The sequence below is a fragment of the Anastrepha obliqua genome, chromosome 3 (genome assembly GCF_027943255.1).
Source record: "Anastrepha obliqua isolate idAnaObli1 chromosome 3, idAnaObli1_1.0, whole genome shotgun sequence".
Taxonomy (NCBI): domain Eukaryota; kingdom Metazoa; phylum Arthropoda; class Insecta; order Diptera; family Tephritidae; genus Anastrepha; species Anastrepha obliqua.
The window spans coordinates 58,006,150-58,078,238 of NC_072894.1; the positions used below are offsets into that span (position 1 = coordinate 58,006,150).

General features: G+C 35.8%; 1 protein-coding gene across 1 annotated transcript; it reads right to left on the reverse strand.

Moving 5' to 3' along the window:
* Positions 1 to 26,702: 26,702 nt before the first annotated feature.
* LOC129242020 (titin-like) lies at positions 26,703 to 58,174 on the reverse strand. The gene is made up of 9 exons (XM_054878582.1): positions 58,076 to 58,174; positions 51,761 to 51,912; positions 51,416 to 51,691; positions 51,099 to 51,348; positions 50,387 to 51,038; positions 50,144 to 50,328; positions 45,592 to 45,809; positions 38,257 to 38,295; positions 26,703 to 27,215 (listed from the first exon to the last, which is right to left on the reverse strand). The coding sequence occupies exons 1-9, from the start codon at positions 58,172 to 58,174 to the stop codon at positions 27,047 to 27,049; spliced, it is 2,040 nt and encodes a 679-aa protein (XP_054734557.1). The 3' UTR covers positions 26,703 to 27,046.
* Between the last annotated feature and the right edge of the window lie 13,915 nt (positions 58,175 to 72,089).

Genomic DNA, 72,089 nt, shown 5'->3' on the forward strand with positions numbered 1-72,089 from the left:
CAACACGTCAGCCTGTGCGAATGAATGAATTTAGTGGTACTCGTGACATCTCGAAACAATAGCAAAAGTGTGGATAGCTTTTGGTAGCCAGACGAGGTAGAAAATTCAGCCATAAACCAACACAAAGGCGAACGGTGCAAAATTGTGCACTTGCTTTGCCCGCCAGCCAGCTGCGGTTTAAATGAAGGACTAAGGAAAGTGTAACTAGGGGGGAATGGTCTGGATAGATGTGTTAGATATATGCAATAGCAGAGTATAGGGTTTCGCGGTTGCTGCATACTAGACCATATTCAAGTACTCATACCCACGCACACACACACACACCACAAACGTACAAACACCTCTATATATACATTCACACGCAAATAGTCGCTTTCAGATTTATTCTTGCGGTCGGTAGACTTGGTGTGCGTGTATGAAATGCGCTGCCACCTTCATTCTAAGTTTGTGGGTATTAAGTGTTTAAGCGCCCAACGTACAACGCACAGCGCACAACGCACAGTTCACAATGCACTGCACATCATCTCCTATGCCCAAAGCGCCCCAAATCCTTCACTTTCCTATTCTTTTGGCGTCAAACACCGCAAGAGCACTCACTCCGTTTGCGTGTTATTGCCTTCGGTGAGATTAGGTCATGACAGGCAACTCGTGCGTACTCATTCAATGTTACTTAAACTATTTTATTGGATTTACAGTTTGTGGTTTTTATTGTTCTTTTTGTTGTCGGCACTGTTCTCCGTGCATCTCATCATGACTGGTTTTTGGTCTTTTATTTTTCCTAATTTCATTTTCTCCCCTTTTTGGACTGCTGAATACTAAATTTGGCTGACTGTTTGGCGAACGTGGTGTCAAATTGCTGACGGCGTTTTGCCTTTTATTGAGTGCGCGTAATTTCCTTCATTTTTTGTTCTTCATGAATTCGTTATTCTTCCCCTTTTTTATTATTTTTACTTTCTTTCGGTGGTAAAACTTATAAACCCTCAATCTCCTTTATATGTAGTATTGTATGTGCATAATTTTCATTATAATTTTGATGCTGAAAATGCTGAGACAAATGTTTGCATTGATTTATTAAATTTGCATAACAACAGCGCAAATGAATTCGTCGGAAGTTGTGCGAAAATTTACCGAAAAATATAAAGTGTTGCTGCGAAGTGTACAATAATTGAATTTTATCAGAAATTTCTCTTAACTTTTGTCTAATATAAATTTAATTTCAAGAAGTAAGGGAGTAATAAATTCGGTCCGAACCAGATTTTTTATATACGTGCACATTTTAGTAAAATTTAGCTTGGGCGCGATGATAATAAATTTTTGGAACATTGTTTCATTGCTAATGAGTCTGTTTAATTCCAAAAAGTAAGAGACAGTCTATTACAGTCACAGTTTATTAACTCTTTACACTCGAGCGTTGCTGAAATCGTGCCCGGTCCTTTTCAATTGTGAGCTCGAGCAGGGCTGCTACACCACCCGAGTAATTTGAGATCTTATTATAAATCGAGCGACGCTGCTACGACGCTATGGCTTAGTAGCTCGATCTATTTATTTATAATGTGCGATAAGATATTATTTTTATTGTGTAAACTAGAAAAGACGACAAGAGAGTAAAAGTCTTTGCGTCATTTGTAATTTCTGAATACATTTGTCGAACAATTAGAAGAAGTGTCTACGTTTACGTATTACTAAAAATACCAAAAAGGGACTGGAAGGTTTGTTTTGACCGTAACACGCCTTAAGGTAACCGGGGAAATTTCGCATTACTCTCACACATATCCAGATAATCGTAGGATGCATCTTGGCAAATATTTCACTAAATTTGACACCAAACAAATTACAGAGCGTGATCCATATTGAAAAAGGTTTATTGTTTTTGACATATACATGAATAACCTGGTGGAATTTTAATACTTGAATGCGTTTTTTTATTTATAAAAATTTGTCTCTAATTTGCTCAGGTACACTAAACGCCTGGGTCATCAAAATTAGCCACTTTAAATGGGAATTTGGTTGGGTGAGTTACCGATTTCACCCATTTCGCAGGTAAACTTAGCTTCTTCTTCTATGCTTCCCTAGATATTATAGAAATATTCGACTACAGCTTGACCATCTACAAGGGAGAGCCGCAATTTTATGGTAGCAGATCCATCAGGCTAACAATTGAATAGATTTTGAGCTTAAAATTACTTTAAAGGTCTTGATATATGTTAGTTTCTATTTCATGAGAGTAACTCGTCAAATCGTATCCCACTGTACTAGGCGATACATTTTTGTGTTTTGTGGTCGATCTTTAATAACAACATATCGCAAAATTCATGAAATTTTCAATTCAAAGGTTGGTGAAACTGAAAGGACTGGCCGACAAAAAGCCTTACGATCGATTGAGAACATTGTTGCTGTAGCGCAAAATGTTGCTGAACAACCTTCAACATCAACATCTCGAATTATGAATTGACTATTTGACAGATTCTACCTCTAAACGTGCTCATTTAATTGCTACCAAATTTCACTTATAATTGTTAAGAGCCGCTTTTTCAATAAAAATAATGAAACCTGAAATAATTTAAACTTTTACATATTTTATTTTAGAACACGCCTCAATATTTTCTGGAAGCATAGAGCCGATTAGTCTCACTACCTATATATGCATCTACAGATATGTCCATCGGACTATAATTTGGATAATTTGTCCACCTTGGTTTGTAGTTCCAACTACTTACAACCGAAATAAGATACAAATCTTAACATTTTCTTTTGCGGCTTTAGATAAATACTTTATGAGGTTTGCACTCCGACTTCATGGTCTTTTGTGCACTCATTTGCGCCTCTCCTCAAATGAATCAAAAATTATCACTTGCCAGGCAAAGTGGGTTTAAATTTACAACTATCATCGAGCGAAGAGGTTTTTGTAGCAATCACTGTTCATAGAATATAACCAAATTATTGGCAAAGCAATTTTTTCGACGTCTCTGAAAAATGGGAAATATTTGGCTATAATCAAGAGCGATTTCATTTAGGAAGTACGGTATCACAAGAGGGGTTGAATGGCGTAGCACTTCTTCAAATTTACAGCGATCTAAACACACAAGGAGAAACGTTTTTTAAAACAATTTTTTGAAAACAAGTGAAGAGTCGAAATCAAGTTATAGCTTTTTTATTTTCATGTAACTAAATAAATACCTTAGTTCCGTTAAGATTTGCAACAGGATATCGAGCAGTGTAATCAGCTCTATACTCGCAAGAATTTTGTTCATTGCCCAACTGATTAAATATCTTTTTTGAAAAATTCGAGCAGCTTAGCAAAATTCGATATCATTTGTTAGCATTTCTTTAGGTTTTCAACAACACCAATACTCCATTTTAATAATTTTTAAAGAGTAATCAGAACAAGTATCGCTGCAATTTTCGATTAATGAGCATGGAACAAGTGTGCGGGTACTCGTTGCTCATACGCCCGGGCTGCTCCAAGATGTGCGCACATAGTCAAGAGATCTACCATGTATCGAAAAATATTAAATTTTTATTATTTTCTCGAGTTTTCAATTACGGTCGTAGTGCAACTCACTAGGTTTTATCCATTTTGGGTATAAAACGGATTAGTCAAAAATACAAATCCATATATGAGGAGTCATGGATTACGTCAACTGAAAATATGACGCCGTTCAAATACAAAAAGGAAAGTCAGATACTTTCAATAGTTAGCTGTAGTTTCTGATTTTTTAAACTCATGGCACTAAAGTCGTTGTAGTCGAATGGGCTTATGCGTTACTACGATTATTTGGCGCGTGCTCGAAACCTAATGTCTGTCTGAAGCATCAAATTATATAATTTTTAACCTGGGCTAGCGATGGTAAGCCTCCGAGTGTACTTCCACCATGAAAAATCTTTCCATAAGGACCCTTCTCCTATTAGGAGCCGACCAAAATTTTTGGTACCTCCATTTGTGGAACAATATCAAGACTCACGTCCTCAAATTGTGGAAGGAGCTCGGCCAAACACGCAGCAAATGATGCGCGCACTAATGTACCATATTTGGTTTGTATAAGTTGTAAGTTATATAGAATACGTCTTAAAGACTATTCATAAAGACTCCATAATCCAGATGCACTCATCCCCATAGGAGTTTTAAAATATACAAACAATTTTTGTTCGAGTTTAATCCATGCGAATTTTTCTACATTACTTTTCCTTTTCACACATTTTATCACAAACTGTGAATTTTTCCCATAAGACGATTATCGAATTCATTCCAAAAATACACAAAAGCGATGAAGCGTATCAAATTTTATGTATTATTTTTCTTTATTTTTTAAGTTATTCAATTTCTACACAACAAATTTGGCAAATTCAATTTTTATACGAGAATTTGCAGCATAAAATGTAAATTTAAACAATGTTGTCAACTTAAACTATATCAGTTGACCTACATACATGCAAATGTGTGTATATAATAGAAGTGCATACAAATATATGTATACAGATGCGGGTATAACGGGTGAGTTTTGAAGAGCTCGAGAACTTAAAGCGATAATACGAAAAAGAAATATTACTGGAATATATATTTTTTATTATGATCTGGTAGATAATTTAGTAGCATTTATTTTTTGGAAATAATATACTGCACATGTTCCCCGCTGTTATGGGTTACACGATCCATTTTTTTCCAATCTGGTATGGTAATGGCCACTCACCATTACGGCAGCTCCGTCTTTATTTCGAAAGAAGTAAGGACCGATGAGCTCCAGTGCTCTAAGAACTTGGCGAACAGATTTATTTTGAAAGCAAAATTTCCAAAATTTGGAAGCGTTGTTCTAACGTTCAATGATTCATGATGACTTTTGAAATCTTGCTGAGTGGAACTGGTCAACACAGTTTGCCATTCTCAGCTGTCACTCTAAAGTTATCGATATCGATAGTTCTCACGCAGCTAAAAAAAACACCGTATGCAGCACACAAACAAATGCATTGAAAATGAGGCAGGAATAAACCCGCCAGCTTCACAAGTGTCAATTGCCAACTAGCTAACTAACCACTTTTTTAACCACAGGTAATGCAAGCCGGGAGCAGTTTAATATATTACGTGTTAGTACCTACAGTACCTACATATATTTTGTATGCCCCGGCAGTTGCTATACTCGTTTTAATGTAATTATTTTTATTTATATTCATATTTATTGAGGGCCTATGTTTCATCTACGAACTATGGGAAAATATATATATATATGTATAAATTATTTATAAAATACTAGCAAGCCCGGCCCGCTTCGCTGGGCACACTAAAATAGAATAGATATGGTTTAGAACAGAAAATATATATGATTTTCATATTATTTATTTCTTTATTCAAGCGCTTTGGCACAAACAATATTTTTTGTTTTTCTAATAGGACTATGAATAAGTTCGTGCGGTTTTTTCGAAATTTGAAACTTTATTGACGTAAAATGGTTACAAATTTAATATTCAAAGTATTGTCCATCGCTTGCTACTACTTTTTCCCATCTTTCTGGCAATTCACGGATTCCCTTTGTGAAAAATTCGGTCGGTTTTGCCGCAATCCACGAATCGATCCATTTTTTGACTTCATCGTAATTACGGAAGTGCTGGTCAGCCAGGCCATGTTGCATCGATCGGAAGAGATAGTAATCGGATGGCGCAAGGTCTGGACTATACGGCGGGTGGGGTAGGACATCCCATTTGAGCGTTTCTAAGTATGTTTTGACCACTTGTGCAACATGTGGCCGAGCATTGTCATGTTGCAAAATAACTTTGTCGTGTCTATCGGCGTATTGCGGCCGTTTTTCTCGCAGTGTTCGGCTCAAACGCATCAATTGTCGTCGGTAGACATCCCCCGTAATCGTTTCATTCGGTTTCAGTAGCTCATAATACACAACACCCAGCTGGTCCCACCAGATACACAGCATAACCTTCAGGCCATGAATATTCTGCGCCGACGTCGATGTTGAAGCATGGCCAGGGTATCCATACGTTGCCCGACGTTTTGGATTGTCGTAATGGACCCACTTTTCATCGCCAGTCACAATTCGATGCAAAAAACCCTTTCTTTTGTGCCGTTGAAGCAGTTGTTCGCATGCCATAAAACGGCGTTCAACGTCTCTTGGCTTCAATTCATACGGCACCCAATGGCCTACCTTTCGGATCATTCCCATGGCTTTTAAACGTTTGGAAATGGTTGATTGATCAACTCCCAAAGTTTTTGCAACCTCTTCTTGCGTTTGAGCCGGATCTTGATCGAGCAATTCCTCCAATTCGGTATCCATGAACTTTGGCGGCGCACCCTCGCGTTCTTCGTCTTCCAAGCCAAAATCACCACTTTTAAAGCGTGCAAACCACTTCTGGCACGTTCGCTCAGCTAGAGCATGCTCACCATAAACTTCCACCAAGATACGATGACTTTCGGCTGCTTTTTTCTTCATATTAAAATAATGAAGAAGAATTCCCCGCAAAAACACATTATTTGGCACGAAATTCGACATTTTCAAGTGTGGTAAAAATATTGTTGTTTACGCTTCAAATAAAAAACTTATACTGACGTTTGTGCCTTACGACAGTAGCTCTCCAATGAATGTTTGGAAATGTGGATCGATGGAATAATAATCAAGTTACGCCATCTGTTGTAAAACCGCAAGGAACTTATTCATAGTCCTATTATTTGTTTTTAAGTAAATATAAAATATAAATTGAAAATCAGGAAAAAAGAAGATTGTTTTTAAATTTCAAATCAACCCAAATGAATAACTAAGAAACAATCGTCTTTTTTCCTGATCATCCATGCATTTTTCGTTTCAATTTATATCTTTTATTAAGCATTGGAGCTTTTTTAACCATTATCCATTTATATTTTTCAAAAAAAAAAACGAAAAAATTTTTTTTTCCACGAACACATAATTTCATTTGAACATTCGGATTTCACATTAAATTCTCAAATTTCGTAAAAAATTATTCACTGTTCCAAAATCCACTCCATAAAAATTCAAAAAAAATTTTTACACTCCCTTACGTCTTCTCCTTATGTCATCCAAATCAGAAAGAAATATTGACACATTGTAACTCACACTGTCAATTTGACAGTTCAGTTCCGCCCCAAGCGTTAAAAAAGTAAACGACATTATGGCCGGTGCAAAAGAACGCTGTACCCGTTGCCAGTGTTCCGAATTACAACCAAACTTTACGAAACCCATTTTCAATACTTACTTAACAATGTGCGTAAGTTTGGTTTAATTCGGTGCAAACACACGGCGGGTCCACGTTTTGGCATATATTTCGAGACCCTAGTTATCAATAGGTATGAAAATTACTCCGTATTAAAGCACTTATCAACAGCTTTCATTTGATATCCATATTGTACATACACATCCGAAGGTTACCCGGGTCCACGTTTTGACCTATATCTCGAACCCTATCCACCAATAGGTATTCAAACTATACGGAAACTATACCATCTTCAATACCTTCTAACTATACCATCTTCAATACCTTCTTAACAATGGTTTGGTTTAATTCGGTGCAAAGACACGGCCGGTTAGCGAACACACACAAAAAGTTGACTTTATTTTATATATAAGATTATGTATGCATGTATATGCCCTTTTGCTCACATAATGTGTCATAATATTTGCAATATTTTCCATGCAAAATTTTTTTCCGTTCATTTTATTATAAAATATTGTTAAGTGTACTATATAACGAAAACCACATAAACCAAAACTCCTTATTTTGTATAAAATTCAGAAAGAGTGTTATCAAAATTTTGAATTTTTTTAATCAGATCCTTTAAAAAACTTCTGAGTATGCCTCTATGTAGCCCATTCAATTTTTAAGTTGCTCAGAAATCACTTTGTTTTTAACACACTTTTATTAGGTCGGGTTGTATGTATGTATGTATGTATGTATGTATGTATGTATGTATGTATGTATGTATGTATGCCTGTATGCATGTATGTATGTATGTCTGTATGCATGTATGTATGTATGTAACGGAATCTTTGAGCTTAATTTTCACTGGCTTCTAAAAATCTGATTGACTTGGAATTTTGCACACCTATCAAGGACCGATGACAATGCAATAATTTGATAAAAGTTTTCCATTATCCTTATTAGGATTGCCAGGATTAATATTTTATTTTTTTAACACACTTTTATTAGCTCGGGTTGTATGTATGAATGACTGTAACGGAATCTTTGAGCTTAATTTTCACTGGCTTCTAAAATCGACTCGGAACACACAACATAGATGACTAGATGGGAAACTCTTTTTCTCGTGAGAGCGCTGAAAAATGTGCATTTTTTATAACATTTGCCAATATTGCCATACCGGTAGAAACATGAATTGGGTATTTTTTTAAACAAAAATTGGGAATTTTTAGTTTCCACACCACCATTGAGGTTAGTATTTAGTGTGCGGTTGTGTAATAGTATATTACTCGTAAACACCTACATATAATTACTAAAAATAAAAAATAGTTAAAAAAAAAACTAAAAAACACGCTTTTATTGCTAATCGAACTAAAAAGTAGAAAATAAAATATAGCTTAAAAAAACTAAAAAACACGCTTTTATTGCTAATCAAACTAAAAAGTAGAAAATAAATTTTAATGACAAAGGGACCTATAATGAAGTAATAGCAAATCGAACGATCAGTCATAGTCAACTACCTCACAACAGAATTATAACAAAAATTAATATACAAATAGAATAATTCAAATTAGAGTTAAAAGCGTGGGATGCATTTTGCTTCACTTTCATAACCCTCTGTACATAGGTAGTTGCCAATAGAATAATTGTAATATTTACTATATCAAGCATCCCACGCTTTTAACTCTAATTTGAATTACTCTATTTGTATCTTAATTTTTGTTATAATTCTGTTCTGAGGTAGTTGACTATGACTGATCCTTCGATTTGCTATTACTTCATTATAGGTCCCTTTGTCATTAAAATTTATTTTCTACTTTTTAGTTCGATTGGCAATAAAAGCGTGTTTTTTAGTTTTTTTAAACTATTTTTTATTTAACAGTTTTGCTTTGCTGGTGAGCATTTTCTTCATCCATACAAAAGACGACCGGCCATGTGCTTTATATGGAAGAAAGTTCCTAATATAGTGCGCAAAAAAATTTTTTTTTATTCCGGGATAAATTATACTTGTAGATGGCATTCTCAACTGAAAATAAATAAACTATTTAAGAAAAAACATCTTAACGCATATTATATCACTCTGGTTCGGAGCATAGGGTGGAGAAAAATATTCTCAGACGATTTCTCTCAGCCGCTATGTGTGACTTGGTTCCAGGTGGCAGTAGAATGACTTTCGTGGGCGATGTGTGCATCTAAGTTTGACGTGGGAGACCTCTGCGTCGACTTTCTTGAGGATTCCATTGACAATCCATTTTGGCAACATTATCGTCTTCACTACGGGAAGTATGTCCAATCCAATTCATTTACGCCTTTTTATTTCGGAATTAATTGGGCAGCTTTTAGTAAGCGGGAGAAGATGCATTATGCACATTGTTCTCGGGCTAAAGATGCGGCATATAATTCTGAAGCGTTCGCTGACAAACGTTTAAAGGCGTCGACTTCTGTGGCCAGACACAAGCCAAGACTAAGAACCTAAGAACCAATTTTATGCTGGTATTGAAGCTTTTAGGTTTTGCTTTTTGGTGACAAGGTGCGAGTTCGCCACAGTCTACAGTTCGTGCAACTGCATATCTACAACTGCGCCACCATCTTCTGTGATTTGGCTACTGATAATGAGGAGATGTGTTTTTTGCTTTATTTCTCTTACGTTTAATTTTAATGAAGTTTACTTTAAGACCAACTTTGCGTGCATTCTTTTCTAGTTGACAAAGTTTTGTAGTAGTGTCAGCTAATGTGTGAACCATAAAACAGATGGCGTCAGCGTATGCTAGGTCACTAAGTTTCTGGTTTAGCCTCCATTGCAGACCTTCTGGAGCTTCTGCATTTCTGATTTTGAAGACGCCATCAAGAACTGTTTTAACTAGAAGCGGCGATAAGAGGCAGCCCTGTCGAACGCCTTTGTTTATGGCAAATTTGCCGCTGAGTTTTCCTTTGATAATTGTCTAAGATAATTGAAAGTATCAAAAAAGATACCTTGTTGTAAAAGTAAAAGGCACCTAAAATAAAAACGAACTCATAAATACGTTGTTAATTGAAAAAAAAAGTTTCATAATGTATATAATATATATTTTTGAAATATCGTAGAACATAATTAATTTAGGTGATTTTTTCTACTAAATTACATAATCACTTTTCTTTTACAATATTAAAAATTACTAAAGGCTTCAGTGGGGTTAGTAGTATGTCAGCACCATCTACGTGGCTGGTACGCTGGCACCATTAAAATTATTCGGACTAGTGATGACTACCAAAGTATAGTGAATTTGCTAGTTCAGAACAATATACGTTTTCTACGGAGAAATAAACACATACCACTTATACGTATTTATATATTTCCTTGTGTGTATTTACGAGTATAAAGTCATAATATTGCCAGTGGAACAGAAATTCTGATAACGAAAACTTGAACAAATAAACGTTAGCCTAAAAACGAAGTGAAAAAAGCTGCAAAAAAAGTGAAAGAGCAAATAAAATATACTTTTTATTGCAAAGAATTCACCGAGAATTCATGGCAGTGGAAAACGCATTGCAACATTGCAACAACGCACATGTTTTCTTTGGCTAAATTCGTACTATAAAAACGGCAAAATAAACAAATAATCAGTTTGGCGCTTCTGAAGCCTCCCAGAGTATGTGTGTTTGTTAGCCTGACTTTCGTTGTGTGGTATATGGCTGTTTTGATCGCCAAAATTTCCTGGAAACATATACTGTCACATATATACATACTTTTATATGCATGTGTATGCATAGATTAATAGGAGTTATATGTACTACTAGGGTGGCTATTGAAAACAAGGCTGACCCAGTTGAACTTTGTTTATTTAATTTCATATACATGTATTTACTTAATAACACCTTCAATATAAAAGCCCTTCGTATCCCCGCAGCGCTCCATTCGAATTTTCCTTTGTTCGAAGAATTGCGGAAGGTCTTTCTCTGTTGGCTGTTTCAGGGAACGTGTGCTGTACTTGACGGGCTTTTGACTGTTTAAACAATTTTGGCTCAGCTAAACAGATGGCTTCAGTCGTTTCGTCTTCGTGCTAACCGGAGCGAGTTGAGAACTCCAAGTGAAGCCAAGTCTTTATCTACCCAACCTTTTCAACACAAATGAAGTATTCTCTTCGTTTGCCAACAACAGCAAGTACCGCATCGATTAGTAACAGAGTTGGATTCATTAGGAAGTGGCCGTAAAGCGGATACTGCCTTCAAAAGTTATCGCGTTAGCGCGCGAAGTTCCAAAAGTCTTCGTGTGCTGTTGGAGCTCGTATTTAGCTCGTAGTCTCAGTTGCTTAATGTGAATGCCACATTAAAGTGGTAGGCAGTAGCCCATATCTCTAACAGAGATTTGTGTTGTAAATCAATGTAAATACTTTTTAATCTCCATCGTCATTACCTATTGTGTTCATACTGGGGTTCTTCCTTATCATAAATAGGTCTCTCCGTGCGTTTTTGCATAATAGACAACTATCCGTAGGAGAGGGAATACGTTTTTGGGTAGCTAAGGAGGGATTGGTTGCACGTCCGATGTACTCAGACATTAGGATTCTGCGGGAATTAGTTGAACCGATGGACTGTACGATGTGGACTACTGTGGTGTAGTCTCCACTTGTTGGAACGTCGAAATGTTAAGTTAGCATGCGCGTGAATTGTTTAGGTGGCGAAGATTTTTGAGCTTTCAGTTCTAATCAACAGGGAGTCGTATTTAGTTAGGGTTGTATACTTTTTGTGTGTGGTGTATGGTATTTTTTACCCAGGTCACCAGTTCAGAGCTGTATGAATATGCAACTGGTAGTAATTTTGGCTGACTGGAGACATAAATCGTCAGCCTGTCCGAGTGGATGACTCCTCGGGGAGTAGCGTGGTGGTTTTGGTTTAACACCTAAACCTGGGTAGAGCCTTTTTGTCTCAATATGGAGTTATATTGGGTATTTGTGTTGTACTGCCAGCCCCTAAATACGACCAAGGTTTATATAGCCATGGAACTTCACAGCGTCATTCTCTTGGCAGCTAAGCCAAGTCGTTCATTTTACTCTGAAACGAAAAATAAGCTAATTACTCGTAAAACCATTTTGAGGTATTCGAGGACGACATGAAAATGCACGCCAGAAGTTGGAGGTGAAGTTTGTTCCTCAAACCTTTGGAAGATATACACGTCGGTCTACTATTATACCAGATGAAATTGAGAGTACGGTACATATATTTTTCTTATCTCCATATTGACCGTATCCTTGTATTTCGACATATGAAGTACGAAGTAGCAAGTTTAGGGCTTCTTCATCTTCACAACTTCGACAAAGGCTACTTGTAGCTGCGGGCTTGAGCCACTATTAATAATTCTTAAGTAACGATGTACTTTGAAAAAAAAAAAAAAACAGTACAAAACTATACGTGAGGGGAATGGAAATTATATACTAACAAGTACTTCACATGATTTATCTTCACCGACGGCTCCAAAACAAACTATGGAGTGGATGCGGTAATCTTCCCAGCAAACTTCAACGCCATTACGAGAATTTGCAAGTGCTGCGGACACGTTTAGAAGCAAAAGTTTTTCATATGTGCATTTAATAACTTTAAATTTCAAATAAAAACCAATGCAATAATTCACATTTCAATTGAGTTGCACTGTGCGCACAAGTATCCTTGAAATCGTACTGAGGAACAAAGTTTACACTTTACACTTACCTTAAATTAGAAAAATAATAAAAAAAAACTGTATTACAAAAAAAAAAACACAAGCACAAAAATACAATTACACACATGTGCCTTTCTTCTGCTGGCAAGCGCCTTTATGTTGGCCTTACATAAAATTTACGTTAATGCGCTGAAGTTGAAGGCAATTTAAAAGAAACACACGAACATATATTTGTTTTTACTTTGATCCCTAATCCGATAAGAACCAAACACCTAAGTTGTTATTATATTCATGAGCCGACGTATATTATTTGGCCAACTCGTACACATGCATACACACACACAAATGTAATGTGTAATTCGGGAGCATAATAACCCTGCAGGGAAAAGCCAAACAAGCATGTAAGCTTTATAGTTCAGATGGTAGTATTTATTTAAAATTTTTTGCTTTTTTTAGAAACGATGGTTAAAGGATTATATATAAGGAAAATTTGGTGGATATATTTATTTGAAAATCCCAATTTCCAATACAGTCTGTGTCAGAAGAAGAGAACCGTTTTTTTCTCTTTCTTGTAACTTCAAGATATATTTCGTTCTGCTTTTTGCTGCATAATAGTCCCACTCAAGGGGTACGGCGCCAGAGCTAACTCAGGTAAGTGTTGTTCGAAACTTTCCCGTAAACAGAACCAAACAAAAATGAGTGAGAAATACGCGAAGCCTTTTAAGGCGGTATTATTATGCACGCATTCGAAAGCGTCGAAATTATCGTATGCCGCGGCTGCAAAAGTGATTAAATAATCAAAAATGTTTGTGGTGACTTTTCCGAGCGGAGCTTGAAGCGAGTGATGACTAAAAAGCAGGATAAAGTGATCGTACAAATTTTTAAGCGGGACCCTTCTTTGTGACTACGCCAAGCACCATCAGGGAATAGAACTGAGTATTAACACCATCGAACGTCGACAGAAGCAGGCGAACATATCATACCCTCCCACATCATCAAAACCACTGCTCTCAGCAAAACACATTGAGAAGCAACAAAAGAAGATAATGGCGTCACAGTATTGTACTGGTTTTCCAAGTCCCAAGAAATCAACTCGTGCGTCAAGTTTGGAAAATCTAGTCCTGTTTGTCGACGAGCTGCGCAGAAAAGCTGGTTCAAAGCATGAACGATGGAGACTATACGGCTTATTGAGTAATTGTGACTCGTAGTTTTTACATACTTTCATGTAAATAAAAATTTTAAATATATATCTTTTATACTTCATGAATAATCGCGGTTTCCTTTTTTCTGACATAGACATTATATCAAATAAAGCCATAAATAATTAATATTCGGGCCAAAAGTTCATAAGATGGATGAAGAACGGATTTATAATATTGTTACACTAGCTGAGTTTAAGTTTTAAAACGTCAAAAGAAATAATTATTTCACACCATGCATGCTTATAGTGTTTCCCTACAATGACATAATAATAAAGAGTTGGATGTGCACAGTTGAATCGTCAGTAAACGTTCGCACGCGATGGGAGTGGTCCAGAAAGCAGTTAACTGGGTGCCACATCAACTGAAGGAGAGGGATATCGAGAGACGTTTGGTGACGTTTGAGATGGTTCTTGAATAACAAAAAAGAACATTTTTTCTTCATCGCATCGTCACTGGCGATGAAAACTGGATCTACTAAGATAACCCTAAGCGTCGAAAATTTTGGAGCCTGCCAGGCGAACCAGGTCCATCGACAGAGAAAAAAAATGCATACTTCAAAGGTTATGTTGTGCGTCTGGTGGGATCAGAAGGGTGTCATCTATTACGAACTTCTTAAGCCATCTGAAATCATCACTGGCGATCGTTACCGACTGCAGCTAATTCATTTGAATCGATTTCTCAAAGAAAAGCGGTCGGAATGGGACGGTAGACATGACAAACTGATTTTGGTGCATGACAACGCCAGGCCACACATTGCTAAATCGGTCCAGACAAATTTAGAGGGACTGAATTGGGACATCTTGCGCAACGCGTCGTATTCTCCACCTTCGGAGTACCATCTGTTCCCATCAATGCACTTAGCCCTTATTGGAGAGTGGTTTTCTCCTTACGAGAGCATCGCAAACTGGCTCAATGAATGGATGAAGTCAAAAGAAGTCGTATGTTTCGTCAGAGGAGTCCATATGCTGCCTGAAAGATAGAGTAAAGTTGCAGTTTCCAATGTCAAATACTTCATCTAATATCGTGTATTATTTAATTGTTTAATTAATTTGTAACTATGGCTAAGAAAGGACGGAAACTAGTTCCCATACCTACATTTTTGATATGAAGAGTAATATTTCAGACTATTGGAACCGAATGGAATGAAAGGTTCTGTTTTTATATTTCAATTAGTAACTGGTGATTTCAAAAGCATATTGGACCACAACTTGTTTTTGGTAGATAAAACACGCACTGGTTGAGCCTGAAAGTGAATTAACTCAGCACTAATATTTTTCCTTGCAGGGTCAGAAGTTTAACAAGGACTAGCAAAATATGCACATATATACGAGTATTGTACAAGTATGTGTGTGTGCTCGTAGGCACTCGTGTTGTGTAATTGAAAATTTACACTCATATACAACTAAATTTGGCATTGCTAAAGCTTTTCATTCTGTTGTTACTCTTATCTTATACGAGAAGAAATTATACCTGCAAGTCGTATATGATAGACTGTATAGAAAGTATACGGACAGCGTCCATATCCGGTGCTAAGCAACTATTTCAGGCACAAAATTAGATTAGGAATGAAAGACGGCGAGTATAACTGAAGCAATAGCATGGGCAGACATAAACGAAGCAAACCAGTTTAACGAGAGGCAAAACAAATCCTAATGTAAGAAAAACAAATCATAATCAAAAGTTGCTTAGCTGCAATAAATGGAGTCATGGCAGAGATAACCTCAATCTCACTGACTGGCTAATGTTAGTTTTTGGCTTACACAGTGCCAAAGTGTACCACACCCCTACTGTTAAACTAACTGAGCCATCAAGCTAGGCGTGACTCTATTTAGATTAATATTTATGTGTATACATATGTGTACATATATCCACAGAGCGTGCAAATATATTTGTATTAAAATACATACAAGGAATGGCGTTCTCTTCTCATCATTCATTAACAGCCTAATGAAGTGACAGTCGTAGCATATTTTTTGTTTGCTTTTGATTGATGATCCCTGACGCAGGTAGCACACACCAAACTATTGTTTTTGTGAAATTTTATTAAAGCTCACTAAATACCATTACTACTATAGACAAAAATAGCACACAATGGCCTTAGCATTGTTAGTGTCTAGATGGAGCTACCAAAAAAAAAATGCATACAAGCATTGGAAAATTCTTTACTTTTGATATGACCAGGCTAAGATCGATGATTAAGTCCTACAAATTGCGAAAAACCCTTTCGTTTGGATAGTCATATCCTTATCACCTTCGTGTTGAATTAATTATAATTATACACGTCGAGGCCAAATAGGTTGGTGCGTGACTACCATTCGGAATTCCGAGTACGTAGATTCGAATCTCCGTGAAGCACCAAAATGAAGAAAACAAAAATTTTCTTATAGCGGTCGTCCCTCGGCAGGCAATGAGGAACCTCCGACTGCCGCGAAAAAACTCTTTATAATATAATAGTATCTGCGGTTGGGAGTCGCCTTAAAACTGTAGATCTTGCCTTTTGTGGATTAACATTAAGACGCGCGCTGCAAACAAATGAAGGAGCTCGGCCACACACCCTAAGACCATCAAGTATATGGAAAAATTTAATCAAATAAAAAAAATTCTTACGTATGTGTTCGATTTAAATTGGTATGTATGGTAATATTTTCTTTATTAATTTACCTACATTTAACACATGATCTGCTGATATATTGCTGACATTTTCACTACAATTTTCTACTCGATTCCATTTTCCCATTTTCACATTATTTCGATTACTGTGAGAGAATACTCAAAATGTGTACGCTTGAAGGGAATCTTAGTTTATCTTCTGTGTGATAAATTAAATAAGTAATCTGTCTCAATCTTCTCTCTCTACTAATTTTTTACCGCACTGTTGCTTGCATAGTTGAATTCAAGTTTATTCTATTATTCAATGGTTCTACAGGGTTATTAAATTTTAAGGGCCGATGCTGAATGTAAACTACACCTAAACGTGAAATTTATTCTGCATTTTATTTGAAATTTTTCAATCTCAAACTAATTCAATTTGAATCATGGAAAGATACACAATCGAGCAATGCGTTAAAGTTATTCAGGCTTATTATGAAAACGGGCGTTCAAATCAAAATGCATATCGCGCAGTTCGTGAAGAAAATCATCTTCAGTGATGAGGCACATTTTCACCTCAGTGGATTCATCAATAAGGAGAATTGCCGCATTTGGGCGAATGATAATCCAAGACTGATTGCCGAAAAACCAATGCACCCACAAAGAGTGACTGTTTGGTGCGGTTTATGGGCCGGCGGCATCATCATACGACCTTTTCTCCAAAATGAGGCTGGTCAGGCAATTACTGTGAATAGTGTTCGCTATGGTGAGATGATAACGAACTTTTTATGGCCCAAATTGGAAGATATGGATGTGGACGATATGTGATTTCAACAGGACGGTGCCACTTGTCACACAGGTAACGAAATAATGGCTTTTTTGCGCGAAAATTTTGATGGCCGAAAAATCTCACGTCGCGGCGATGTCTATTGGCCGCCAAGATCATGTGATTTTACACCGTTGGACTTCTTTCTTTGGGGTTATTTGAAAGAAAAGGTGTACGCCGATAAGCCAGCAATAATTCAAGAGCTAGTGGATGAGATAATTCGACACATTAATGGCATAGAACCTCAATTATGCCTCAGCATCATCGAAAATTTGGACCATCGGATGGAAGTGTGCCGCCGAGGTCGCGGCGCCATTTGGTCAATATTTTGTTCGATACATAATTGAGTCCTACTAATATCATCATCATAAAGAGAAATGACAATGATTTCCTAAAAAACTTGTATTTTATTCAAAAGCAATACCGGCCCTTAAAACTTAACCAACCTTTATTTTACCAGGTTGTTCAAAAAGTCTTGCGGTTCGATAAAAGTGTTGGCACACTCTTCATATGAATGTATGTGAAGTTTCATTTGAATTCATTTAGTACTGATGTGTCACAGTATTTTCAACAGTGGAACAAATCAAATATGTGATTTTAATGAATTTTTTTTATAAGTAGGGATGACTATTTGAGGATTAGGCAAATTATTATTTATTTAACATATATTCAACTATACTGACACAAATTTTTATTGAAAAATATTAAAAATTACAATTGTTATTAATATTAATGCAATGACGTCATAAAAAACTGATGCACCCTGGTGGCCACCATAAAGCGGTAAAAAATCATCTGAAAGCAAAAAAAAACAAAAAAATTCTAAGTCTATATATCAATGGCTATCGCCGCACGTGGCGGTTTTTTTATTTTTATTTTTTTTGAGAAAATCGTGCTGGTTCGAAAAATGAGTTTGTGTTTTTACCCTTTCCTTTTTGTTTTCGAAAGGCTTGAAAACATATTAATCTTTGGAATTTTTAAAAACGCCTATTTACCATGTAGCTAATACATGTAGGGGAGGGGGCCCAGTTGCGACGCGGGTTTTGAAAAAAATTAAAATTTTTTCCTCAGTTCCGCAAATTGAAAAATGAAGAAGTTTAACATTTAACTATTAACCAAACGCAACTTTTCTCCAAAGAAAGTATCTTTATTTGAGTTACTCAAAAAATTTTGGAACACATTTTTTCAGGATAACTTTTTTTAGGACAAAAAAAAAGTGGCCCAGTTGTGACGCACCTCAAGAAATTTACTGGAAATGAGAAAATATGAAAGGAATGTCACACCAATTATTGTGATTTAATGATTTATTTATTTTGAAGGCTTTCAATGGCAAAAATAATGAAAAATACAAAAGAAAATGTCCTTCAATGGTCATAAATGACAACGATTTTTATTCATCATCGTCATCTAAATATTCCTAGTCGTCGTCCACGTCACTTTCGCAGTGTTTGCAAGTGAAATAACTTGCCTGCATGTTGGCGCACTTCAAATGAACTGGACGCTTGCATACGTTGCAATTGATCGAGTTGGCAGTTGGTTTTTTTTAAACAACAACAAAAATGTAGGAATTCGGCAGTTCTATATGATCGTAGTGCAAAAAAAAGGTGCGTCATAACTGGGCCACCCGCTGAGTCACAACCGGGTCACGATGCTATTTTGTGTATGACAAGCAAGTTTTTTATAAACACCACATAATCACATAAATCCATATAGAATCACAAAATATACGGCAAATACAATATTTTGATGCATTACACTCGCCTTTTCACTGTTAATTTCACAAAATTTTGGTACTTTGAAAAAAATCAAAATAACTTTTTCGCACGATTTTCAACACGATGTTTGGTGCGTGTATACACAATGCGACTACTAACGTTGGTGTCTGCACAAAAACTGCTGAACGTCAAACGAACATGATTGGCAGGGCTCAAACTGTCATTTTCATACCGCATGTCAAAAATATTTAGCTGCGTCACAACTGGACCTGCGTCACAACTGGGCCCCCTCCCCTACAAAAATTAAAAAAAAATTTAAATTGGTTCATAACTCCTCGAGAAATCGAGGCCGGCGTGTTCAGAAAAGTCGTTTTGAAAAAAACGCGTTTGAAGTTTTCATTGGCCGTTGTAACTCACTACTCGCACTTATTGTATTGGGTATAACATTTTTGGGTGACAATGGGTGCCGCATTCGCTAACAATGGAACAAAGACACATTCGAATGCGAAATTTGCATCTATCACCATGATTGAAAATCAAAAAAAGAGGCTGGCGTCAACCTGATTCTGCGGCTCTGAAACAAGTTCGCGTCCAGAAATTGGCCAAAAAGGTGTTATCATCAGTTTTTTGGGATACGAAAGGAATTTTGTTTGTGAATTACTTGGAAATGGGTTAAATAAATTAAATAAATTAAATAAATTCTAAATATTATTGTAACTTTTTAGACCAACTGAAGTAAAAAATTCGTGAAAAAAGACCCAGTTTGCAAAAGAAAAAAATTTGTTTCATCAGGTGAATGCGCAAGAGCCCTTAATTGTGTTTTTATTATTGAACCGCAAAACTTATTGAACAACTTAGTAGAAGTAAGACGCTAAACGTGGTTGGACGGTAAAGGAAGTAATTATATGTTTTTTCAACACAAAATTTTAATAAAATTGAATGATTTCCCCCAAAGATACCCCTACATTGAAGATAAACGAAATTAAAAAATCCGATATCAATTGGAAAGTTAATCATTTAAGGGATAACCTAATGTGAATGTGTGTACATATGTATACATATGTATACAATGTAATTGACAAAGAATTACGCGTATGACATGTAGCTTACATTTATACACATATAAGCAAGCATGTATAAGCATCTACATATACATAACTACGTAGATATATATGGTATTTGTCGTAAAGAAGAGTTTTTGACAATTTTGACAATGAATTTGGCAACATTTGGCGGTTGGCAGTAAATCAATGTCAGTACATTGCCTCTGCCATAACTACTCGCATTGCTATTATTGACTTTGCGTAATGCAGCCACAATCGCATTCGTATCGTAGTCACATTCGAATTTAAAAATTTCGATTGTCAACGCAATCGATGCTGCCAACAAATGTAAATGTCAAGAGCAAAATTTGTGGTGCAGATATCGAGGAGCAAGTGCAAGAAGCAAAGCAAGTTGAAATCGTTTGCTGTTTTTGGTTATTTGTTATTTGCTTGCCTGCGATAAGCAAAATGGTAGTGATTGTTGGATAATTTTGATGGCAAACTAGTGGATGCCCATTTTCAACTTGTTATAGTGGAATTATTGGTGTGTCAATTGCATGTGGAACAAAATTTATTGACATATTTAGCGTAATTTCTTTTTTTGCAGCTGTAGTTTTACAGCAATTCCCTGTCATATGACGAATGTTTATGGGTAAAAGAAATTATTTGTAAAATACGCTGAAATGTGAAATACGAAAATCAAATACGGCTGAACAATTGAAAGAAAAGTAAAAACATTTTAGCAAAACTTATGCATACTTACTTAATATTTCCAATATGAAAACCACAAAACTTGATGATTGTATGATTTAAAGAAACTTATACCAGTTTTCCAACTACTACAGCAAAACTTACAACTAATTTAAGATTTTCTCGTTTGCGATTAGCAAGGACGCCACCTCGAATAGACAGTCATATGACTGTATGACATATGGATCTACGCTGATCGTGCTCCCGTAGGTATTGATGGTACCTATATTCCATAAGTACATATATATTTAATATGAAATTACCATATGTACCAGCATGAAGCCTTCCAAGTTAGTTCGAAAAGTTAGTAACTACTTTTGCGCATTCAGATTACTGATAAATGATTTGTTTCTTATAAATATTGTGTATTTACCTTTACTTTTGTTCTGGCACTACTCTCCAATCGGAGCCAAAGGAAATTACATTCACAAATTTGAGCTTAACATAAAAAGTAATCCGAGGAATTTCATCGATATATTAAATCTGTTCTGTTTTTTATAAGAACATAACTGCTTCACCTGTCAGTAATGCAGCCAATTTAATTGCCAATTTATTTGCCAATTTCTCTTCATATATCTTCGTGTATGATGACGATACTCAGAAAGAACATTTCGCAGCCATTCGCCAAAATTTCCCGAGGAAATCGTTTTCTACATTTGACTTCGGTTCACTTGTTCTCGGATTTCATTCGACTTCGATTGGTTGGATTTTATTCTACTTAGTAAAGAAGTGCAGCACTGTAGTTATCGTTGAGCTTTCTTCAAAGCAGTTTATTACCATCTCTGGTGTACTTCGGGGTAGTATTCCTTTGCTTATTTTCTCAATGTTGATGATCTAAAAGTTTATGCTGAAATAAGAAATTCTAGTGACTCAGCCGTCCTACATTTTGAGCTGGATAATTTATTTTCTTGGTGCTTCATGAATCGTCTATTTCTTTATATACAAAAATGTCAAAAATCACATTTAATAAGCTTGAAACCTCCTTAAAACCTCTTATCATATTAATTACTAGCAAACCCGGCCCCCTTCGCTGGGCACACTAAAATAGAATAGATATGGTTTAGAACAGAAAAGATATGGTTTTCATATTATTTATTTCTTTATTCTTTATTCAAGCGCTTTGGCGTAAACAATATTTTTTGTTTTTCTATTTGTTTTTAAGTAAATATAAAATATAAATTGAAAATCAGGAAAAAAGAAGATTGTTTTTAAATTTCAAATCAACGCAAATGAATAACTAAGAAACAATCGTCTTTTTCCTGATCATCCATGAATTTTTCGTTTCAATTTATATGTTTTATTAAGCATTGGAGGTTTTTTAACCATTATCCATTTATATTTTTCAAACAAAAAACGAAAAAAATTGTTTTTTCCACGAACACATAATTTCATTCGGATTTCACATTAAATTCTCAAATTTCGTAAGAAATTATTCACTGTTCCAAAATCCACTCCAAAAAAAATCACAAACAATTTTTACATGTTGCACTTACGTTTTTTCCTTATGGCATCCAAATCAAAAAGAAATATTGACACATTGTAACTCACACTGTCAATTTGACAGTTTAGTTCCGCCCCAAGCGTTAAAAAAGTAAGCGACATTATGGCTGGTTCAAAAGAACGCTGTACCCGTTGCCAGTGCTCCGAATTACAACCAAACTTTACGAAACCCATTTTCAATACCTCCTTCACAATGTGCGTAAGTTTGGTTTAATTCGGTGCAAAGACACGGCGGGTCCACGTTTTAGCATATATTTCGAGACCCTAGTCATCAATAGGTATGAAAATTACCCCGTATTAAAGCACTTATCAACAGCTTTCATTTGATACCCATATTGTACATACACGTCCGAAGGTTACCCGGGTCCACGTTTTGACCTATATCTCGAGACCCTATCTACCAATAGGTATTCAAACTATACGGAAATCATCTTCAATACCTGCTTAACAATGTATGTAAGTTTGGTTTAATTCGGTTCAAAGACACGGCGGGTCCACGTTTTGGCATATATTTCGTGACCTTAGTCATCAATAGGTATGAAAATTACCCCGTATTAAAGCACTTATCAACAGCTTTCATTTGATACCCATATTGTACATACACAACCAAAGGTTACCCGGGTCCACGTTTTGACCTATATCTCGAGACCCCAGTCACGGAGTGGCATAAAAATACTCCGTACTAAAGCATTCAGCAACAGCTTCAATTTGATATCCATATTGTACAAACACATTCTAGGGTCCACGTTTTGGTCTCTATCTCGAGACCCTAGTCACGGAGCGGCATGTAAAATACTCTGGACTAAAGCATTCACCAACAGTCCACGTTTTGACCTATATCTCGAGCCCTATTTCCAAAAAAAAATATAATCCATGTTACTCGTGGATGATGTAGCTTTCGAATGGTGAAAGAATTTTTAAAATCGGTCCAGTAGTTTTTGAGCCTATTCATTACAAACAAACAAACAAAGTTTTTCTCTTTATAATATTAGTATAGATACATACCTTGCCTCGTCAGATGTGATTAAAGATTTAGGTATTTACATATTTTGATTCAAAGCTGAATTTTATTACGCACTGAAATTATGCCGATTCCAATTTACTTGCTATGTTCGCTTTTGTAAGACGTCACTCGGCGCACTTCAGTGACCTCACACGGGTACGGGTATTTAAGAATCCATTGTGTTTTTGAGTGATTTTTTTTTAATAAAAAAAAATGATTTTGAGTGATGAAAATCTTTATTTGACCTTTACGCGCTTTATTGCTTGTCTGTTTGTATACTGGAGCTGTTTAGTTCTCAAATGTCAAATATGACTTACGTACGACGCCATTTGCAATAATTACAAATTTTCCGATAGGGTGATTAATTTTGCAGCACCTAGTACTTTTTAATACTTCATTGTATTATAAAATAAACTATTTAATAAAATTACTGTTAATAATATTAACTGATTTCAGAGACTATTTGTGTCCTTTAGCAGAATCATTTAGAGAATTTTGACAAAGTACAGATTGGTTGAATAGTATTGACGACGAAAGCTTTTAACTATTAGGAGAATTTAAATTTGTATGCCATTTTAATATCTCATCTTTCATTTGAAATGATACAAATTTTATTTCGATTTGTCAATTCATTATTTGTTTACAAGTCATTTGAGAAGTCGGGCCAGAGAATTTTTTGCAACGGAAAGAACTAAATATCGTGCAGCGTTAAAATTGCTGTCGCTTTTGAAGTTTTATCAGCAATATATCCATTTGTATGATACATACAAAAAAGGGTGCAATTGATAAAGAAATTTACTATTCCTCATTTCTAACTGTAGATCGATGTGAGCTTAGATTTCAAACGTAGTCATACCAGCATTGAAGATGAACCAGAAATTAGTTTGTAAGTTGTTTTTCAAGATCCAAACTTGACTAAGCTGATTATTGATGCCATCGAAAACAAATTTCTCATCGTAGTTTAGAGGACTTGAAAGTGAATAAAGCAGATATTTTGATGTATCACCGCAGTTCTGAACTGAGACGTGGACAGAAGCTGGCTATTCAGTTGCAAAACCGGCGAAGTCAGAACGATCGGTGAAAAAAGATTTTGGCGCCATAAGAGGGGTTTTTTGATTGGTTATCACAATGAAGATAAAACAAAGAACTCTGTATGTTACTGCAATCTTTCGGAATAGCTAAATGAAGAATATTGGGAGAAAAGGCATCGTTTAGAGAGGAAAATAGTAATTTTCTATGACGATAACGTATGTACGTGTTCACACAAATACTTAACCGATAGTTAAATTGAATGGAATAAAAGTCGAATTTATTTTCAATTTTAACTTATTGAGCCAATAGTCGTATATTACCTGGCAGACAAGACATATAGTACAAAGCAAAATTTTAATAAATTAGTAAATAAAAAAGCGATATATTATCCGTAGTACTATTTGTGTTAATATATTTTATAGAAAGACCGACCCCAAGAAGAATCTACACACCTTTGTTTATCGTATTTTTATTAAATTCTATGAGCGTGGTCTTAATACTAACCGCATCCATCATATTTGGCTCCCACCGACTCTTCCTTTTCAGAAACTTGAAACAATTCCTTCGTGGTAAGCGTTTTTCAACGACTGAAGAGTTATTGTGGCTGTAGAACAGTATTTTACAGAGTTTCCTGAAAATGTATTACATACAGAGTATAAAATTATTGGTTAATAATTTGAATAAATCTATTGAAGTTGAATGAGATAGTACTGAATAAAAAATACAATTTAATTTATAAATTCGTATTCTTTGAGTACTTGCTTTCAATACTTTTCAACAAAATAGTGCTTCTTTTTGAAGGTAATCCATTTCCATGATTGGTTTCTATAAGGCATTTTTTTTAGCTGCATAGTAACTGCATGATAATAAATATTAATATTTATGATTTAACAACTGAGAATGGCAAACTGTGTTGACGAGTTCTGTTCAGTAAGGTTTGGCAAGTTATAATGAATCGTCTAACGCCAGAACAAAGCTTCTAAATTGTGGAAATTTACTTTCAAAAAAATAAGTCTGTTCGCGAAGTTCAAAGAGCACCGACGGCATCATCGGTCATTATTTCTTTCAAAATTAGGAATGAGCTGCCGTTATGGTCATTAGCTAGCCCTATCGAGCCATGCGGACAGAATTTTATGTTTCCAAATATTAAAGGGCTAAACTTCGACGATATTTGGATCCACATGACGACGCAACTTGCCATACAACGCGTTTAGTAATCGATTTATTGCAATATTTAAGCCACCATTCACGCCATTGGAATTTTATTGGATTTATTGGAAAAAATAGTAAAAACTTGGACTGATCGAATGGACCATGCAACTCGCAGCCGCGACGAACATTTTTCGGAAATCATATTTAAAAAATAAATGCCATGGAATTCCCTACCAGATTATATATATATATATATAATTGGCGCGTACACCATTTTTGGGTGTTTGGCCGAGCTCCTCCTCCTATTTGTGGTGTGCGTCTTGATGTTGTTCCACCAATCTCTACCAGATTATAATAAAAGAATTCATTCTGACAACCTTTGTATTTTGTATTATCATTTAAAGATGCCAAAAAACACCCCCAATATGTGTCAAACTCGTCCATTATTTTCCCCATTCCTACCTAAATAGCGTTTATTGGTTCAATACTTTGATGTTAATTAAAAAAAGTATTTTCTTTATCGAGTTTTTTCAAAACAAAAGCTGGGTTTGTCACAAAAACATTTATCTATCTTTTGAACTCGTTTTAGTATTGAAAAATTATGTTTTTAATTTTTAATTATTTTATTAATGTTTTTCCATCGGTCATTTTACTCCAATTAAAGTTAGTTTATATAGCGAAAATTTTATAATTCTACTCCGATCTGGCACGGCTAATGAGTCACAATATCTTATATTCACTTTGAAGCGGCCCAGTCTTAACAGCAAACAATAATAGCCATTGTATTTTTATTGGTTCAAAATTCGAGTTTATTTTATTTCAATATTTCCATTTAATACACAAAACAGAGGTGCACCATCTACTCGCTTACTGATATTTAGTTCTCGCATTGCGCTCCTTTTGAGAAGAAAACCACTACAACTGGCGAGTTCTTTACCACACATCGGCATTCTACTGCTTATATTCCCTTTTGTATTTTACTTATTTACGTCTGTATGCATGCAAAATTGATTTATTGCAATATTATTAATTTTTTGTTTTGACAAAAGAATGCGAAATAAATTAAAATCAGGAACATTTCTACATTAAAACATTAAATATAATATGTATCAACATGAAGAAAAAAAATCTGCAACTACATGAAAGTTAAATTAGAATTCTGCATTGGCGCAGGACACACAAGGCATCTGGGTATTTGAGGTTTCTAGTCGCGAATACTCGCATGAAAATGGCTGGCTGTTTGGTTGTTTTGCTGGTGTACGCATCAGCTTGCGGTTTGCGGTTTTTGCCCCTTGTTCATCCTACCAAAGTTGTTGAGTTTAGCGAAAACATGGTTTTGATATTAGCATGCGTACACATTCCAGCTGGAGTTTAGCTTTACATACATACATACATCTCGCATTACACGCTTGTGTGCCATCCGCGCGTAAAGGCTACCGGGTGTGGCAAGTTACGGTTGCAATGCCACCTTTCTTATATCCACTTCAGCCGGCACCACGGGTGGCCGAACTTCAATGCCGCGCACTGGCTGTCGGTCCAAGTGATGAATTACTTTGTAAACTTCACTTCTATTCAAGTCGATTTTCTTTTCAGGCTTTTGATACTTCATGAAGTTGACTCTGTGTGTATTGCGGTAGACGGTGTACATGGTAAAAAGAAGAAATATGGAAAAAAGGACGAAATAGAATAAAGTAAAATAAAGCATAAAGAAAATTATTTTCAAAATGATACAATAGTTGAAGCAATTGTACAGACATAATAGCAATGAGAAAAAAGGAAATGAGTAAAATGAAAAGCATGTCGGTGGAAAACTATTGAATGTTGAATTAAATAAAATAAATTGCTTGGTGAACAGGGACTTCAAACTGCCAGTCACTCATTCAGTTGGTCTAATATAACTCTGACCTGGCAGTTGAAAAAATGTATACATTATATTTATATGTGTATGTATGTATAATGAGTGAATAGCAAATAAATTTAATAAAAATAACACACACATTAAAGTGAATGAATCGAAATTTGAGTGACGTGCTATTGATTGTTCATAATTTTTTCCGTAATGATGCGGTTTGTGTACAGATGCAAGTAGGAGGTAATGTCTTCAATATTGAGAGTGATGTTTATACATTTTTCTTATAAGCATTTTGTACACAACTGTACAACACATAAGGACTACATAAATACTTACTTACTACCTACATAAATACTTACTTTCAAGTTGAAAGATACAAAATTTTATTAATATAATATATCCATATGCCTAAAAAATTTGACCCTTCTACAAACATTTTTATTCTCAAATTTTTTTTTCTTAAATATTGTAAAGACATCCAAAGAATTACATTCGAAAAGAATTGTTGATATTACAAATTTTGGTAATTATTTTCGCTTTACTTTGCGGATATCACATCACAGCCATTACTATATAGCAATACAGCCAAAAGTATATTTTGAAATAACATACTATGTACACATAACTACATATGTATTTGTCAAACAAAGTGCGAACGGTATTTGAAGACAAATTGAGAAAAAAATTAATTAGCTTTTATTTTGAACAAAATTTAGCGAAAAAACGTAACGACTTTTTTACACAGTATTAATTTAATAACTCCAGTAGCTGCAATAACCTACTCGATCCTTGAGTAAAGAAGTCCAAAGGAGAATGCTCTTGCCAACAAGTACTACATTGGTTTATGTAGGCAATTGAGTAGTAAAGTCCTTTCTCGCAGAACAAATCTAACACACTACAGGGTGCGCAATCTTTAATACCGGTATGTAAACGCTGAAAAACTTTGTCATTTACCAACTGATTGACTTCAACGTACATGTTTTCGATAAGTCAATTCAGTACAATGGACAACCATGGATCGCTTTACATCGAAACAAAGCGCTGACGTCTATTGTAAAAAAAGGCGACATCGACTGGTCCCCCAGATCACGTGACTAGTTTGAGAGAAAGATTCTGCGGAAGATATTTGGACCTTTGTACATTGGTAACCAGCTGGTGACGGGGAAGAACTTGGTAGGTCCAACTGGCGTCGGTTAGCACGTGAAAGAAATGACTGGTGCGCTATGTTGAACTCAGACAAAATCGCGTAAGCGGTTATCACGCCAATCAAGAAAAAGAAGAAGAAGAGGAAAAACTGTAGTGACATTAAAAGTTCATTGTGGCTTGTTGCTTAAAGCCATAACAGGGGCGGGAACATCGAGGGCATACAAGAGGAATCTCTGTAGGATTAGATCATAGCCCTTTATCATTCTGATCACAGGGAAAAAAACCGTAACATTTCAGGAGAATCAGGATGTGTAATTTCGTTTAGAAGGTGTTTTAATCGGATAACTCACTATTCTCGACATAAACTGTCTTATGATTAGGAGATTTTCATAGACAACTCTACGGATAAGACCCTCATTAAGCTTTCACGCAAGGGCCCTTGAAGAGTCCTTGTAAATTATCGTTTGCATTTGTACGCTGATCGCGTATAATCTGTGCAGATCGGACTGTGTCAGAACGTTTCTCGTGTCTTTTTGCGTTCTGCATCGCCGGCTGATGCTTCGAATTCACGAGCACTTAAGAAAATTTGAGATTTTTGAATCGGTGTGATTTGCCCATTAGCGACGATAACTGCATGTCTCTTTATTTCTTGAGTTAAGCTGTGATTCTCCATGTATTATGGTATAGTTTCGGGAAGTTAGCGACATATAAAAGTATATGTCCTCAAATACTGTATTCACCGTGTGTTTCTCGAATCCATGTTTTTCCACGTACAAAGGTATTATAATTTTGATCATATAACGGTTATAAGTAGCAGCACAAGAGATCCAGCTAGGTTTAGATACATGCAACTTACATACCAGAATGTTCATAATGCTGCAAGAAGACGTTCAAACCATGTATGGTCTGTCCGTCCGTTTGTCAACGAACCTTAGTACACACATTGCTTTTTAAAAATGAGTAAAATCGGCTAATAACCACACCCACCTCGCATATTGAGGTAATTTTCGAAAAAGAAACAAAAAAAAAAAACACGTGACATCTTTATTATGAATGAGACTTAATTACAGTAGAAGCCCGATAAGTGCAATACCGATAACTGCAATTTCGCGGAAAGTACAATTCGATTTTGAGTCCATAGAAAACTCGAAAAGAGCAATAAAAAATTTCAATTTTCGGGCGCAAAAGAATTCATGTTCGAAGAAATTTTTTACTTAATACGGCAATGTATTTGCGTTCATCACGCGCGAAGACACAGCTTTATAGCTATGCACAGTTATGGTTCTCGGAACTATTGCGACCAAAAACACTGTTCTCACGCTTTGTGATTTTTGATTTTTACAAATAACTGTAAAATTGTAGCGCTGATATCATAAAATATGGCATCGAATCGTTTGTGACATTCAACACGCGTTAGTTTCAAGCTGGTTCTTGAGAGTAAAACAATCGTTCGGAGTTTGAATCATTTTTTTTTTGCTTTCATCAAATAAAATCATGGGAAAAGTGAAAAAGAATCTACATTTTCTTACATTGAAAGGAAGAGATGAGATTCTCCAAAAAATTGAAAATGGCGTTAAACAACGAGATCTTGCATTCGAATACAAAGTTGATTGCGCAACGATTTGCCGAATAAACAAACAATCCCGTTCATTAAAAAAAATGCATACAATTCATTTTCACTTGGAAATAAACGGAAAACTTTGCGGTTTGGCAATCATCCAGAGCTCGAGAAGCGTTTGTACCAGTTTTTCATGAATTAGCGGCAACGAAATGCTTCTGTTTCTAGCTTGATATTGAAAAGCAAAGCATCAAAAATATTTGATGAAATAAAAAAGGATGGAGAACAACTCAATGCAAGTGATGGATGGTTTTCGCGATTTAAGAAACGCTTCGGACTTCGCTATTTGACTTTGACTGGTGAATCATTATCTTGTGATCCAGAAGCCATTGAGCCATTTAAGGAAAAATTGACGGCGAAAATCGTTGAAAAAGCATATGTAACATCACAAATATATAATGCTGATGAAACGGGGCTCTTTTGGAAACTTTTGCCAAATAAAACCTACGTTTCGAAAGATGAAAAGAGTGCTCCAGGCAACAAAGTTTCAAAAGATCGAATCAGTGTTCTTTTGTGTGCAAATGGTGATGGCAGCCACAAAATAAAACCATTAACGATCGGCAAATCTATGAATCCGCGTTGTTTTAAAAATTTTCGGATACCGGTGAATTATGCTAGCAACAAGACTGCTTGGATGACGCGGGATATTTTCAAAAAGTGGTTCTTTGATAATTTTGTCGAAGAAGTGAAAAAATTCGCCAAAGAAAATGATGTTCCACCCAAAGCATTACTCTTCCTGGATCAAGCCCCATCTCATCCGCCCGAAGAAGAATTAGTTTGTGGTGAGATCGAAGTGATGTATTTTCCGGCCAATTGCGCCGCGATTTTACAGCCAATGGATCAAGGTGTTATTAAATTGACAAAAATTCAATACAAAACATTGCTAATGGAAACCATAATTAGTGAAAAAGATTCTTCATTACATGAACTATTGAAGAAAATTGATTTGAAAACCGCCGTGATCATGTTGAGCCAAGCATGGGGGAAATTGCTCCCTAAAACGATCGCTAAATGCTGGAAAAGCGTATTGGGTACAAGGGAATCTAATCCAGACGATATGCCATTGGATATCGAAATTGACGACCCCCTTCTTGTTCGATGATTACAACGGTTAAATGAGATGGTCGAAAACTATGTAGGTGAAGCAGACACAGATGAAATCCGCAATTGGGTTTTGGAATTAGGAATAGATGAAGGTGATAGTGAAACCAATGAACCCGAAGATACTACTCAAGAATAAACAACCGAAAAAGTCCAGCATGAATCGATTTTTGGCTGTGTCAATACAATTTTGAAATGGGGTGAACAGAACGATGTACTGTCATTCAATCGGATCGCTTGTTTGCATGATATCCGATCAAAAGCACTTGAAAAGTGTTACGAGAAAACGCAATCGAAAATAACAAAGTTTTTCCAAAAAAAATAATTGAATTTTGGAGCACACACTCATATGTCCTTCCGCATTGATCTCTTTGTATTAATTTCAATAAATATAATATGTGTTCATTTTTCTTGAATATCGACCTTTTGAACTCATTAATTGCATTGAATAGAGTTAAAATATTTTTCCCTAGGTATTCCTCGATCCACAGGAGAAATTCGCAAAAGTGCAATTTTTCGCTAAGTGCAATCATTGCTGAAATTTTCCAATTGTACTTCTCGGGCTTCTGCTGTAGTTGCATTTGGTATAAATAATGAACCACCGATTTTTCGATAACGACTTAATAAAACTCGCTCATTCAGATTCATCTTCAATATTATTGAGATCGGATAAAAGACACACCCAACTTTCATGTGTTAAGACTCAATTTTCATTCGTCTGTCTGATAAACCATTACCCGCATTGTCTATCAGTTTATTTGCTTCCAAATACAATTTTGTTAAATCAATTCAATTCAATCTCGCTAAAGTTCGGCCCGAATAGAATTTAATACTTGTTTAGTGTAAATTTAATTTCCAATACAAAATTCAATATTCAGAATATGTAATTCAGTGAAATGTTATTATTAATAAATTCTTAAAAATTAAAAGTATTACTGGCATATTGAATTTCGGCTGCGGTAAATGGGATAGATGAATATTATTTCGAGGACGATTATAATTGAACTTATTTCTTACTCTCATTAGTCATTTACAAACAATCAAATAATCCACGCAATGGCAAATCTGGATTAAATAACGTTAAATATGCAGTTATTAATTTACCAGCACTAAAATTTTACATTCGTTTGCTTTTCAACAACTATTTGCAAGTTAAAGTTTTCGAAGCAATATAAAGTTCCAATTTCTTTGAAACTACTACGCATACATATACATACATATGAATATAAATGCATATGTATTCATGTATACTTGGATGCCCTGCAAGAAAATGTACTAGTTTCTAAGTAGGTGGCGCCTTTTTAGTGAATTTGGAACTACAACTACAACCTAAATATTTACTTCATTTGTAGAGTGTGGATTAAGAGGAACGTGTTCCGACATATTCCACTAAAGTATATACCGTAAGAACGACAGCTTAAGGGGTCCCGGTGGTCTATAACTCGAAAATTTAGGGTATTTTCAGATATTTTATTCTACATTAAAAAATGGAAAACGATATTTAATTTTTTTAGGCTTTTTTTAATTTCTTTAACATACAAAAATGAAAGAAAATTTTTTTTTTCTATAATGAAAGAAAAATTTCTAATTAAAAATGTCGCTGAAGTTGAACCTCCCGAAAAAATTGGACCTGGATGGTGTTGCCCATTATCTGAAACACAAAAACCAAAAAAATATTTACCAGTATGGCTGTAGCTATGTCGCTTACTAGAATAAAAAAAAAATTGACAAAATGGCGCGGATTTAAATTTGACACTCTAAAAACCGTTTTTTTTTTTCAGTTTTTAATAAAAAAAAGCGAAATAATTGATATAATAATATGATACTAGTACGGGCGATAGCCACTGATAATATGAATAACCTATTAAGATTTCAGACGTTTCGGTTGAATAGTTGTTTTTTTTTTTTTGACAACACTAGGCCGAAAAGAGTCGTTTCGAGATAAATGAGTTTAAAGTTTGAGGTACAGAAGCGCGAACCGCTCTTAACCAAGTTAATAGGCTTTAGCAGCTGTAATGTTAGAAATTTCCGCATGAAAATTGCACAGTATATTCTTAAAATAATATACTTTCGAAATATCGAAAAAACAAATAATCGATTTTTTGAAATTTCTAGACCACCGCATCCCCTTAAACGGAAATTACTAAAAATAATCTTGTGAAATTTTGTGACTAAATTTGTCATTTTATTGTTTCAGAAGGTTTCCAGTGTATTCACAAAGGTGTGAATTATGTTCCACGCATAGCAGAACAGTTTTGTTCTTGTTTCTTAAAGGGGCGAAGAGAAATATTTTTTATTGTTTTTAGTTTTGCAAGCGAGGGAAAAATATCAAATCTCTGCAGGAGCTAAAAGTGGGATCCCAGAATTTCTGAAAAATCTCATTTTTTTAATTTAATATGTAATGAATTTTTTGTTAATAAAATGTTCTTCTAACCAAGAAATACATTTTTTTATTAATTTTTTGCTTTAAAACTTAATTTCATTGATATTGCGGGATTTGCCACTTGTTCTAAATTAGATTTTTATTTTGTAATTAAAGTTTTCTCTGCTGGGTACTTTAATTTCGACTGCGACTTACCAATTAAAGTTCTGTTTACTTTGCCATATTAATATAAATACACAAATATTTGTAAAAGAGAATTGTGATGAGGTGGTTATGGATAAAGCAGTACGTACATACATATGTATATGCATATACCTGCATATACACACTTTCCGTACATAGCCCAAACACGAAATTCCAACAAAACTAAACAAATACGCCTTGAGAAAACTTTTAAAAACTAAAACTTACATACTTGCTTAAAAAAATAAAGGAAACGGGCCTTCTCGTCAAATTTCTAGTGAAATTATGATAGACTGATAAGTGAAGTATTTGTGCAATCGCAATGCACACACTTTATAAATATTCATTAAATATCAAATAATTTTCCAATTTTTATAAGAAAATAGCTAAATTTATGCTATTTTTTCAAACTTGGTCTAGGAATTATTGATATTAACCAAAAGGTATTTTTTTTTAATTAAGTAGTGGAATAAAAATATAAAAAAAAAAATTTAAGTTATTCCCTAAAAACAAATTTTGCATTGACAAAGTCAGCTGCACATATTTTGCTCTTTCTTTTAAATATTAGACCTATGTATGCATTTTTTAAAGACTTTTTTTGGGAAGGGGAGGATAGAAATGTCCAAAACATTCGATTGATGCCGTCGCGCCACTGATGTGTGGGGCATGCTCCCACTAAAACAGAGTTCTCCTCTCAGCCTTTCTTCTAGATGCCGCGCGAAATAATGATAGAGCCTCCAGATTATGCTATCTTGTTGGTTTTGCATACTTTGCAGCGTTTTTATATGGGTTTTATAAAAGATAACTTATTAACAACTTCAGTGCAAACCCTTTACACTTAGAATATATTATTTTTCTCTTATTCGAAACAGTACCAGGTATCTTCTCAGGTCAGCTCATTGAGCACGCGTGCCTCTTTCTATTATCTTTCATTCTTCAATCATCTTAATTAAAGCAGTCTTAGATAGGAACCTCTTGGCAGACAATTAGAAATGAGCCCATGTATTGGCTACGTGGAGAACTTATGACCTGTGCTTCTAGGCATTCATTTGTGCTTCTTCACAAGAAAATCAAACTCTTTAATTTTAGAACAAAAAAAAGTGGAAAAATTTCTTTTATTTTCGATCAAAAAATATAGCAATACAAGTAAACTCAAAAATTGAATATTATATTAGTATAAGAAAATGCGAAGTCATATAAGAAGTGAATGTTTTAAAACATATTTACCTCTGCAAAAGAAACAAATCATAATAGGTTGAAAAATTCCTAAACAATTAACTATAAGTTCGGTTCACTATGAGCAAATAAATTGAAAATTTAGTAGCCTTACCCTTTTTAAAAGCTCAAAACGCCGGCATTTTATAACAATTTTTAGATTGGGTATATCACTTCAAAAGTCTGCGAAGTAATAAAAACACAACTTTTTCAATAGCGTTAGCGTTATTTTTTTTTTAATTGGAAAGAATTGGAATCGTCTCCTTATCTACAATATTTTTTATAAAAAAGCTCAAAAAATCCCCGATTTCCATACATGAAGTATTTTAAAAGTATTTTTAATTTTTTCCTTTACATTTTTACGTACACTTCCATTTTGTGTTTGACCGAGGTCCTCCGCCTATTTGTGGCCTGCGCCTCGATGTTGTTCCACAAATGGCGGGAGCTACGAACGGCAAATAGTTTTTATTTTCATTTTCTTATTTTAGTTTTCTGGGAGCTCTTTCATGTCTGCCTAGGTGCTAACGCTTTAGGAAAAAACATTTTCTATTATTTGATGTTCATGCACGGTGATTTGTCTTTTTCAGACCAGTAATCGTCCTAATATTTTTCACCCATTTATGGGGAGATTTTAGCTAACATCCACTGGTGTCGTGAACTGAGTACTTTCTCGTGAGATACATACAAAATTTCACGTTTATTTCATAGCAATGCATTTTGTGTGGATGTTGACAGGCATGTCGCGTGAAACGCGAACTTTGTACTTAACTAAATAAATATTTGTTTATTCCACTTTAATGATTAAATATAATTTTTTTCCATAAAACTAACAGTGGTTACTGTCCTTGGCATGCACACATTTTGCAGTAAGCTCTGTTATATTGTGCTTTTTCGCCAATTAAAAGCTAAAACTTTCATCTCCTTAGAAAAATTAGCTTTCCATAAATCAACTTAGCTTTCCAATTTAAACTCAAGATAAATAAATATGCACAAACATGAAGCAAGTGAAATTCAGAAAAAAAAAAGATTATTTGAAATTACTAAATAACCTCCACAAGTACCAAGCCAGGATGAATGAGGAATCGAAAGAATAAATAATATTCGAAAAAATGATTTGTTTTTTCATAAAATATAAAAAAAACTTCCACACAAATAAAATTAAAATAGATAAATATGCATCTACACTTGTTCAATGTGGTTGAAGTTAAAGGCGGCATGAATAAATCGTTTTGTAATCGATGCAAATCTGAGCTTTTTCGGGCTAGTTCGATTGCTGTCAGGAAATTCGAGTTGAAAACTAGATTTTTTTCTGACTAGTTTGGTGCATTTTTGCATGGTATGAATGCGTGTTGGTTTTTATAAAGATTCAATTAGTTTTCTATCGCTGTATTTGCCCTGCAGGGAAAAGCCGGACTAGTATGGAAACGTTCTAGTTCAAGTACCTACTGGTATTTAAGAAAAGACAGTATAGGGTATAAGCATCAATTATACATATATGTATATATATATGACTGGGCGAAAATCAAATGCATTACAATTGTTCGGGTAAATTTGTTGTGTTTTTTTCTTAGAAAAGAAAAATTGAGACTCATCTATGGACGCATCAAGGCATCAAGGTGATTAGTGTAGTCTATAAGTCATTCATCAGATTAATATAATTAATATAATTATTTGAATATTTAAATGAAAGCAACAGTAAATATTAACATAGAATTCTGAATTCGCTTTTATTATGAAAAAGAATATTTTGGAATTTAATATTTTATTTTTTTTTTATTTTATTATGAAAAAAAAATATTTAAAAAAGTGCTGAAATTGAATGGAAGTAATGTGTTTTTTTTTTGGCATTTTAACTGGTACAAAACTGGGTTTTTAAATGCTTTTTGTGGTCGAATTTTTTTTGGCTAGTACCAACTGGTAAATTGAGGCTCCTTGTCCGGTTAATTGACATTTCGTAGGGTAGCGTAGGAGTGTTAAAAATATCACTTGCTCGCATGAAAAAAAGCTGAAAATAAACCTAGCTACATAACATATATTTTTCCCTGCAATATTTTATAGCTAATATAAAAATTCATAAAAGTTTTTCCAAGTATGTGTGTGCAATGAAATACACACACAAATGGTATTCCAATAAGAGGTGCTAATTTAATATTCAAAGAAAAATTCTATTTTTTATTGTAATATAAATGATCGGATATTTATTTCATTATAAAGAGGGAGGTGTGCCGTTTGCCACAAACATCAGGCAAACGACCACCACGACCACGCTTACAGGACAATATCCTTTTCATGAAATTTTCCATAACCGAATTGCAAAGTGGCTGCCCTATGTCCTCGATAGCCATACGAATTCCATCTTTGAGGTTTTGAATCGACCCTGGGGTGTTGGCGTAGACCTTCTCTTTCACGTGGCCCCAAAGAAAAAGTTACAAGGTTTAAAATCATAAGATCTCGGTAGCCAATTGTGATCACCTCTTCGAGAGATAACACGGTCAGGAAACTTTTCCCGTAAAAGATCAATGGTTTCGTTGCTTGTGTGGCCGTAGCACCGTCTTGTTGAAAATAAACGTTGTCCAGATCAATACCATCCAATTTCAAAAAATCGTTATTAATCTGTCGATAGCGCAATCCATTCATTCATAACACCTGTTATTAGAAAACTATATATGAATTCAAATTCTCTAAATGCAAGTAATCCTAATCTTCAACGTAACAAAATTTTATGGTATTTTATTTATTGTATAAATTTTTTAGCATATATTATATTTATCGATTACGATTGGTATATTTCTTATCGAAATCTGAAAACTAACATCTCATAAGAAAAAGGCAGTTGCCTGACTAGTTGGGTATGCAACTAATACTACAATATTTAGTTGTGAGGTGGTAGTTTACAACTAGCACATTTTCTACAGCGTACATAAAAGTATGAACAATAATATACACATGGAAGCAATAAAAGGGATATAAAATTAATTGTAATGAAAATTGGCATCACAAACTCAGAAGCATCATGCTATCCTAAGGATACTTATGCAAGTGTAAACTTAGAGCCTAGTAGTCATTGAAAGGTAAAAAATATTTTCAAAACTATGGCTAAATAGAAAATATGGGAAATGAAATGAAAGTAGTATTTATTTATTATATTTACTTCATACATACCTTGGATCGTAGCCGAGCAATGGACTTTCAAAAGTACAACTTCGATGTGAAAATGCAAAAATATGCCGGTGAATAGATGTGATGAAAGTGAGCGAATGCGTTTGTTCGTATGTATGTTTACATTTTTGCGTTTGTAGTTGTATTTATTGTTGTTGTCGAATGCGAGAACACAAGTCGATGAAATGAAGTGGAAAATGAAAAAGTATGAAATATTTATGAATTATTTCCAATATACAGGACTTATATGTACATAAGTATACAATTTCAAAAATGGCTTTATTACCCAATGGCTTAAAAGGCACAAAAATAATTAAATGTTAAATAATGCATATGTATATAGGAGGGTGAATACATGCACTACGTAATGTTCAATGCGGAGTAAATATAGAACAAATTTATAAAAATAGTGATTTGCTTATATGTAGGTGTAGATAAGCTCACAAGTAGCCATATGGATGGAAACAGGAAATAAGTGAGGCCTACTAGTCGGTCTTTCGATAGCAAAAGAGCTTCTAACTCGTATCATATTTGTACATATATAAAGGGTAAGCAGATTGGAGGTACTTTCTCCAATAGGGTTTTTAGACATACCAGGAGCGACTACTGTCAAACTAAATACATCATTTTTCAGTATTCATTGACATTTCCTCATGGAAAGACTTACGCCTCAACAGCTCGTGTAATTGTATTACGATAATCGACGCTCTGTGAAAAGTCCTCATCGCTCGCTCAGACCAACTTATGGTGTATGGTGATGAGGCCCATTTTTGGCTTGATGGCAACGTCAACCTGTCATACCCAAAATTGCCATAATTGGGCTGCAGCCATTATATCCATTGAAAACAACCGGCTTGAAAACAACCATTGGTGCGGCCTAGGGGCGGGAAGAACCATCCACCCATAATTCTTCAAAGATGAGACTGGCGCCAATGTAACAGTGAACACTATCGACTACACTTTATAAACAACTTTTTTATGCCGGAAATTGAAGCCCGTGATCTCCATAACATTCGGTTCTAACAAGACGGCGCCACTTGCCATATAGCCCGTGAAACAATGGATTTACTGTGTCGTCGTTCCAGTGAGCACGTTATCTTTCGCCTTGGCCCCAAGACCGTTTGATAACCTTTCGACTTTTATTTGTGGAGGTTTGAAGAGTCTAAATGCTTTGTGGATAAACCAGCTTCGATTGAGGCAACAGTACAGAAGTTATTGACACGATACCGACCGAAGTCCTCAAAATTGGTGCTTTTCGTATTTATGGATGGCCGGAATACGGCGTAGTTGCGGCCAACGTTTAAAAGCGATTATTTTTAAAAAAGAAATGTAATGAGTAACAAAAATTGCACAATCAATTTGAATTTTTGTTATTTTATTTCAATTTAAAGTTCAATACCTCTGCCGTGCCTATACCAAATTAAACCATTTATATATATATATATATATATATATATATAATTGGCGCGTACAACCTTTTTGGCTGTTTGACCGCACTCCTCCTCCTATTTGTGGTGTGCGTCTTGATGCCGTTCCACAAATGGAGGGACCTACAGTTTCAAGCCGACTCCGAACGACAGATATTTTTATGAGGAGCTTTTTTATGGCAGAAATATACTCGGAGGCTTGCCATTGCCTGCCGAGGGGCGACCGTTATTAGAAAAATGTTGTTTTCTTAATTTTGGTGTTTCATCGATATTCGAACCAACGTTCTCTCTGTGAATTCCGAATGGTAGTCACGCACCAACCCATTTGGCTACGGTGGCCGATTTGCTTGTCAAAATTAATGCGATCGCTTTATGAAATAATTAGTTGTCACATGAAAGCCATGTGATGCAGATGCTTACGAGCATTTTCTTGAGAATGAAAATAAGTGAATTTCTTGTGTTTAAGAAACCAAATTTTTCCCGCAAAAAAAAAAAACACTTCACTTACCATCCACCACAGGTTTATTCAATTTCGGTGCGACCATAGTACCACTGCTGCCACCGCATGGGCTGACCTGCCCATTGAGATCACTTAATTGATCACGATTGAGATCACCTAAAATGTTGGGCAAGATATGGGACAACCGGTTTGTGATTATGAGCGAACTTGAAAAGACTGTTGGCTTAGCACATGAATTATTGGTTTTATTAATATTTGGATATGGCAAAGGTTTCAAAATGGGTGCCGCGATCGCTCATAAAGAACTGTTTGTCCCCAAATTTGAGACTTTTAACTAGGTATACATCCAGTACAGTATCATTAGAAAAACCTTGAGAAGTATATTTAGTAAATATATAACTTTTAAAAATGATCCACAGAATTTATTTTATGTGGTAACTCCTCTAAACCTTGTTGTTAGTTAGGCCTTTCCAAACTGGATAAAGAAGCAAAACGTGTGGGCCTGGTGGTGAAAGAGGACAAAACGAAGTACCTCCTGTCACCAAACAAATAGTCGCCGCACTCGCTTGTCGGCACCCTCGTCACTATTGACAGTTACGATTTTTAGGCTGTAAGAAACTTCGTTTATTTAGAAACCAGCATTAACATTGAACACAATATCAGCTTTGAAATTCAAGGCCGAATTTCTCTTGCCAACGAATAGTACTTTGGACTAAGTTTGCAGTATTGATTAGTGAAGTCCTCCCTCCACGAACAAAACTAATATTTTATAAGGCTATCATCATGCCCGTCCTAACATATGGCGCTTGGATGAAGACAACATCCGATAAGGCGTCCATTGGAGTGCTTGAGAGAAAGACTCTGCGGACAATTTTTGAACCTTTGGACGATAATGACGGCGAGTTATGGAACAATGAGCTTTTCAACATAGACTTAGCGCAGCGAATAAAGATTTAACGGTTACCTTGGCTAGGTCATGCCGTCCGAAAGAAAACTAACGCTCCGGCTCTGAAAGTACCAGTAGCAGAGGAAGAGGAAGGCCTCCTCTGCGTTGGAATGATGAGGTGGAGAAGGACTTGGCTTCACTAGGTATTTCCATCTTTGTTAAGCTCGGCCATATTAACTAAGCGATTATCGCAGAAATCAAGGAGAAGAAGTACGCGAATACTTAAGTTTGTAGCAGAGTTTGAATTTTTAGACCCGATCTTCTTCATTAACATCGTTAATTAGGGTAACATGAAGTGAAGCAGTAAAGTAAGGCCAGAGTGAAAGAACAGCATAAATAGGAATTACGGATATGAAATATACTAAGAGCCAATTAAAAAGTGCCACAGAAGGCTAACATCCAAGTATAAACAAGGAACAAGGTCTCGTACAACTGTCTGGCTTAGATGTAAACAACCCAATAAGGTTCTTAAATCGCACAGACTGAATATAGTCATGTCGTAAATAACTGGTAAACAAGTTGGTAACAAGGATGTGGCAACAAAATGGTGCGGAGGCGCTAGTTGGATTCTGGATGAATCACCACTCTAACCAACCAACCTCCATAAAGTGCCGCTGAAGAGACTCGAAGTTATTTTGCGTTTAACCACTTGGTCATTCAATAGGCAATTGCCGGTTAAGCTACCCATCACTGTCGAGAGTTTTCAATTGGTTAGCCTTAGCAGCTCCCTGGCATATTTGTTTTCTCACTGACCTGGGGTCTACCCGTGCACTTTTATCATCCTCCTTACAGTTTTATGCAATGTGGCTTCCGTGATATAAATAAAGTATTTGGAAACCTGATTGCATAGTACTCTTATTCAGATGTGACCGAAAAGGTTTTGCGAGATTAATTTCGAACGCATTATCAGTGAGCCGAGGGCCTTCATAGCCTATTGGCTATCGGAATAAATGATTCTCTTTTTAAAGCGGGTTTTAATCTTTGATGGTAGCTACATCCGCTTGGCAAACACTGTAGTGTTACGAAAGCTTAAACTTAAGCTTACTTTTTTTACAAAAGATCAATGCACCAACCTTTTCAAGGAAAAATTTAGTGGCAACAAATGATCACATTATGGTTCGATTTCATGGCGAAAGTTATTCACATCTATTTTGCTGCATTTGAAATCGAACCGTAAATGCTTTCATTCAGCCTGAAAGTAAAATGTCAACAATTTTATCAAATGATGTAAAATAAATGGAATAACTTTCATCACCAAATTGATATCATACATTTTGTATTTTAATTCGGCTTTTCGTTGCCCGAAAATTTTGTTTGAATTTTTATCTGATAAATAATGACGTTTGGTAAATGTGTCAAAAATTATTAAAAAAATGCACAAATCATTTTAGGCTTGTGAAGCCTGCAGGTCATATATTTTAGTTTTATTTCAGAAAAATATAATATTAAAAAAATGTAGTTTTGACTGGAACTGCTTGGCACTTCTATGCATATATGGTACACATTTTCATAAATTTATGCACATATACATACATACATTCACATTTTTAATTCACAATTCAAAACCACTTTTTATTAATATTTAATAACAAACATAAAGCTCAATTAGTGAAATTTTTGCTTCTATCTTTTTCAGATTTCTCATTGAATGTATTCACAATTTTTTCGATTGAACAGGTAATATACCATTTGTATGTATGTATATGTGACATACAGTACAGACACATATAATTTTTCATGCAATTTATGGTCGTAGAGAATGCGAAACTTTTACACAATACAATCTACAAATCATGATTAATGTGAGATGTTGCAAAATTTTGTGAACTTTTTACAATAAAATACTAGCATATTTAGGACTCAATTAAACCCACTGTGAATTTTAAATATTTCTCTGTGCATGGTATGCTTTTTACTTCGAATTAATAAATTTGTTATAGTAACATAAATGCTATTATTATGATATATGGAACGACGTTGCCTGTTTGACAACGAGCTCTTCGCTTATGAACATCTGTAAAAAAGTGCAGAAAACTCTGAATATGATTGACACTTGGTGCTGTGCGAATGGGCTATCGGCAAACCCTACCAAAACTAATATTGTTCTCTTTACCAGAAGGGGGAAACTTGATGGACTGGTTCTGCCTAAGCTAACAGGAGTCACAATCAAGCTATCCAAAGAAATCAAATATCTTGGAGGAATTCTCGATAGTAAACTTCTTTGGAAGTTACGCGTTGAAACAAAAACATCCAAAGCACTGACAACCTTCTGGCAGTACAAAGGTGTCTTTGGGAAAACGTGGAGTCTTTCTCCTAGCAAGGTCTTATGAATCTATATGGCTATGATAAGACCTATTATCACCTATGCATCAGGGATCTGGATGAATAGATTCTCTCTCGTGGGAGTGAAGAGGACCTTATCGAGACTACAACGCACTGTGGCCATCTGTTGCACCGGATTTTTTCCGATTAATTTAGGCTCGGCATTAGATGCTCTGATTGGTTTGCCACCACTTGATGTTTTCATCCAAGGAGAGGCCTTGAAGGCCATCTGCAGCCTGAAACACAATGGGAACTGGTACGGCCCCTGTCTGGCATTGGAAAACAGAGAAGGCATGAACTTCAATCCAACGATTCTCTCCATGCCCCTTGACTCCATGCCATCAAAAGTCGTACTTGAAAAGAGATACAGTGTAGTGCTGCCAGAGGCTCAGTTGTGGTCAAACTCTGAAATGAGCCCGGCAAACACTGTTTTCGCATTTCCACGGATGCCTCCAGGATCGAACATTGCTCCGGCTCTGGGGTCTACGTGGAATCCAGCGGGACAAAACTGCACTTTGCTCTTGGAATGCATGCATCTATGTTTCAACCGGAGGAGTATGCAGTTCAAAAAGCGGCGAACTTTGTTGTGAAAAACCGATGGTGAGGCAGATCTGTATGTGTCTGCAGCGACAGTCATGCTGCGCTCATGGCCTGAGACAGCCTTCCAACCACATCAGTGATAGTCGAGTCCTGTAAATCTAGGCTGAATTATGTCGGTAGATACAATAGCCTGATATTAACATTGGTCCCGGGACACGTGGGTATCGCGGGTAACGAGATCTCTGACTCTTTAGCCAGAATGGGCTCTGAGGTCAACTTTCTTGGCTCGGAGCCCGTTCTGTCACTTCCTTCTGCAGCCATCAAATCCACGGTTAGCAAAGGGGTAACTCTAACCCACAAGCGAGCTTGGCAGGCTGAGAGAGGCTGCAGATGAACTAAACTGATGTTACCTGCCATGCCCGATTGACTGTCGCAAACCCTCCTGTCATTAAGCAGAAAGGAGTGCAGACAGCTGGTTGAACTGATAACAGGCAGAAGTGCATGGAAAGGGTGGGCATATCAGACAGTATACTCTGCCCAGCTGTGAAGAGGAGGGCCACTTCCTGTGCATCTGCCCCGCCTTCGCTCGAATCAGGTTTGAGGTCTTTGGCACTTATGTGTTAAGAAGCGACCACCTTGGCTCCTTGGCACCACAAGATCTACTTGGATTTCTTCGGAGATCGGGTAGATTTAAGGAAAATTAAAAGGGAATCCAAGTGTAGTGCAATGGACTTAACTAATGTCTAAGTGCTGCACTTGCTAGTTGTCCCGACAAAAAAAAAATGATATATGGGTTGAATTTGCTATGCTAAGCTGAATATACATATGTGGCAATTACAGGGTTGCTTCTATTTTTCTGGCCTTGGGCAGATAATTAAGTTTTGGTGGTTTCATTTAAAAGTTTTGCATGAATAATTTACCATTAAAAAAATATTTGGAGGAATCGGTTAATAAAGTTATTTTCAATACCAATACATATCTAACTGGAAGACTCTATCAGCGGACTGTCTTTCTCCACGCATAGTTACTGATTGGCCTATCGTCCTAAGTCACGAAAATAGTCTCTAACATAAAATCTCAAATGATACTGGTCAAAATCAATGAATACTAGCCCTAATGAGATTTTTTTAAAGTAAAAAAGCCCGACTGAAGCCACATTGAAGGCCTTAGGGTGATTGTTCAATTATTTAATGAGTTCTAAAGCCAGAAATTCATTCACAGTAATAGTATTGCGCGTTGACTTAGTGAGATGGTGTAAAATCGAACTACAAAATCCAAGAGCTATTTTCCACAAATCTCAAGGTAATATTTTTGGTTTAATTTTGACACTGGATTGATGATGATTGATTTGATTTTAACCGGGCTTTCTAATGGATAATTCCCGTTCCTTTTCTGATAAAATATATAAATATTTTCTAGGCAGGCGTAATTTTTTGAGTTGCATGACTAAAATAATAGTGTATTTCCGGTATGTGAGAAATAAATTTAAATGCCATCCCCTTGAACTGATATTCTATTAAATTATTCATAACTTATAAACGAATGAATAAAGTGTACACGAACATGTGTAGGTATATATGTATGTGTGCATATAATTACATAAACAGGCACTTAAATTAAAAAGAAAATGCGTTGTAAATTACCCCAATGTTGTGCCAGTTATGAGTTCCGCTTGTGCACTTAATGTTTCCGCTATAAATTCATCATTGTAAGCATCTTTGGGCCGATACCAACGCCTACCACCGGGCAATACTAGTGGCCGTTCCGAGGATGGTGTTAATGGCCCAAAGGCACGTTTCGAACGACGTGGATTGTTTTTACGTTCCAACTGCTCTTCGAGCTCCTCAATGACATCGTTACGCTGCCAGTTTTAGGGCCAGTTTTATGTAATTTTCGGTCATTTCATTCACAAACAAATACATGTAAATGGATTGGTATTGCGCATATTTGAGAATGTATGTAGAAGAAGTGTGCGGCTATAATAGTGTAGGTGGTAGCTTTTGAATGTATTTAATTAGGTTTGTATGTCTGTTTGGAGAAAACATTATTTTGTGCGTTGGCTATAAACTTTTAGCTTTTCTATATGCTTTGATGTTATAAATAGAGTAGTATTTTAAATTAAATTCACTACTTTTTATGTATGTAATTTTAGAATTGCAAGAAATGGCTATAACTTTAGTAATTTATTAAGGAGTTGTCTCAGTTTTTTTTTAAATATATATATATTTTTTTTGGTATTACGAACTTTGTTTTTTTTTTTGATATTTTGAGTGTTTTTTTTTTTAATTTACAGAAGCTGCCGATTTTGTTAAAGCACGCTCTGGCTTAAATTTTCATCTTCATAATTCAAAGCGTACTGTTTGCCGCTGTAAAAGACCAAAAGCTTTAAATAGGGCTATTATTTAGTGGATAATCGCATGTTTAAAACTTTTGTAGGTAAATAATTTGGGTGGTTGAATTGGGAAATGTATTCGAAAAGTGAGCAAATTAATTAAAAGTCTCGTACTACTTAATTTTTAACAAACCAGAATTTATTGCAAAACTCAGATAAAATTACTTTCAAAGCATTAAAAAAATGTATTTGATTGCTGTTGCTTCGTTAAAGTAAGACTACTTTCGTGTGAATGAAGTAGTTAATCTTATTTTTTCTTATATTGTATAATTTCTAAGAACAAAAAAATTGTTTTTTAATACGGAAATTATTATAGAAAACATATTTGCTGTTATAAGTAAATCATTTTATTTAGGAAGACCAACAAAGCTGTTAAGTAATAAGTTCAGAAATAGGATATTAGACTTTGGCCAAAATTTTCTTGCTATTTTTAATTTTTCTTATTCTTATAAAAAGTGATAGTTTGGAAAGCCTGCGAGCAATTTCGTAATATTGCAAAAGTGAAAGATTTTAGGGGGTACTTTTAACAATCTTACTTAAAAAAAAAATTATACGCCACATATAGTTTGCTTGGAAATGACCCAGATGTTAAATAGAAAGTTTACAAATCACTAAAGCGAGTTATCTTTACAATTAAAATAAATGAAGTCCATCTGGAAAATGGTGAACCCAGAACTGGTGGATATTTTTGGGCATTCATGTCATCATGTCATCAATGGAGTCCGGAAAAATAATACCGAAAAAATCTAGTAATATCTGCATAGCTAGATACTTCACCGAGATGTTTTTTCTCCTCCAATTTGTTGAGTGCTTCTTCATCGGGCTTGGAAATAGAGCAGTAAATCAAAATTTTCATTTAATATTTAACTTTAGTTCTTTGAGCCGCTACCACTAAATGAATTGCGATAGTGAAATGCTCAGTGCCCACTGCATTGCATGTTATCCTACATGCAAAGGAGATACCTATAGTTTTATGCCGCTTAAAAACGGCAGATAACTTCTATGAGTAGCTTTTTCATGTCAAAAATAAGGCATTGTCAGCTGACATCCAATGGCTATTACATAAATCTTTCGTACTTAGGCACAGACACATTCGGCGCCTTCGCCAGATATGAAACATAACAATACTATTGGATGCTCATCCAGATCGTGCAGTTGGAAAGATGGCTAGTGTAAGGGGAAGCATTGAAGAAGATTAAAATGCAGCTGGAAGTGCCGTCAACGAATGAGGAAATCGAGTTACTGTACCTATTGTTAAACGATAGTAATAAGTATCACTATGCTATGGGGGAAATGGCAACTGTTTTCCAACCGAAAATTTTTGCGTCCCTGAAAGTAGTCGAATGGATATTCGAGAGGAGATGCAGTGGGAAACTGATTGGAATTTTCAGAGACAGTCAGGCTGCACTGAGGGCCCTGGAGAAAACGAAGCAAACCTCAACGATTGTTCAAGAATGTAAGAGGAAGCTTAATTCTGTCGCAAGACAAAACAGGCCTGTACTTATATGGGTCCCAGGACACTCAAGTGTTCAAGGAAACGAAATTTCCGATGAATCAATAATCGGAAACAGTTCCGCAGGAATTATGAATTGGATCAGCGATTATGTATGCAATTTACATGAAGAGCTATGGTCCGGTCTAGAACGCTGCAGAACTGCAAAGCGTTTTGTGACAAATCCGAACAGAAAACTATCAAACTTTCTACTAAAACTTGGAAGGAAAGACGTTCGGTTGATGGTCGGTGTTATTACAGGACTCAACTGGTGGCGTCATCATATGACCACCATTGGAATCATTGAGAACCCAATGTGCCTGTCTTGCTTGGAGGAGGCGGATAGCCTTGAGCACTTTTTCTGTGAGTGTCCTGCCTTTGCTAAAGCAAAACTACGTGTTTTGGGTCCTGATGTCGTGAGAATGAGTAATATTGGTTCTCTAAAACTGGAGGATATCTACAGATTTATCAAATAATCTGGAAAATTCTCACCGGAAAAACTACCCCTGTCTCTGTCTCTACTTTTCTCCTTTCCTCCCTGTCTACCTACCCTCTTTCCAGAGCTCTAAATACGATGGGCTTTTCAGCCTGAGTGATTTAGGAGCCACCAAATCTTTTGGTGCCCCTGGGCTCGACCAATTCAAATTTTATTCAATTTCACCTATTGTTGATGATATGGACCTTGATCGCCAAGACAACGAAGATTGAACGACTTAGCGCCCTTGAACTATTGGATTTGGGCTTATATCAGGAATATAATTCTTAGGAGTAAGCCAGAAATCATTGAAGTTCCAAAAGAAAACATTCTGCACAAAATTCCTAGACATAGAGCTTTAATTCTGCCCAAATATCATCAAATATATTATGAAAAGAATTGGCATTTGTAAGGGTGCACGCGAGGGATATTTACATTCTTAAATTGCAATCTCTCTACTATTATATTTAGTACCTGTATGTATGTTAATAAATAGTAATAAATTCTCATTTAACTTGCATATAGAAAATCGACTCAATTTAAAAGACCCTGTATCATTTTGGCAGTATGAGCTGTTGTGTGTACCACAACACTAGGTTATTTAGGGAAATAAAGTGACTGACGAATTGGCTCACCCCGTTGATGCAGGGCCAATTAAACGTCCCACTTTTGCCCAATTAAACTTTAATAGACACTGTGCAAAAGGAAACTTGTCGATCGCAGAGGTACCGGAATCCCTCACCAAACTGACCACAAAGTGGTTGCGAGCTCTGGTAGAGGTAATCAAGGTTCAAAATTTATGGCAACAATAGAGGGTCACCGTAGGTATCATCGGTACCCAAATATGTGTCTCTTGTCTGGAATAGGAACAAAGTTTTTTCTATGTTGGTACACTTTTTCTAAGGCGGCTCATTTCGGTAAAATATTTTTATTAAAATTTTTCATGTTTATTAGAGAGTCAAAAAAATTAATTAAACAAAATCTCATTCCTTACTGTTTGAAGACCTTTCCTAGACACTAAGTACATTGGGCCTGAGCGCTTAGAAAATCGCTACTTTCTCGCAGAACTTATTTCATGCATGCAATTTTGTTATTCGAGAGTATTTCGAGCCAATTTGAGTTGTCTTTGCGTGTATCTTGTTAATTCTATAACTAGTTCAAGATATTATTTTAAATACCCGAGTATTAAATGAGGCTTATCAATGATATTTTATTGGTATGGTGCTTATTAGCATTCATTTGTCTAGTCATGCTTGCAATATTTGGGAACCAGCACCGAATTTAGTGTGCAAGAAAAAGCTGCTGTTTCTTGACGCAAACTCCACTTATTTGACTGTTTTACTGCTTTGCTGATATTAATGTTTATTAGCACCTTCGGCTAACTTTACTTTAAGAGTCAAATGTTTGTTTAACGATTGACTTCCTGATCGTGAAAATGCGTTTTGTGGAAAAGCAAAGCCAGCTGGAGATGGTCAAGCATAGAATAAAAGTATAATTAATGGCATACTTTTCAGGAAAAAATCCGCGGATATATAAACTAGGAAGTTTTAATTTTTGGCTAAGCTTGATTTCTACGTTTCCATGCTATAAAGACCAAAAACTGAACTTTTAGATTCCAATTAACGAAAGAAAGAAAACTAAGTTTTGTATAGTAAAAACTTACTCGTGTGTACTTATCGTATATCTAAGCCTAAGTCAGTATAAAAAAAAATTATATATAATAATATTTACTATACTCAGCAAACTTTAATTAGAAAAAGTATTTTGTGTAAATAAGCAACCATTTTTATTTATAAATAGGTGTGTGGTATTTGCTTGCGAACTATGCTAACTCACCTTTTGTTTTTTCGCATTCTGCTCCTCTTCCATTATTTGCATATCCTCTTTATTTTGCCTTGCCTCCTGTTTCTTCACATCATCCAAAGCAGAAACTGCAGTATTGGCATTTTCTTTTGCTTCAACAGTAACCGGTTCAGTAGTTACGATATCGCCCTTAGTGCAGGTAGAGTCCGGATTGGGTGCTAAAAATATTGTTTCCTTATAAAACTCTTCACTATGCGCTTGGTGAGCTCAACCTACCTTCTTGTGTTTTTGTCACTTCAGTGATTTCCTCAATCTTTTCCAAACTTATAGATCGAGTCTCGGCTGCAACTGAAGTGTCTACCCGCTGCGCTTGAGTCGTCACTGTCTGCAATTGGAAAGCTGGCAACAGTGTCGCCAACTGCTTTGTAACTGAATCGAGTGTGGCTTGAATGGTGGATGGCAGTGAGGAGAGTGCAGCCAGTTGACGTTGCACATCGGCAAGTTGCCGTTCGAGTGCAAGCTCTTCTTCGGTTTTTTCGCGTTGTTGTAACTCTGGGACGTTGGGTTCAGCGGATGCATTTGTTGTTTTAGTGGTGGCAGACTCCTCAGCGCTCTGTTCGACTGCTGATGGTGGCGGTGCTGTCGTTTCGTTTGGTGGGGAAAGTTCTCTCTTAGTTTCCTGCACTTCCTCCTTGCTTTCCACAATGCTATCCTCCATCGTTTTTAGCTGATTTTCTACCTCTACTTGTGGTTGCTCGTTCTCCTCAGCTGGTGGCTCTACTACAATTTTTACTTCTTCCAAATTGGGCAACTCACTGTCCTTTGGTGGCGGTTCTTCAACTTCCTCAAATTTTGGCGGTGACGGTTGCTTTTCTATGACTGTCGAGGGCTTTGTTTCCACTGGATGTATTGCCTCTGGCGGCTGCGGCTAGTATATGACGATATTGTAATTCTTTAAGTTTTTGCTTAATGCATTTAATCTACTTACCATCGGCGATGGCGAACGTGATCTTGACACGACAATCTTCACTTTGTATGCATTAGCCGCTCTACGCTCTGCTTCGATTTGTTCCTTACTTTTCGGTACGGGACGATCAGGTTTCACTAGAAAAGTCGACCACTTTTTATTTTCTTTATCCTTTTCTGCTTTAGTTTTCGTGGCGTCCGCATTGAGAGTCCGCAATACATCGCTTGTCATACATACACCCGGCTTGGGAAATATTCTATAGAAATTTACGCTAATATAATATAAGTTAACAACCAAAGTCAACAGCACTTCATGCACATTTGTTTCACAAAACGAACCCAATTACGTTGTGCTCCTTAAGAACCTCTGATTCACCAGAAAGCACTGCTGCAATTTCTTCTTCTACCAACTTAATTTCCGTTTGTTCTGAGAGTACCGAAGATGGGCGTTCCGGCAAATCGGATAAATATTCGGTTGGTGATTCTGCGGAATCCTCTAACTGACGGGGTAAAGGACTTTTACGTCCACTCACATCGAGAAAATCTTGGGGGGTAGGAGAACGTTCGAGACCCAAAACTGGAAACATCTTCGGCACCAATTCATCCTCGCCTTCACTGCAATGCGAAAGTCATACGAAATAAAATATAATGGGCTAACTAAGTTGTATACAACTTTTCATTTACCGTTGCACACCGATGTAGAATACATTTCCACAATGCCTTATAACTTTGTCTGCCTCATCGTGCGAGAGTGGAGAAGTGGCGGTGTCATTAATGCGCACAATAACGTCACCTTCACGCATTCCAGCCTCCTCAGCAATGCTGCCCTCGTTGACCTAAATTTGGAACAACAAAAGTAATTAAAACAAATTATCAGCTAATCAAATACCAACAAAGGATTGTTTACTAAAAAAAGAAAGCATTTAAATATATTTTTCTCGAGCTCCACAACAACTCAGGTGACATACTACAGGGTAGGCCATTTAAAGCGGGCCCATTTGTTTCTGAAAAAAAACATTGAAAAAAACATTTTTTTTTGTGTTGATATGAAAAATCATTTATTTTGATTCAAGGAGATTTGTTCCAGCTAGTTTTTGAAAATGATATCCTTCAAATGTTTGCCTCTGGCCTTGATGGCCAAATGTGTCCTTTTTTCGGCGTTTTCCATCGTTTTGGCCAATATTTCGGCCGGTATGGCGGCGATTTCGCGTCGGATATTGTTTTTAAGTTGAGTTAGAGTCCTTGGCTTGTTGATGTATACCTTGGATTTCAGATAACCCCACAAATAAAAGTCCGGTGGCGTCAAATCTGGTGATCTCGGTGGCCACGGAAAATCACCATTTTTCGAAATCAAGCTTCCAGGGAACAATGGCTTCAAAAAATCGATTGTAGCGCGTGAAGTGTGGCATGTAGCCCCGTCCTGTTGGAACCAGTAGCCTTCCATGTCATTTTCTTCGATGATTGGCATAACAAAATCGCGTATCATGGCACGATAACGCTCTCCATTGATGGTGACAGAGGCTCCATTTTCATTTTCGAAAAAGAACGGTCCGATGACCATTCCCGCACAAACACCGCACCACACAGTCACTTTTTGATCGAAGAGAGGCTGTTCTTCAACTAATTGAGGATTTTCGGCAGCGTAGAAGCGACAATTTTGCTTGTTTACGCCTCCATTCAACTGAAAATGAGCCTCGTCTGACATGATGATTTTTTGCCAAAAGTCGGGTTCATTTCGAACGGTTTCGACGGCCCATTTGGCATAATCAAGCCGTTTCGGGTAATCAGCCGGGTTTAATTTTTGTGCCATTTGAATTTTGTACGGAAACATTTTCAAATCGATGCGAATTATGCGCCTGAGTGTTGTCCTGGCGATGCCTAATTCCTGAGAACGACGATAACTCGATGTTCGCGGAGCCTCCTCAACACTGGCTCGTACAGCCTCGATATTTTCAGCAGAACGTCGTGTACGTTGTCTGGATGCGTGGCTGGTATTGCTGAGACTACCGTGGTTAATAAATTTTGCGTATAAACGCTGTAAAGTGCTTTTGGATGGCGCACTTTTAACTTTATTTTTTTTTTTAAACGCACGTTGAGTTTTCACAATTGAGAAGTTATTTTGGATGTAAAGCTGAATTATTTCAGCGCGTTCTTTTGGAGTGTACTGCTCCATGGTAAAAATTGTCTTGGACTGACGCTTCCAACGCGCTATGTCATTAGTCGATCTGACGTTCCTGTCAAAAGTTATAGGGTTGCCAGATGGGCCCGCTTTAAATGGCCTACCCTGTATTTGCTGGGTCAGTGAGTTAATTTTGGCAGTGATCTGTTTAGATACCCCCCACCCGTGGCTATTTGCGTGATACGTGACAGCGAATGCGACAGATTAATTTGTTTGCGCTCTTAGCGTGCGCCTACTGCTGCGGCATTGAGTAACGTTTCTTCTTCCCTTTTGGTATTTAAATGTCCGTTTGGTTTATTTACCTGTCTGTCTAGACATTGAAGTATTGAGTGTTTCTCGATTGACAATTGTCCGTCCAGTATTTAAGCTGGGCGGGCAAGCGGATGTGTTAATATCGACTTCGCTGCCGACAATGATTGGTGCCCATGATTGTATGAGAATGAGAGAAAAGAGGAGAGAGAGAGAATAGGAGAGGGAGAAAGCGGGAGAGAATGGGGCTAAGAATACATTGTAGTTATGTATGTGTGCGCAGTGCGACAATAAGAAGCAGAAAACGTAAATACGCAACGAAACAAATGTAATTCAAAAATTGGATGCAAAACAACAAGCGATGAAGTAGCAAATTTATACACAAATTAGTTTTCAGAGGAATTAATCATTTTGGATGCACAGAGTCGGGACTAAAAAAATACGTTTCCCCATACATAAATTGAATTAAATTAGGAGGATTTGATCAAATAAAACTTATGCAGGCATGGTTTATTTTATAGATTTATAGAGGTGGTAATAATCGGAATAAATTTGTGTTAAAATCTTATAATATAATAAAAAAACATATTTTAGCGAAAATGTCGAAAAAAACTTATTTCAATGTATAGGGTTTTTCAATAAGGGCGGGTAAATGTTGAAATAGAATAAAATGGCGTTTGCTGTGTGGCACGTAGCGCCGTCCTACTTGAACCACATGTCGTCTAGGTTCATATGGTTCAATATGGGTCATAAGAAATTGGAAGGGCCACCACGTCTACCGAAAAATGAGCGGAATGCGCGCAACGTTTGCGTTAATGAACACTCATTTTGATATAAAGTTTTATCATTTAAACGTGCTGTTGAATCGTGTAACTTGCCATGATGATTTGGCATAAACAACTGAATAATAAACAAAAGATTTGACAAATGTCACCAAAACAAAATGGCTGCCACAGGGCGCCAAAATTACTTTGTTAAACTTTTAGTTATTAATACATATCAGAAAAGCTTATAAAATTGAAATTATATTGTGACCAATTAAAAAAATAATAATAATTAGCGCTAATACTGCCATTAGGTGCTTGGCAGAGCTTCTCCTCCTATTTTGCAGCTTTCCGAACGACTCCGAAAGGCAAATTGTTTTTTATGAGACATTTCTTCATGGCAGAAGCATACTCTGTGATTCTCCATTGCCTGCCGTGGTCGGTCTAAAAGAAAACAACTATCATTTGATATTTCAAGCTCGGTGTTTCGACACCAGGCACTAATGAATGCTAGTCATGAATCAAACCTACATACAGCACACGCAGTGCGTTTAATAAGAACTGCATGAGGACTTATTGACGAGTTGTGACAATTTATTTGGGCCTTCGTTATATAAAGAAAATGCACAATTGTATTAAAATGCATACTTGAAATTTAGCTAAAAATTCTTATTTAAAAGTTCTAAGCTTTGATGAAAATTGTCTAACAGAATGGTTTATATTTTCATAAGCAAATTATTATAGTTAAATGAGAAAAAAATAAATAGTCGCGGCTTGTCAATATTTCCCTGTGCTAAAGTTATTAAACTCACTGTAAGTGACTGTATGTCTTAATATATATGTATATATAATATAATAATAATAACTTTGTCCGTCGGCCGCCGTAGCCGAATGGGTTGGTGCGTGACTACCATTCGGAATTCACAGAACGAACGTAGGTTCGAATCTCGGTGAAATACCAAAGTTAAGAAAAGGTTGTTTCTAATAGTGGTCGCCCCTTGGCAGGCAATGGCAAATCTCCGAGTGTATTTCTGCCATGAAAAAGCTCCTCATAAAAAATATCTACCGTTCGGAGTCGGCTTGAAACTGTATTTCTCTCCATTTGTGGAACAACACCAAGACGCACGTCACAAATAGGAGGATAGGAGCTCGGCCAAAAACCCAAAAGGGGTATATGCGCCAATTATATATGTCCTCCGCGTATACGAGTTGCGGTGTTCCTTCGATAAGTCCAATGAATCGATTGTTAAGCGCACTATATGAAAAGTTGCGCCATCTTGTTGGAGCCAAATGCCGTCGATGTTAATTTGTGATTAAAAATCTGATCAAAAAATCAGTCAGCATGGTTTAATAGCGCTCGACATTTACCGTAAAGGCAGCTCCTTCCTAATTTGGAAAGATCGATAATGCCGGACGGCGCCCGTCGCAGCCTTAAATGAACTATTCCAAATTAACAAAATATTAAAATAAACTTAAATAATAAAATGAACTCTTAAATAATAAAGTTATCTCTTTAATAATCCAAATGTCTTCGCTTGAAAAATGCTTGAAAAATCGGTTTTTCGATCCCCTGGCTTCAAATGCTTTATGTCTTCAATTTCTTTTCCAATGCATTGTTTTTTCCCCCAAAACACTTGGCTATGTGCAACGATAAACAATAGGTAGGAGGTAATTAAAAATACAAACAAACCGAAGAATGGCAAAACGAATGAGTGAGTAATGTAAAAAAGCAAGAAGTGTGGACATCAATTTGCCAGTTAGCTGACAGTAATGGCGATGTAATGATGGATTGCATGACAGATTGAAGGAAAGAAAGGCAGGTATATAGTTGACCGACTTTCTAATTAAATACATACAAATCAACGCAAAATGTAGGGCGAATCCTTTGCACAGTTTCTCAACGCACAGTTTATCCACGTACGAGTATATACACGCGTATATACGCACGTATGTATCAAGCACACTTTTGTGTGCTTACCAAAGCCAATGCAAGGGAAATTGTGAACGACGGAAAAGGCACGGAAATCATACGACATTAGATATTGGATTCAGGACAGAGGCTAGCGAAAAAAAGGCTCTACTAAATGGGATATTCTAGGCTTCGTTGTCATTTTAGAAATCGAGATTAGTTGAAATAAGCGTCTATCTTTTTGACAGTTGGACAATGGACCAGTACTCTCCTAATGTGAAGCTTCCCACCTATGTTTGGTGGTGCGAGTCTAAATGCGTGGGCGACATAGAAGGTGCTCAAATTCATTAGAAACCTCCAATTAAAGGTTCGCCGGCAAGCACAATGGATTACATTAGAGATCGCAGTGCTTTATTGCCCGATAATAATGATAAGAGGTAAGTGTATACAAATGGAGGGACCTAGCCGACTCCAAACGGCAGATATTTTTATGAGGAGCTTTTTCATGGCAGAAATACACTCTGAGGTTTGCCATTGCCTGCCGAGGGGCGACCGCTATTAGAAAAATGTTTTTCTTAATTTTGTTGTTTCACCGAGACTCGAACCTACGTTCTCTCTGTGAATTCCGAATGGTAGTCGCGCACCTACCCATTCGGCTACGGCGGCCGCTACGAATATGTATTTATGCATATTATTATGACCCGAAAGAGAAAGAATTAAATTTTTCTTGATGCTACGCCCTGGATTTATTCTATGATCAAAACAATTAGACTCCCATATTTTTAAATTCTTTTTTTATTTAATATTTACCGCAAACACTATGAAAATTACGATTGAATAGTACCATGGAAAAACATAATTTTCCTGAAATTTATATTAGTACAAAATTTTAACATAATTTAATTTGATATTATTTTTAATTTTTTTAATGATAGGTTTTAAGGCCCGCACTTCATTTGAAATGATCTTTAGGTGTTTCTTTAAAATCGTGTAAACCGAAAAAAAGATTATTTATTGTTGTTTTCGGTATTTTGTTTGGGGACGCAATTTTTCAATATTTAATCTACATAAACAAGCAAAACAAAAAAATCAAATTTTTCTTTCAAATGAGGCAAGAGCCTTAATCTCCTCTTTGAACATTCTTTCATAAGTATGCAAAAAATAATATCCTGTGCTTTATCAAAAAAAAAAATAATAATTTATTTTCCTCAATTTACTCATTTCAATTAATTTTTTGGCCATTGAACAAATTAAGTGAGAAAACAATTTTTTTTTGGTCCATCCTAATGTACACAGGCTATAATGGGCGCATTCGAGCTTGGATGTGTGTGCTCGCCGCACTCTTGCGTGTTGATTGTCAATAATAATAAAAAAATTTATGGCCTGTTAATGTTAACGAAAAGCCATTTTAATTATTATTTCATTTGTCGCCGTGCAAGCGGCAAATAGCAGCCGGCAGCTAGCAAATGGCTTACCCTTAAACTTTTACTTTTATGGCAAAATTCACATTAAAGTTGTTAAAGCTGTTAAAGCTGTAATTGCGAAAATTGCGAAAAGTCGGTACTTTGATTTTCCACCATCAACACAAACACAAAGCAAATGTTTACTCGTACATGCACATACAATACATACATATTTATTTTTGTAGAACACTTTTATGCTTTAACGCATCGACGAACTAATTCGAAGTTACGTAATTTAATTTGACCACAAAAATTTTTCATTTTACACATTTTTTGTTTCTGCACTACACGTTTTAAGGCAGGCTTTTTGCGGAAAATCGCCTTATACGAAATGAACGCGCTAAGGCTAAAGCGCCTCGGCAACAAAATGCACATCATAAATTACATTTTCCACGTATAAATCTGGCATGTACACGTGCGTTTGCGTTTACTAACCTTAACGACCGTCAGCGGAAATTCGAAATCTGCACCGCCCACTAAACGAAACCCCCAAGGCACATTCTCGAAACGGCACATTTTAATATCGATCACCATTTTATAAGTTTAAATTTATAGCTTCGATCTTTTCCTCAAGCTTGTTAATATATTTTCGATAATTAATCAATTTTCCGTGCAATTAGATTGGTGGTTTTGCTACTATTGGCAATCGTTTGGCTAGCAGACGTGCTACACTGCTTGTGGTAAATAAATATAAGTATGTTGCAAGTTGGCAAATGAAGCGACAGCGACGATGACCATCGGACGAGTATTAAGTCGGCTTGTTGTTGGCTCTTATCGCTGTTCTTAGATTGCTGCTACGAGTTTACGACGCACCTACATGTGTATGTACGTGGTACCTATGTAAGTGTAAATATGTATGTAGGTAGCGTTGAGTTATTGCGTTGCTGCTTTGCTGATTGCTGCTGGCGTCGCTACTTGTTGAATTATTTCTCCTACTGGTAAAGCCAACAGCCTCTCGCTCGTCATGCGCTTCCTCATTTTCCCTTACCTCCTACATGTTACGCATGTACGAACTTGTATGTTTGTATGTGTGCATATACTTTCTTTGAGCGTTCATTGATGCAACTTCGTTAGCTCGTAGTTGGCTGATAATGAAATTTATGCTGTTGAGTGTGACCTGCTAGCCAATAAACTTTCTACTTGCTTGCTAACTGCTCGCTCAGCTTGTCAGTCGGGCAATCAATAGAATTTGCCGTGTCGACGTGACCGGCTGACAGCAATTTCTCGTTGAATGGACACTAAGATGTTGGCGATAATTTGTTTTTGTTCATTCGCTTTGGCTTTTGCTGCCGTTGGTGTTGGTGTTGGCGTTGACACAAGCTATGTGCCTCCCATTTCTCTATTCATTCGTTTATTTATTATTTTTATTTATTTGCTATTGTTTTGTTAGCTCACAGCCAAATTGTTGCTTCATCTGCACGCTCTGGCAGCACGAATTCACTGCCGGTTTTTATTAAACCCAATTCGATTTGTTGTGATGCAATTTGACTCGATTGGTTTTCGAGTTTATTGTTTAAGTATTGGTATCGTCAATTATCGAAATTTTGGTTGCGTATCAAAACTACGAAAATCTGCTTTTCGTAGTCGGCATGAATTAAGAAAAAGGGGCTTCTGCACAAGTGACACTGATTTGAAGAAAATGGAAAACGAAGGTGGTTTTTAATAAAACGGTGAATACTCAGAGTGTAGAGTAATGCTTTAGGAGCTTTATTTACCTATTTAAGTAATGGAAATCTTAGGAATTGATAAAGGGACTTGAAACCCGGGATAGCTAACGTAAATAGAGGGTGTGATACAAATTCTAGGATATCTCATATGCGACTTAGTCAGAAAAGTAATGCACATCCGAATATCGAAAATTCTACCTGACAATCGAGGCGGCCGCTATAGTGAAAGTGTTTCAGAGGCATCAGAAGGCACCCCGTGACTTTTCTGATAGTAATATTTTGGAAGGTCTGGTCACTGCGAATCACTAGTACGAGGCAACCAGACGGGCGTACCGTAACCTAGTATTGCCCAGCTAATTGCTTTAAGTACCACTAGCAATATTTCTTTGTCTTTGCCCTAAGTGCAAGTCTTTCTCACAATGCGTGATTTTTTCGATCAACGTAACCGACGATCTGAGTCAATAATCAGTCATTAATAAGTGAACCTGTAGCAATTGGGCAGTAAAAATCCAAGTGCACCCACAAGGAGTCACCCTTCGGTGTGGTGCTTGGGCTACCGTAGTCATCGAGCTGTACTACTTCGAAAATGATATCGGCAGCGCATCATTAGTGAACGGTAAACGTTACCATGACATGTTAACAAACTTTTTATGGCCTAAACTAGATGACATAGACTTGGATGATATGTAGTTTGAACAGAACAGTGCAACTTTCCACACACAGTGGCAACAGCATTTCAAAGACAGGTTCTACTTATCGGAACGACCAGGACTTATATCCGTCCAAGGACTGTCACTCCAGCAGTATTCCCTGTACATGTTGCTGCTACATTGCTACAACAACAACAGCAACAACAACATAAACGTCCCAGGATGCAATTTTCCATGAGACAACGAGATCAGATCTTGCGATGGGACTTTCTTCTCTTCAACTGCAAGAAAAGCCTTGTCTTTTGCATTAGATTAGATTAGATTAGATTAGATTAGATTAGATTAGATTAGATTAGATTAGATTAGATTAGATTAGATTAGATTAGATTAGATTAGACTAGATTAGATTAGATTAGATTAGATTAGATTCGATTAGATTAGATTCGATTCGATTCGATTCGATTAGATTAGATTAGATTAGATTAGATTAGATTAGATTAGATTAGATTAGATTAGATTAGATTAGATTAGATTAGATTAGATTAGATTAGATTAGATTAGATTAGATTAGATTAGATTAGATTAGATTAGATTAGATTAGATTAGATTAGATTAGATTAGATTAGATTAGATTAGATTAGATTAGATTAGATTAGATTAAATTAGATTAGATTAGATTAGATTAGATTAGATTAGATTAGTTTAGATTAGATTAGATTAGATTAGATTAGATTAGATTAGATTAGATTAGATTAGATTAGATTAGATTAGATTAGATTAGATTAGATTAGATTAGATTAGATTAGATTAGATTAGATTATATTAGATTAAATTAGATTACTTTGAGGTTTGCACTTCGACATCATGGTCCTTTATGCCCTCTGCTCATCACAGTACCTCATACAGACTCAGTTCTCTTATGAATGACTTTTTATATATGAGAGTAGGTTAACACGCCCTGGAAAATTAAAACCGATGATACTGTCAACTTATAACTACATTTTTCGTGGCAGAAAATATCTAAAGGGTTTTTCAATAGGTGCGCTTCAACTTTTTTCCGATAGAGAGGGCGAACGACGCAATATTTTTTATTTTTCGCTTGTCATTTGTAAACTTCATTAGTATGCATTTCATCATGGAACGCTACACACTTGAGCAACGATTGCAAATCGTGCAAATTTTTTATGAAAATAATCGTGCAAATTTTTTATGAAAATTTATAAATTTTCCAAAAAATCATCTTCAGTGATGAAGCTCACTTTTGGCTCAATGGCTTTGTCAACAAGCAAAATATGCGCTACTGGGCAGAAAGCAATCCACACGTGATTCATGAGGCACCATTGCATCCCGAAAAAATCACTGTTTGGTGCGGTTTACATGCCGGCGGGATAACTGGCCCATATTTTTTCGTTGACGAAAACGATCGCCACGTTACTGTGAATGGAAATCGATACCGCGACATGATAAACGATTATTTTTGGCCGCAATTGAATGGTATGGACTTAGACGACATGTGGTTTCAACAGGACGGGGCCACAAGCCACACAGCACACGCTACAATTGATTTGTTGAAGAGTAAGTTTGATGAGCGCATTATTTCCAGAAATGGACCGGTCGAATGGCCGCCGCGCTCGTGTGATTTGACACCTCTAGACTATTTTCTTTGGGGTTATGTGAAGTCATTGGTCTACAGTAACAAGCCGGCGACGATTTGTGAGCTCAGAGCCAATATTGAACGCGAAATTGCTGGAATTTCGGCCGATTTATGCAAAAGAGTGGTCCAAAATTGGGTTCAACGATTGGATTTCGTAAAACGTGCACGCGGTGGTCATGCAAAAGAGATCGAATTTCATACTGAAATGTATATGTTCAGACTCGATAATAAAAAAAAAATTAGTTAAAAAAGTCAAACCGTTTGTGTTTTATTCAAAAAAGTTCAAAAGTTGAAGCGCTCTTACTGAAAAACCCTTTATTAAAGAAAATGCACCTAATTCCCTGACTGATCTGTCAAACACTTTTTATGACAACCATTTTAAACAGATTCCTGCAAATAGAAATAAATGAATTTTGTGTGCTCAATAAACACTATTTTCTGTACTAAAACTCAATCACGAAATACAAGCAAAATGGAAAAAAATTACTTGTACTCTTCACCTTCAGTTCGAATCCTCTATCACTATTTTACTCAATTTTGGTGCTATGGTTCCAACACAAGTGACTCTAAACGTTCTGGTCGGTAAAATTCATGGACATATTGGACATACTATGTAGACGATCTGCGAGTGATGGTAAACGAACATGAAGACACTATAGGCTGTCACACAGATTAATAATTTCAGTTTTACAAGAATTTTTGACTATGAAAAAGATATCTGCAATATAAGTAGCCCACCTGCTCACTTAAATGACTACAAACACAACCATTTGACACCTTAAAAAGAGTGTTGTTGGGTGATGTTCATTTGCATTAAGAAGATCTATAAGTGCATTAAAACTGAAGCCGCGTAACCATGGATAAAACATAAATTCATCTAATTCCAGAATCATTACTTTGAGGCAGTGTATAATCAAAAGTATAAAGGAATGTTGAATGAGGAGTATGTTTTGCACTAAAACTATGTTGAAAAATAATAATTTATTGCACCACTCAGGTAATGATTATCTGGCAACTAGAACTAATATTGGCTGTGCAGATCTTGAGTATTGTGATACAGAAGTCCTTTAAGCAGAGTAAAGGTTACCTATAGGTTGACATTTACTATTCAATTTAGTACTAATACTAAAACAAATTCTGTGAGTTGAACTCATTGCAAGCCACTGTAGATATTACCGCAACCGAAACGCGTATTTGTGTGTGACTCTCACCCCCAAAGCCGACCTAAAGTTTGTGGCATTCGCATAAACAAATATTTATGTATATAAATTAGTATGTGTATGTGTGTGCTGTATGTGAATTTTCGCATTCGAAAAAAAATCATTTTGTTCTGTTGTAAACAAGAAGTTTAACCTTTTTTCACTACAAAATTCAAGCAAATTGTTTTCAAATACAAAACATAAGCTTTATGCTTCGAACTTGCTCCTAACAATATGCAACTATTTGCATTTTAACTACATTCGGCCATAAGGTGTATGTGCAAGTGTTGAGGGGCCCACTCGGAAATATTGTCATAACTGTTAGGATTTATTTATAGACACATTCAACCGTTTGTACTCAAGCACGCAACTGAGAGTATACCTTTATAAAACTTTGCAGAATGGCTTTAAAAAGAGGGATTTACAGTTCCTTACAAAAGCGCGCAAAAAATAGTTTAAAAAATACATGCGACATAGGATACATTTCGAGATATGTTCCACAACTTTCAAAAATCGTGTAAGATGAAAAAGCTTTAAATATCTTCCCAAAAAATCCCGCAAAAGAACTAATAATGAAATCATATTACGTAAGTATTCATAAAACAAAAACAATTCATTTCTTTTACAAAAAAAATTAAAATTTGTGCACAGTGAAAGTTCAATCCATAAGTACAAAGCATATAAAAAATCAGGAAAAAAATCAATTTAGCTACTTCTCCCCGCTACTTGATAACAGGCGTGCACGTTTATTACAGACTGGACCAAAAATACTATTATCAGTAGATATGTCCAGCCCATCTATCGGGCTTCATTTAAATTATTAACATCTTCTGTTAGTTTTTTCGTTGTAACAAAACCGGTTATTAGCCATTTTTTGCTTTCTCAAGCTGTTTGTACGTTTGGCGCAAAATTAATCACTCTATCAGAAAACTTATAATTTTTGCAAATGACGTCATACGACAGTTATATTTGACACTTACACTCACTATATTTGACAGCAATGGAGCGCCTAAAGGTCGAAATACAAACTGCCATGGCTCAAAGCTATTTTTTATTCACTAAAAAAATGATTCAAAAACTAAATTGGATGATTAATTTTGCGCCACCTATTATGTGGAATTTTGAATGCATTGTCGACTTGGTTCGTTCTAAAAAGTATTTATTGCATCGTTTCCGAAGGAGCATATGTATGTATTAGGGTGGTCCAAAAAAAATTTGTATGCTGCCGCCCCTCAAAATAGTAAAGAATGAAAAATAAAAAGACCCGTATTTTTTTTTTTTTTAATCAGACCATATTTAATGGTGCCGCCGGGGCTTTGAAATATCCCATGTATTTTGCATGGGAAAAAAATAAGTTTTCGTAGATTTCATGTAAAAACCTGGAAAATGAATATATTTTAACCGGATAACTCAGTTTCTCTTCATAATTGGTCAGGGAATAACAACCAATTATGAAATAATTAATTTTTTTTGTATTAACTATTTTCATAAAAGTAATATAAAATATTGTTTTTCGATTTTTTCTTAGATTTTCGTTTTATGGGGGCTTTTTGGGGTTCTATAAAAAATAGTTAATACAAAAAAATTAATTATTTCATAATTGGTTGTTATTCCCTGACCAATTATGAAGAGAAACTGGGGTATCCGGTTAAAATATATTCATTTTCCAGGTTTTTACATGAAATCTACGAAAAAGTATTTTTTTCCCATGCAAAATACATGGGATATTTCAAAGCCCCGGCGGCACCATTAAATATGGTCTGATTAAAAAAAAAAAAAATACGGGTCTTTTTATTTTTCATTCTTTACCATTATGGGGGGCGGCAGCATAAAAATTTTAATATAAATTTTTTCCCATGCATTTTTGGACCACCCTAGTATGTATGTATCTTTACATTTCTACTTAATAAGGTATTCTTTTAGGAATTAATTTTTATTTAGAAAACCATTTTTTTGTTTCGCGATTCGTGCTTGAACGAAAATCTCGTGTAAAAAAATTTATTAGAGAGAGCACGAGAAAATGACAGAAGGAGAGATAGAAGAGAGAGAGGCCAATGACATTACCAATGAGTAGGGAAGGTAATATCCAAGAATGATAGAAACAAGATTGCGCTCATAAGAGAATGCGTGACGTCGCATTAGCTGAGTTGGGCAGTGTTGCCAACCATTTGCTAAAATTAATTGGGTTTTTTGTTTTATTTAAAGCTACCGAAACTGTAAGTTAAAAAAAACTGTATTATTAAACAAAAGAATGTTAAAAAAAGTCACTCTGAGAAGATTTTAGTGCTAATGCAAATTTGTTAGTTCTTATAAAGTTTGAAATTTTAAAAGAGAATATTAAATTTTTTGCTCATTTTAAGGTTATGTTCGAATATAAAATCTTCTTCTCTCAACTCTTCTTAGCATTGACAATATGTTTAGACATATTAAAAACCGTTTGAATTTACTAAATGCGAATTAAAACCATAGAGGTGTAACCGTTTCTTCCGGTCCTCAATCTTTAGTGGGATATATGTGTATTCAAAAAAAAGGTGTAAAAAAAATACCAGAAAATGCTGAAGAAACCATAACCATACAAAAAGATTACCTCATATTGTTACATAACCTCAAACGCTGCAAAAAAGTCGTTCTCTTAACAGAAGAGTTTTTCTTAACAAAAAACTCATCAATGAAATTGTACATAACCATTACACCTTTAATTAAAAAATTCGCACATTTTAAAGATGATTTGTCACGCATGCGAAGTTATTTAAGAAATTTAATATAAAAGTGGGTATTGTATTTTCTTTAAATGGACATTTTAGTGCATTTTTATATCCAAAGCTAGGCAACACTGCAGTAACGATGGAGAGATTTTACCGCTGAAAGGATAAGAATACCAACAATAACCGCAATCGCGGGCAATGCGACCAGATGTGAAAAAAGTAAAGCTAAATAAAACTGAGTGAATTATTGAACTAATACAAAAAAATATATATTTTACAAAATTAATTGAACAGGCTAGAAAAATTTTATGAAGAAAGAAATAAAACTCCGAGACTTAACAACAAAAAATGCAAAATCAAGTTACAGAAATGGTAATCCGGCCAAATTGGTGCTACTACGACGTCACTCATTGTCAAATTTGCTAAGAGCCAAGTAGCGGTACCGCGATAGGCGCCATCTCATTATTCTTTCCATCTTTGTAATATTCATTTAAATGTAATTTGCTGCTTTACCCTGGTATCTACAAATTAATACAGACTTTCCAAGAGCATTAACGTGAGAAAAATTTGCATCCTGTCGTGTATAGTGCCTAAGTCTGACACATTCTATAAATGATCATTTCCAACTGGGAGGATACTCGAACTAAAACTAGGACAGGAATAAACACACATACATAAGCCTACATAAACAGCTGAGTAAATACCATATTGTTGTAGTAGGTATGCAAAGCAGAGAAAGTTGTGGTTGCCGTTGTAATACATGTGATGTGTTTTTTTTTGTTTGTTTTTTGTTGGATTTGTGTAACACTAAGCCATTGGCACTTTGTCAACTTTTAAAATTTAACGACTTTTGTAGGAGTTGATTGTGTGTGGGCATGCATATGCATGGGTTTATTAGTGAGCACATGTAAGTACATATGGTATGTGCAACATATGTTTAACAAGCACTATCTGTGTATGTATGTATCTGCATACATATACCTTGCTTACTTATATGTATATACACCCATAGTTAGATGTAGTTTAAATTATTGAGTTGCGGACTTCATTTTTAAAACTTAGGCGTACTTACAACTGATTACAACTTATTTTTAAAGCCTATAGCTCTATCATTTCAATACCACTTTTGTAGAACCATTTATCATTTGTCTCAAAATCGACCTCAGTTTCACTCGAGCGAAATTTCTTACCGGCGAGAGTGTTTTTAGGACTGCAAACAGCCAGTTGTTGTTGAGAGCCAAATTTGGTGAAAACGGTGGATGTGGAAGCAATGTTATTAAATTAATGTTATTAAATTAATGTTGGTTTGTTTTTTGAATCATCAACACGTTCTTGTTGTTTGTCAACAGTCGTAAGCTCATAGTCAAATACTCATAGAATAACGTGTTGGCTCCTTTGGATATAATTACGCCGTCAGCTAACTCACATATCTTCACTTGTAGATCGTTGAAGAGGACTTTGCGGATTTTTTTGATGTTTTCTGGTGTTACCGCCTCATTTGGACGTCCACTGCGTTGTGCATCATCGGTGTCTCTACGAGGACGTCACGTCAAGCCATTGTTTTATTGTTGTTTTATTATGGAGGTAAGCCCCCATAACAATTTTCAAGCCATTGCTTCGCGGCGGCATTGGACGGATTTTTCCACATTAAGAAGCAGTGTACAATTCAAACACGAAATTATTTTTGAGCCATTCGCTTTTTTTTTCCTCCATTTTACACTAGAAAATATTGATCTCGCTTTTACGCTCGAAAAGTTTGTGTAAGCATTGTTGCGGTTTCGGTTATTATATTTCTGAAATGTGAAAGTACGTTATGAAATTGGGCATTTTTCAAATTTTGTATTCAATGGTTAGCAGTAACGAATGATAACTACTTCTGAACCTGCAAAAATGAGAACTTATCATTAATATAATCGTTTCGAATGCTGACAGAAAACTATATCTCCTTTACTTGAACATTTCCCTCTTCTTTTCGAGTGCGAAAGAATGCCTCGAGTTCATTTGGCATACCATAAAGCTCACGGAACAACTGCCAAGTGATGTTCTAAGTCAACTGAAATGAGTTTTTTTTGTTATCTGTAAAAAATCATCATTTAACGTTCACTGCTTGGGATTTGTTAAAGTTACGTTGTCTTGAGTAAATCTACCTCTGCACGTGATTTCGATTTTTTACAATTTTGAAAATGGATTTGATGTTGCAAGAACAAGATTGTATTAAATTGATACTCTAAAGTAGGCAACTATTTACGAGTGGCATGAACGCTTCATAAGATATCTTGAGCCCATCGAGGATGACGAACGTAGTGGCAAACCGTCAACATCGAAAACTAATTAAAACATAAACAAAAAAGTTGATCAATAACCGCAAATTAACCATGAGAGAGCTGGCAGAGGGCTTGAATATTGGTTATGGATCCGTTCAGGTCATTGTAGCTAATGATTTGGGTTTGTGCCGAATTGCTGTAAAGTTGGTCGTCGGTACCAAAGGACCTAAATTTCAAGCAAAAAAGATACCGCGTTAATATCGTTAACATTATTTCCAAGGCGACACAAGATTCATCAAAAGCAACATTACTTGAGGTGAGTTTATAAGTACGACATGCAATCCAGACCTCAGGCGAGTAAGTGGAGAGCTCCGAATGTACCAAGACCATAGAACCACTTCGTTTGATCGAGTCAAAAAACTACTATGGGAGCGCGCGTTAACAGCCGAGGAGAAGTAATGGAAAAATGGAAAAAGGTTCAAATGGCTATACCGAAAAGAGCTCCAGAAATGTTTCGAGAGCTGGATCAAACGCTGGCATAAGTGTATTGCATTTGATGGGCAATACTTTGAAAGCGATAATATCACTTTTGAGGAATAAACGTATATTTTGAACTTGCTGAATATATTCCGGAAACTTTTTAGATGGTGGTATGTAATACAAAAAAAATCTAAGCGTTGGCAATTTGCGTCTGCATAATTTTTAATAATTCTTATTTCTGCATCTGTTGTACATATGTATGTATGTATTATATATATGGAAGAGAATTCATACTTTGCCATCGATGTGCAGTTGGATTATTTTGTCATGTGAAACGACAACGACAAAGTATGTGTTTTACGGCTGCTATCACAATTTTTCAATTACGTACATTGTTGCTGAAAGTTAGAGACTTTTACGCAATTATTTACTTAAATAATTAATGTATGCCATGGCTTATAAATTAAGGGTATCAAAATGAACACACACATACTCTCATATACACTCATATAACCGGACGTGTTTCGTGTGCAATTCTCTTTACACAATATAAAGTTTGTTTTTCACTTTTCTGCTTGAACATTTTCATTGATATGTTACACCGCATGCAAAAACAAAAAAAAAACAGTATCAAATTACATTAAAATTGAATGAGCAGCAAAACTACATATCTATAAGTTCTGTAAAGATTCTGAATTAGAAAATGAAAATTAGCATACAATTTTATTGAAATTTTTTAAATTTCACAATTCTGTGGCGTTGTTAGGTTAGTTTAGGCTGAAGCGGTTGTCCACTATGGGACACACTCGGGCTATTAGCCCAGTGTGATGCCGCATGGGGAACCAGCCCCTTTCTCTCCCAAAACCAGTGTACTCTTTAGAAAAATGTTTGAAGATCCATGATTTCGACAGAATGAAGACCTTCCAATTCGCTAACGAATTGTCTACCTAATATAGTCCGTCTACGTCTAGATAGAGCAGGGCAATGACACAAAAGTTGCGGACCATCTCTTCCTCCAGACAATTTTTGCATCTGCCGTCTGATCGCGGCTGCCGATTAGGCAGTGTACCATTATAACTAAAATCAGTGTGCTAGACTGTGCTTATCTCGTCTTACCAGAAGTTCCGTGCGTTTAGCATTGATGGTCGGTCACCGCTGTCGTATGATACTACAAGTGGTTTCATTACGCCATCTTTCATTCGCTACTGAGTCAAACCACTTCAAGTGGGCCCCGAATTTTCCATCAAATTCCCGATTTTAAAATCAAATGCATTTTTGGATAGAGAATCTGTCACATAATAATTGCTGTGAATAGTTTTTTTTTTATTTCGCTTTTTGTTTATGTTATTAACAATTGAATTTTTTTGCATGATATTCTTGTAAAATCAATATCTCAGAAACTACAATTGATAATTTGATGAAATTTATTTCGGTTACCGAAAAATGTTTACTCTACCGATTTAACATTCAAAGACTGTGTATTTGTTGAAACAATAATTTTTAACAATAATTTTTATGAAAAATCGCAATTATTTTTGCGTTCTTCACGCTCTAAATGGACAATATTACAAGCAGATTAAGCGTACAATGCTCACCTTTAGTAATCTGTAAAAAAACTTTGTTCATCCAATCCGTTCTGAATATATCGAATTTTTCGTCAGTCGAGGCACTACGCACGAAAACGAACTTGCATGAACATGGCTTTGCAGAGTCATACAGACGCCGCAACTTCTAGTGTCAGTGTGCAGTGATTCCTAGCATAGACAAATGCTTTCAGGTTAGAAAAAAATGATTATGTATTGTTATAAAAATGGTTCGACCTGATGAGTGTTGCAGTCCGTTGGGGAAAAAAGTTCATAATTGCGTACGTCATAATTTATTCCAAATAACCGCTCACTGGGATGTAAAATTCAAACAATATATCGGTAAATACGTGTGCAAATCATGTCGTATGAAGATATATAGAGATGGAAGTGTTACTGAAAGTGCAGCGTATATACGTCCAAGTGCATTGAATAGTTATTATTTAGGCAAATAAAGTCAATTAGTTTTCAAAATTTGTGACAGAAAATTTTGATTAATTTATTCTAGTGCTGACCAAGGAGCAGAAAACGATGAGTCTGAAGTTTCTTCTGATGCAGAAGAATGTTCGGATAGTGAAGCTAATTTTGAAAACCAGGAAATTCAGAATGACCTAAATTTAGGAAAGGTGAACAATATTTTACAGGAACTCGGTGAACCGCCAGTAAAAAAACGACGTTTTTCAAAATTAAGTGATATGAATGTCAAAGAGATAATAGCAGAAATCATCAACGAAAAAAAAGGTGAGTTTAAATCGATAGATTTTGTTTTTTGTTCGCAAAAAGATCATGATGCACATGAAAAAAAAATTTCCAAACGCTTCAATGAGGCAATAGCTATAAAAAAACGCGGAAATTTTATCACTTCGAACCTGCAAGTAACAAAAAGATTCGAAGTAAAATCTTCTCCGAGGACACATCTTGTTTCGAGACTATTATTACTAATTAAATTTTATATGTTTTTATGTAGATATGGATGTATGCATGTAATAAAAATTCAAGTAATGAAACCCCTCATTTTTGAATCCTTAATCCTTTTGTATGTCATTTTTAAGTGCTACACGTTTTAGCGTATGATCCCATGGGACAATGCAAGACCATCTGCGAAGCGCGGCGCGTTGCACCAGACTATACTGCGCATCAAAACTTTACATAGTTTGATAAAAAATTCTATATCTTCAGAACGGATTGGATGAACAAAGTTTTTTTTACAGATTACTAAAGGTGAGCATTGTGCGCTTAATCTGACTGTAATATTGTCCATTTAGAGCGTGAAGAACGCAAAAATAATTGCGATTTTTTCATAAAAATTATTGTTAAAAATTATTGTTTCAACAAATACACAGTCTTTGGACGTTAAATCGGTAGAGTAAACATTTTTCGGTAACCGAAATAAATTTCATCAAATTATCAATTGTAGTTTCTGAGATATTGATTTTACAAGAATATCATGCAAAAAAATTCAATTGTTAATAACATAAACAAAAAGCGAAATAAAAAAAAAAACTATTCACAGCAATTATTATGTGACAAATTCTCTATCCAAAAATGCATTTGATTTTAAAATCGGGAATTTGATGGAAAATTCGGGGCCCACTTGACGTGGTTTGACTCTACTCTTACAATTTCCTCAAAGATAAGCAGTTTACATGCTTGCAGGGGTACGCCTATTATCATTGTCTATGTATTCATCGGTCAATTTGGTGCCGATTTTTTCTAGTTCATCTGCTCTGCAGTTACTCTCAATCTCGCAATGGCCAGGAACCCATGCTATCATTAGATGAAATGACTCAGCCATCTCGTTAAGAGATGTGCGGCATTTCATGACTACCTTGGAGGCTGTCAACTGATTTATGAGGGATTTATCGCCACTTGACTATCAGTGAAAATGTAGATATCATTTTTAGGCATCGCATTACACTGTATCAGTGACACGGCTTTCATTATTGCTATAAGTTCAGCCTGAAAGACACTATAGTAGTCGGGAAGCGGAAAACTGAAGGAGATCCCCAGATGCTCGAAATATACACCACCGAACACCCTGACCTCGAGCTTTGAGCCATCTGTGTATACATGCATAGACTCGTTCTGCCTTACCTCGTCTCGTTCCCACTCTTCCCTCGGAAAAGGACTGCATAGTCCACCTGTCCGGGAAGCTCCACCTTGCCATCCAGGAGTTTACCTTAGCTCTGTGTTTGACCCCTTACTCAGAGGGCTCAGCCTTATTGCCGCACTACGCGCAATTTATCT

Excerpts from the sequence above, each read along its gene's own strand:
- LOC129242020 (XM_054878582.1), bottom strand. The coding sequence starts at position 58,174 with ATGGTGATCGATATTAAAATGTGCCGTTTCGAGAATGTGCCTTGGGGG. Across the intron at positions 50,329-50,386 it reads AGTGACAAAAACACAAGAAG|CACCCAATCCGGACTCTACC; the intron begins GTAGGTTGAGCT and ends CAATATTTTTAG. Across the intron at positions 45,810-50,143 it reads AGAATGCGAAAAAACAAAAG|CGTAACGATGTCATTGAGGA; the intron begins GTGAGTTAGCAT and ends TAAAACTGGCAG.